We start from the raw sequence: 72,089 nt of genomic DNA on the forward strand, positions 1-72,089 counted from the left end.
TCTATTTCCTGTAAGTTCATCTTTGACCATTAGTGTTACTGTAATTAATATTTTAAAAGATTCTGGTTTATTTGCACTTACTACTGCCATAAGGCACCATTTAAAAGCAAGCTTTCTATTATTTTTTCCAACACAGTTGTGATGCATTGCTGCCTTGCTGTGATAGCTACGAAAATTACTATTCAGCATGTTGTCAGTGCTCTACTTCACAACACTCCAATGTCTATCTATCCTCGTTTTGCTGGCCTTCAACTCTTTCCCCGGTAACATACCTCCTAATTCTTTCAGCAGAAGTTTCTGACCCACCAGCTACTTTAACTTTATTTTTCTTATAAAGACTGAACCTGAACTCTTTTGGGATGGTCTCTAGTGCCATATGTCGTTCAAGACTTTGTCTCTGACAGTACTTGAAATGGAAGTACGAATGCAAAGTATGGAGACTCTTCCCAAAGTACTTGCCGAGATAATAGTTCCCTTAGAGAACATTGTGTTTAATAACTGCATTTTGAAATGATTTGGTATACTTTTTCAGGAAATGCAGAAGGCCTAGTGCAGCTTTATTGCATAGGAGCTCAGTCTGTTGACCATAATAGGAGTTCCAATTTATGGGCAAAAATGCTCTTAATGACACATACGATTTCAACATACACATTTGCTTTTGATTAAACTCTGTAACACATTGGTACACCCATGTAGAACTGACATTTGTCTTTATGAATCTCATGTAAAATGACACTTTGAGTCATGCATAAGGAATTTACAAGAAGAACATGACAAAACAATGTCCTTTTTGTGAATAGAGCCCATATTGTAAGCTTTTATTGCTTTACCAGTAATACATAATTAAATATGTCTACAAAGTCTGGCTTTGATCCTGGGGCTTTCTTCCCTGGGTTTAAGCTAGATACAGTTCCTGTATCCATGATACGACTACATAGTAGGTAAGGTTTATGTCCAGCCTGTACTTCTAAAATCAAGTCTCTCGTGAATTCATTGTTCTCTAAACATAATCTCAAAGAACATTTTAAAGCTACAATGACATTAAGATTTAAAGTCAAAAGGTCTAAGAAGAGATTAAGAGTGGAACATGATCGCAGACGGACAGCAGCAGATGGGACACATCTTAAAGAGCAGTTCACAGTTGCTAAAAGGCAGTGTGTACCACGGAGCATGTTCCTGCGCAGCCAGGCTGAGCTACCTATTCAGAACCACCAAACCAGCTTTGCTCCAGGGGCTCCTCCACTGACACAAGACATGAAGCTCATCCCCAGTGAGGTTATGGAAAAGGTGAACAGGAGAAAGATAATTTGGAATTCCATAGAAGTAGAATGGAGGATTCATCAAAAAAATAATTTGTTCATGAATCTTCATCCCTTCCATGTCATTGCTTTGCCAAATTCTTCTTAGACTGAAAAATTACCAACAGCTGACACTTATTTTCGTTTTAGCTTGTCCTGAGCAATCTCTTGACTGAGAAATTCTATGGGGCAAATTAGAACAATTTTGATTGAAGGCAACTAACTCCATCTTTCCACAGAGAGAAGTGGTTTGATTTTCAGAGGTATTCGGCATCTGGAGTTCCTTCATAAAACTTCTGAAGGTAATAAATATCCATTTATTTTCTTCACAAAATTTAGTCTCCAGTGCCTCTATTATATTTTGCTTCATAATATTTACTTTCCAAGGCTGATTGATTATAACTATTTGATTCAGACTTCTCGAGCAATTAATGTCACTTAGAAAATTTTCAGGTGTCTGCGTATGAAACCTGATCCTCACACATACACTGGCTGCAGGTATTTTGCAATATTTACTCCAAATCCCCTGTTTTGCGAACATCCCTAGTAGGACAGTCAAGAGAGCAAACAGAAGAAAGGATGTGAATGCTGCCAAGGAGAAATTGCCCAAGTACTGGAACATCTGCAAAATCCTCTTCCTGCCCCATATTTTCAAGGCTGCAGTGCCTTACTTCTGACCTTAGAGGCAGCCGGACTCTGTATGGCAAGGTGGGGAATAGGAAGGGTGATGGCAGCGAAACTGAGAGACACATTTCTGTCACATGTATAGAAGCAGAGACATTTCTGTATCATTGTAGAGCTTGTTTTTCTGGGTTGGTCAGGTGGGTGGGAAGAACCAGAGGCTGGGGAATTCAGAAATACCATCACAGGCAAAATGCTGAGTGTTCATAGTCTGCTTGTTCTTCTGGGAAGAGTGTGAGTGCTCTTAAGGAGGATCTCGGGCTCCTCAGAGCAGCAGCCTTCTTGCAGAGAATGTTTACCAGCATAGCCTCTTTGTACTGTGGGAAATTCAAGTGTTTGATGAAGTGAGTAAAACTTTCATTTGTTTTTATGTTCAGGGTTCAATGTTCAGTTTATATTCCATGTTCAGGGCTCATTTCTAATTTCCTCTAGAGAGACAACCCACAGCACCAGCTCTATTGGTTTACAGCAAAAGCTGGAGTCTAAAATGGTGCTGAAGGCTAAGCTTGCCGAGAACCTGATGGCAGAAGAGGAAACACAAATGAACAACTGAAAATTAATTCATGACTCCAGGAAAACACCTGAATTTGCACAGTTACAGCCACCAAACTGTCTGCATATGAGTTTTAATCTTAATTCTAAGTACTGCAAATAGTACTCTGTACAGCTAAGGTTTCCAACACCTCCTGGAAGACCTCATTGTCCATTGTCCCTGATATTCAGACTTACACTGTTCACACCAAATTCTTGTGTATCTGCCTTTGACCAATGTTTGAAAATTTTAGCACCAGAAGTTAAGCTAGTACACTAATGAAAAATATGTTGTTTTCCCCAAAGTAAAAAATAAACCCCCAATCTTAAAGCTTCTTGTTGGACGATCAACTTAAGACTAGCAGAGGAGTTGTACTTAAGTTGGGGATGTGCTTTTTTCCAATTTGTCCAATAAATAAGCCTCTTATTTCACACATCCTGAGTGGCCATGTGTAAGGGCTTAGTAAATAAATTCTCTGAAGATCTGTCTGCAGTGAACATGCTCCACCTCCCCGTGGCAGAAGTGCTCGCTACACTGCATCTGTACATTTTTAGAGGGGGTTTGAATATACTTTCCCTTTTCTTTGCAATTGTCTGTAGCTGTAATTGTGAATCATGTGGATCTAGGCCATGGGACTGAGACCTGGCACAACGTCTCTCTTGAATTCACAAGTTCCCAGTCTCTGTGCAGACAGTATGGTACAGAAAGGATGAGGACATGGGAATGCCTATGGAGGACTTTGTGTGTGGGAGGGAAAGTTTGAAGTAGGTCTGTTTGTGATGCCAAGAAGATTAAGTTAAAAAAAAAAATCTGAAATCTTCATGTTTTCTCTCGAATGGTTGTCCTGATAACCTGTTCAAATTATAATGCTCAATTTTTGACTTCTACTGGATTTCCTTTCCATCTACATCAGAATTTCTAGGTATAGCCAGGACAACCTACTATTGCACATAGTGCTCCCTCCTGACTGCACTTCTATGCTTATTCTGTGTTCACATTCTTCTTATTTGTGCTTTATTTTATTGGATTTGCAGTGCTTTTAACTTTGTTAAATCCTCAAAATAGGGATCTCCTATTTATCACCCTCTTACTTAATGAACAAAATCCCTTATATTGCTGATATAATGGGAAAACATCAACAACTTACAATCTTTTGACATTATAAGAGAAGCAGAACAAGCCATGTGACCATTCTATTTTTAATAAATCCCCATTACATAGTTTCTTAATTCTATAGGAAGCCGCTCTCGGGGTTATTCCCTCTAATCCCCTGAGCAACCAGACTATTCGTATGTTGCAATACAACCCTTTTTTCAGTGTGTAGCTTCCTTTTCCAATGTTTTGTTTCAGTTGTACTTAGCCTGGATGCAAAATGTTCTGATCTCTGCTTCTCTCTTTTAATCCTTCCAGTCCCTAATATATTGATAAACTTGTCAACTCACATGAAAACTGGCAATCTTCAGATCTGGCATTTCTTTTGCTAGGTGAATATTTTCCAGAGTTCCAGAGTTTCCAGGGGTGAGCTACACCCCTCCTTCACTTCATCTGGAAAACTGTCTGCCTCTGTGGTCACATTTCTCCCTTGGAGTTTAGGCACCATTGACATAAGTACTTTTTCTTTACCTTCTTGTGCACCAAAGCTATTACAGGACTTTTCTCATTTCATAGACTTTGGAGTTTCTCATAACTCTTGGTTCTCAGGTTTTGTGGGAAGGAGGCTGGATGCTGGAAGTTATCAGTGAATTTAGGGCTGACTTCTAATGTGTTTATATGTAGATCATTTATTCCCATTACTTTTAATTAAAGCTATGTTTCCTCTTCTTAATATCTTACCATATTATGTACATACAGTGGCCATGAAAAATAAAATGTGATAGGCTAAAGTTTGCCTGGGAACAGGAAAAGCAATAGACATTCAACTGAGAGATGTATTATGTAGTGAAAAGTACAAGATTTAGTACTAGCAGTATAAAAGAAGCTGCACATAAAGTTGTCTCCTTCCTTATAGAAATATGAGTCTACAAGCAGCCTGTGTGACATCTTAACATTAGCAATTGAAGTACATATACAAAGCATGAAGGCTAAATACTTACACTTCCAGAAAGACCATGGTTTTATCAGAGGACAGAGGACATTTTTTATTGCACTAATAGCTGGTACTTAAAATTAAGGAGAGTTTAAGAAATATGGAGCAAAAACTGAATTAGGTATTTCTGTAGGAATATTTATTTTGTAAAGATTGCAAACATACCTGTGATTTATCCTAGATAACTCACATTGGAACTAATAGTTAAGCCTTGATCTGGTATTTTTTGATAGAAAAAAAGAACTCTTCAGCTTAATTTGAGTTTGGGTATTTCAAAGCTGGTATTTGCAAACTCAGAAAAAAAGACCTTTTCATTAATCCATCATTTTGGAAACAGTCACACTAACCCACAACCACATACAAATACAAAAATCCTAATGGGACTATTTTCTTACTAAGCCTGTAATAGTTTACATTCACCTAATGGCCTGGGGTTATAAGCAAACTACTCAATTAGAGAATTTAGGCTGGTTGCCCACATATTTTAGAGCAAATTATCCCTTCACAAATGCAGAACCCCCTATATAAAATGCCTAAACAGTATTTCCTGTTAAAAAAAGCAAAAATACTATTCCCTAAATTCCCACCTTAAGCCTACTAAGTATTTCTCTTTATGCTAGTGTAGCCATTTTATGGAGAAATATTTGTTTTTGCCTCACATACCTCAATTTAGACTCTTTTGCTGGAATGTTTTTAACCTTCCAAGCAGCTAAAAAATGCTAATGCAACTTTTAAAAAAAATTTCCTCAGAGTAAGACTTTAAAAAGTAGTTTCCCACTCTCCTTATTGGTGATACCGGAACACAGAGGTCTGCTGAAGACCTGGCATTTTGAAGCTTCAAGGATAACAGGTCTTCCTCTTCTAAGGGCACTCTGAATTCTGAGTTATCTTTTAGCACTTATTATTTCTTCTACTGCTTCTTTCATTTAAAAGAGAGGTTGATGCTTTCAACCTATAAACACCCATTAAAAGTTCCTCACCCTATTATGCTGAGCTGCTGCTCTTAATTGTATGCAGCTGGGCGGATCACTGAATTCTCATTTCAAAGACAAAGATTTTAAAAATACAACGAACCAGATACCAACTACTCATAACACACCTGCTTCTGAAATGGAGATGTGTGGTTTTGACTGTGTACTGGAGATGAATGTCTCCCTTGTGTTTGACCACAGCAGGGCAAGTCCAGCTCAGGCCCAAAATGGGTGATCAGTGTCATGGGTCTGATGGCACTGGTGTGGTTTTGGGGCTGTGGATGGAGGGGTTCCCACCTCTGTTCCTCCCATTCTGCTGTCTGCTTTCATGGTCATGTGAAATGACTTTCTGGGAGATGCAATATGAGCTGAAGGAACTGTTGGTTGGTGGATCTGTAAGTAGATGAGACACAGACCCTTTTGGAAATGAAAATATTTTGTATCTGTGCCATGGGTGCTGTCGCAATTATGAGCACCAGTGAAGTGCTTTTTCTCGTTTGAGATCTGGGGTAAAGACTGAGGGTGCTAGCTCTTACCCTAGGGTGTTTTTGGAAACTTATGAAGGCTTTTTCCATGATTTTGGTCAAGACAAAAGCCTTGTCCTTTAGCAGAGAGCTTGTAGATGTCCTCGCACAAAATTCTGGTGAAGTCAAAGAGCTAGTTGTGTTCATCTGAAGACAGAATTTAGCCCAAAATGTGAAAATGTATGTAATGTGATTTAAGTTAATAACTGAAAAGCCTTTCAATAAAGCAATGAGATAGTGAGGAAACATTTGAACGCCCAAGGAAGACTTCAGAGCAGACGAGTCTACTATTTTTGACATGCTTAACATTTTCATTTCTAACTGCCTCCCCTCAGTGCTTTATGTAGTTTACTCATCCTTAAAAGTCAGAATCTATGGGATTTCTCCACTATGGCGCCCAACACAAGCTGTCACTTTGGAAAGCATGGGTGTTATAAAAGTAGATAAACAGAAAAACCTCCTGGACCAATGCACAGCTCAGATAACACAGCAGTAATGATAAATAAAAAAACGTACGCGGCCTTGTAACTCTGCTAGTCTGCAAAAATTGTGAAGGGCAAGAGTAGAAAGAATAGATTAAAATTGTCAAGTAATTAAGGAGATTGGTGTCATAGAATTATCAGAGGGAATCAGGTCTCAGTCCTGCATTATGTGTGGACCCCTACAACTGTGCAGAACCCTAATAAAGTTTTGGGGAAGCATGCAGCCAAAATATCCCACTTAGACTCTGATGAAGGATTAGGGTCTAATTTCATGCAATGCTCAAGGAATAGAGAAGGCGTAAATTCTAAATTAAGGAAAGCACGTGTTAAAGAATAAAAGAAGATGCCAGTGTAAGAAAAACAGTTAAGCACAGTGTGAAGAAGCAAAGAATTATTTTAGATATATACAAATTAATTTAACAAATAGATGCCAATGCACGTACTTTTGAAAGCGATGCTAAAGAAGTGTCTTCAGGAGAGCTTTAAAATCAGCAGACTGCAGGTGGCTATTCCACGAGCAGGCTGTTCCTGCTCTTATGGAAATCAACAGCAGTTCTGCCAACAGGGAATCATATACTCAAAAAATTCTTAAAACATCACCAGAAAAACAAAAGGCAAATATTCTTCATTTTTTCAAATGTGCACATGAAGCAGGATTTCTTCTATTAAGATGGAATTTCCTTATTAAAAAGTATGGTAAATTACTTGCAAAGCAAATAATATCAAAGGAATATGCAAGTATTTCAGGACTCAGGATCAGACCAGAAATTCTGGAGCAAACTGGGTAAAAACAAAATGCCCAATCTCTCTGTGTGATAGAATTTGATTAAGGTTTATTGGCTTTTTACTACAATTTCCAATTTGACAGGCCCTACTAAAGCTAAAATTGAATTTCATATACAAAGCTTATGTGGTTATGTTTGTTATTAGCATTGTCTTCCCCAGAGATATTTGGATTTTGTTTAACTGAAAAATAAACAAGTTAAATGCCGAATTGCCTGGCTAAGACAGTTATATGATGTGGTCTTTTCCTTTCATTACAAAGATTGTGAGTTTTGGGATACATGTTTAGGAGTTTGTGGTTACTTTACTTTAAATCTAATACTGTGGACTTATAATGTTTTTGTTGAATGTTCTGCTCTTTTCATATAAAGTTCTGTGTCCTGGCCAATTTATGGCCAGACTTATCCAATAAACAAGTTTGTAGGAATGCATTTATAGATTGTTAGAAATATGTGTGGTGCCTGCACTTTTCTCAGCAATAATGTAATGATTTACTTTTACTGTTAATTTTTAGTTATATTACAACAAAAAGGGAAAATAATTTGCATACATCAGAAGTTATTTTCCTAAAAAATAGAAAAAATAGGAAGATCCATAGGTCAAGATTTAAAAAACCCTAACAGGTATGGATGGATTCCTCTGCTCTTGACCTTTTAAAAAGACTTGAGCCAAGCTCAAGACATTTTAAGAAGACTTCATTTTCAAAGGTTAGACAATTAGTACTTTCTGAAAATCAGATCCCTTGCAGCATCTCACCTGAACGCACAAAATGTTGTTTTCTTGGTAAACCAAAGACTAAGCAAACAGGCCAAAGAGGAAAGCTTATGATTTGTCAATAAATATATCAGATAGGTATAATTTAGTACATTACAGAATAGGAGATGGATAGTTGCACTGTGGAAGCTTCCAGGAATCCCAGGACACAATTTGCTAGCCATGGGTCATTCAAGCATGAAACAGAGACAGCACCAACTGTTTACATCTTAAATATAGGGAAAGAAACAAAAGGCAGATGGGCCATCAATAAGACAATACTGTTCTGTTAGTAATGTGCCAGATATTGTTATTTTTCACCGGACTTCTCAGTGCACTATGGTGTTAAAACTTCTGTGAAAATGAAGAGAGGTTATGATGTTTTAAAGAACAAATTGCTAAGACAGGCAGCTAACAAAATGAGAATAAGTTTTCATTGTACATTAGGTTAAGATGTTTGGGATTATGTCCTGGTTATCTGTCTTAAAGTGCATATAATTAAGTGAATGTGTAAAACTACTATCCTTCATAAAGAACTTAAGTCACTGACAAGCATAAAATGTATTATAGTAGTTTTTTCTGCTTTTCTGGCATGAAAGAACTGATCTAGTATTGATAAATGTATATTACTTAATAAAATAACCCAGACCTAACAAAAAAATATATTTTGCCCTAAAGCAAAACTCCTAGACTTCACTACATGCTATTTCTATTTCCTGGTAACCTCCTTTAGTCTCAACAGGACTCAATTTGATGTGCTGCTTGTGCTGGAAAATGAGCCTTTTCTAACGTATTTTATTTAGGTTTATTCTGCCTAAAGAACTAAAGTTTTACTTCAGATTTTTCTCTTCCCCCACATCTCATCTGCACTTTACCTTTGACTCATCACATCTTTATCATTGGCCTTAATTTTCACTGGTTGATTATGGGTCCATTGGTTGATTGTGGGTCAGTTTATGACTGCAACGTGGAGAGTGCCCCAAAAATGTGCAATAAAACCCCAACTCATTGGTCTGAAATACCAGTTCCCAAATGTGTTTTTAAAATTCAAGACACATTAATTTTATCTAAGCACCTCTATGTTGCTGAAGCACGTTCGGAATGACTTTGAATCCTATCATTTGAAGTCATTGGAGTGATTACAGTAGAAGTTCTGCTTTTTGTCCATCTTCTACATGTATTTAATGAAACAGCTTTACTTTAAGAAAGGGAATTTTTTTGACATCCTTCTAATATAATTCATTCAAGCTCTGTTTCAGACATTTATTAGTATGACATACTACAAGAAAATCATGTTGCCTGGGAGTTTTGCATGTGAAGGGACTATAAATTCAGATCTTAAATTATCTGAACTTGAAGCAGTAATAGTTGTAGTAAAGGATACTCAGTAGCTGAAATACATTCTGAAATTCTGAATGCTTTCAAATTTCATGTTCTTTGAAAAGTTATTTGAAAATCACATGTGCGAAAAGACTAACAGAGGTTATACCATTAAACACGAACACAAAGCAACCGTTCATTGGCCTTCAGCTTTCAAGATATATATTTGCTTTCAAGGGGAGCTCTAATATTTGTCATTTTTAACTGAATGAAATCACAGATACTTTTACATGTGGATTTTATTATATGAATTGGTTTATAAGCCTGCTATTTAACATGATTATATGAATTACGAACTGTGATTTTGTTTCTTTTATAATCTCTGTAGAGCTTGCCATTATTTTTACATGTCTATGTCTGGCATTATGCACCTTTGAAATTGTGCCAGAAATATTTATTGTCCTATTTCTGGCATTCTGGGACTCCGTGGTTCCGTTTGGTTTCCAACCAGAACAAAGCTTATTAGCAGATCCAGTTCTCGGTACTTTGCTGAAAACAATTTTATATGTAAAGTTAATACTTCATTAAAGCAAGCTCTTGTAACAATCAGGAGTATGTATGAAATGCATTTAATGTAGGTAATGTTCTATCTACCATTTTAAGCAGTTATCAAAAGCAAAATATATGTACTAATTAGAACTTTCCTTCTCATTGCCTGTCTCCTCCGGCTTGACTAATAAGAAAGCACTAAAACGCAGTCAGGTTGAACAGAAATGGGATACCGTTCCCGCACTTGTCTGCGCTCTGCACACACGCGCAGTGCCCTGGAAGGGAGGCTCGCTGCAATAAGAACAGCACATTCTCATTCACTCCTTGAATCACATTTACTTGGTTCCAAATTCCATTATTCTTAATCAAGTAAAAATCCGCTTAAGGTCAACAGGAGTTTCATTCAAATTACTTCATAATTTGGCCCTCATTTTGCTGGGTTAGTTCCCACTTTGCCCAGTAGGCACAACCATATTAAAAAAGCTATTGGAAAGTATTCTTTATTTTATTTAGCTTCAAGGAAATAGATGTTAATAAAATTTAAGGATGTACTTATGTGTTTATTAAAGAGGAGGAATCCTGTTGAATCAGAACCCTAATTTGTTTAAAGAGCAAACTGCTCCAGGAAGCAAAAATAATATAGCTGACTTAGGTATTAGTACAGCTCAAATACTTTCAGTGAGAATAATCATGCCTTCATTTGGAGACTAGGGAAAATTGATTTAGTATGTTTTTTTACAGAACATTGAGTTATTGTTTATACAGTCATTTTTCTAATTATAAACATATATTACTTATTATAACCATTAAAGACTCAGAAGCTTGAAGTCATGCCCATCAGGGAAGGGAATGTACTTTTATGTGTTTAATAACTGCTTCTAAAACTTCATACATGATTTGAAGCATAACTTATCTCAAATAGAGGCAAAACCATCTTTCTGCTTCTCATGTGACAATTCCACACTAGGCTTCTTCTGATTGTTCATGAGATCTTAATGATAGAATAAACACATGTATTTCAGTGTTTTATAGGAAATCACTTTCCTGATGCACTGTGCCACAAAAATAATCCAAAGTTGAACCATGTTCCTAAACAAACTGTCAGAGATGTATAGTACTCAAATGAAGATGAGACTGCCATTCCTGCTTTAAATTTTATGGTCTTTCAAGTATGGAAAAGTTCACACTCTAGGGTATCAACCAAGAGGTTTAAGACACTAAGTTTTTTTTTTTATTATTTAAAGCTTTTAAATGTTTACATTTTTGCCACAGATCAATAGTCAGCAAAATAATAATAGTAATAATAATAGTAACGATTGTAATATTAAGCAACAGCAATAGTAATATAGCAATAGTAACAGTAACAGCAACAGTGATAGCAATGGCAATAGCAATAGTAAGTAATAGTAATAATAATATTAGTAATAATAATAATTATTATTAATCAAAAGCAAAGGTCTTAATCACAAAAAGAATACTTTATGGAATTGAAAAGTTGATCTTGGCTTTTTCTGATGATTGTATGCAACTGTTAAGATTTTTATATGAGCAATTCACTTGAAATTATATCTTTTGACCTGATGGACTATATATTTCTTCAGGAAGAGTCAGATGCAAAGGACTTCATGAAAGTGCTGGAGCATTCAAATGCTCTACATGATAAAATACCGAAAAGCTCAGGGAATTAGAGGCAACTGTAAGAATACAGACATCTGACACTCCAAATATTACAGTTGGATCAGAGCATCAAAAGAAGCATATACTATTACATATAAAAAATGAAATCAAAGCTATGGTATCTTCCTCAGTGCTGTTGTTGCAGAGCGCATTTCTAAAGCACATCTTGCCAAAATATGTTACTGAAGTCACCCCACCTTGGGAGCGTCACCTTTTTTGTATGCTCTGCAATGATTCAAATGTCACAAAATAAACACAATTTATTTGGGTAATCCATTTTTAAGCCTTTCTTGCAGCTTCCAATTTATATCTGCCTCATGGCTTCAGGCCTTAACTCTTTCTAGCTCACTAGTTCCCTCTACGAGGGCTCTACCAGTCCCTTGTAAGGTGAAGAATGTTCTCTAGCTCTTTTCCCAGTCCCAGTCCTAACTGAAATTTACAACAAAACAAGACAAGAAAATAGTCTGGAGTCATCGTAACCAGTCATGTCAGTTAAGAGTAAAGTGGAGGTTTGATGCAACTTTTCTACAGATATGCCCACACAAGGAAGTTATTAATAACATATGTATTTTCTTGCATTAGTAAAAAATAAGTTTTTCCTATATTACTTTATCAAATGTATTGTCAGCTTTTTTTTTTTTTCACCAAAAAGGAATTATGCAGAGCATTCACAAATGTGTGTTAATTACTATGTATTTCTCATTTATGAAATGCCAGCATGCACTCATTCTGTTCAAGATGCAAAAGAAACAGTGTCCAGGCCTCGAGACACATGATCCATTGCTGGCTCAGTTCACTTTTGGTTTATGCTAACACTACTGGCTGCGGTACGTTCAGTGGAGGATGGGATGTAAGGATGCTGCAGCAACCCAAACGCTGACAGCAACTCCATTCCACCAGCGGTGGTAGAGTAGCTTTGCAGGTGGAGAGCAGAGCCGTAACGAGCAGTGCCTGGACTGTGTCCCTAACAGCTCAGGCTTGCTTTAATCACTGGCGTGCCCCCGAGGAAGTGGCCTGAAGCAAAGCCGTGCTCTTGAGGAATCCCCTGTGGTGTACAGCAACGAGCACGGAATGGCTAACCAAACCAGAGTAACTGGGGCACAGTACCCCAGTTTTGGTCTGAGCAATGCAGCATACAGCAGCACCTAATTCCAAAACTGCATTGACTAACAGTGTGGTGAAAAAACTGGTGAGATGGCTGCACACGCAGGACATAGTCAATAGTGGTATGGGTAGTGGAGTTTGTGATCTTAAAGCTTCATTTCCTGCAATCACATCTCCATTTGCAATGCAAACAATGGCTCTTTTTCAGCATCTAAAATTTCCCAGCATCTAAATGAGTTAAACAACATGGCCTCACTAGCCAGAGAAGTCCAAAAGGGTCTACTTTAAGAGAATGCTGAACATACTTTGGAAGCCTAAATAAAAAACCTCAGGTAAACACAAATTAGCAACACTAAGCTTCTCTTAACCAGATAGCATTTTCCTAAGGATGTATAGACCCATATATTTATTTAGAAAAATAATTTGGACTAGTAGGCTACATATATTGCTAACATATATGAGTGCTACGAATGTTACCATGGGAAAACTCTTCTTGAAGGCAAAACAGTCTTAGGGTGTGAGACCAAAACATTTTAGAAGAAGTTTATTACTGATTGTTCGGTATTCTGCATATAGAGGGACTGAAAGTGCTAAATGTTATCTATGATGCTGGGGAAAATTCTGAAGATGTTCTCTGCTGTTAGAGTGGTTATGCAGTATCAGGTTAAACACCAATCCCACTGATAATGAACAATTTTGAAAAGAATCTATTTAGAGTTTTAAATACTCTGTAGGGGGCAGTTTTGAACCAGATTAATGAAAATTTTAACATGACTGCTTAGAAGTTATGGTTTTATACTCAGTTTTATTATCCTCACCAGCTACATGGGCATCATTTCTTCTTTTAGGCAGACCTTGGCTCTGAAGCAAACAGGTAGCTTCATGCTATCGTATAACATCACACAGCTGAGAGACTTATCTGCATGTAAAGTTCAATAATGGTAGCTAAAAATACTTTTTTAAAACTACCAGTTAGATAGATTCATAATTGTATAGCAGTGACTAGAACTTCATGGAGGAGGCCTGAATAAAAACGGGCTCTGCAGCAGGGCCCAAGGACAGAAGTAGAGTCTAGGATCTTCCTCACAATTCTGGTTCAGCCCTGAATAAAGGCTGGATTTTGTGGTGACTTGAAAATGCTTACGATTCTGGGAAAAAAAGAGGAGAAGCTTCTTGGAGACGCCAGTATTGGCTGTAACATTTAAAAAAGACTTTAAATATGGTTTTGTCATTATTTGGGTTTATTTTAAGTGGATACTATGCTAGACCATGGAAAAATATGCTAGTACACTTAAATGAGTTAGCTTAAAGATGAAGATTTAAATCAGCTTCTTTCCAGCAACATACCACTTTGAAGTATCAAAACCAGGAGTGGACTATACCTGTATTTCATCTGAAAGCAAAAAGGAAGACATCCTCTCAGTGGAGCAATAGTCATTGCTACAAGGATTTAAGTAGATGTGGCTCTAGAGTGCAAGCTGAAGAGGAGAGGCTCAGTCACTGAGTCTTTTTCCACTTGAAAAGGAAGGAACAGTCTAGGTCTCAATGGCAAAAATAAAGCTGTAGACGACCTCTGTAATTGAGAGCAGAGCATTCCTAGTATAGTCAGTAGCTCTGCATTGACTGCCATTATTTGCGTTTGAATGAACCTACTTGAAGCCCATTCTAGACCATGATTCACAGCTAAAGTTGTTACTTAGCTGATATTGTAACTAGCTAATAATGCAGAGCAGCAAGATTCACTCTGAACCCTGGCAGAAGCTAAAAGGATTAATTTCCCAGTGTCAAAACTATGAATGAATACCTGGCAGATGATCAGACTCAGCAGCTCTACTACTTAAAGCTTGAAGCTGATTGCACTGCCTGGAAAAGTGGTGGGATATCTTGTTTGTCCTCCCCTGGCCCAAAAACCTTGCCTATTCTGTTTGGATTTGAATTCTTTTTAAAATTGGTGTACTGGGTCTGGCTGGGATGGAGTTGATTTTCTTCACAGCAGCCCATATGCTGCTGTGGTTTGGATTCTGTGACTAAAGCAGCACTGATAACACAGCAATGTTTTGGCTACTGCTGAACAGTACTTGCACGGTGTCAAGGCTTTCTCTTTTTCATGCTCTGCTCCCTTAGTGAGTAGGCTGGGGGTGGGCAAGAAGTTGGGAAGGGAAACAGCCAGGACAGCAGACCCAAATGGGCCAAAGGGATATTCCATACCATATAACATCATGGGCAGCAATAGAAGTGGGGTAGCAGAATAAGAAGGTGGGGGGTTTTGTCTTCCAGGGTAGATAATTGCTCAAAGACTGGCTGGGCATCGGTCTGCTTGTGGGAGGTGGTGAGTTATTTCCCTTGCATCACTCTTTTTCTTTCCTTCACTTACTAAACTCTCTTTTAACCCAACCCACAAGCTTTCTTACTTTTACTCTTCCTAGTCTCTCCCCAATCCCACTACAGGGGAGTGAGCAGGAGGCTGCCTGGGTGTTTACCTGCTGGTGGTCAACCTACCATGACTGGAAACCCCACAACATATATATACATATATATATATATATGCTATGTTATGATATGTTGTTACATAAAATTAGTTCAACAGTGCAGGGTCAGCTGAAGGTATACAGCTTCTGCACAGGAATTTCTACTTCAGGGCACTCTGAAGGACTTTCTTCCACATCTGTGCATATGCTCCCACTCGTGTAGCCATACTGGCAAAAATTCTGAGCAGGGCACTGAAGACCTTGTGAGAAAGGCAGTGCAAACAGAGCAAGTATTCTCTGTTCCGCAGTCCTCTTGGCACGGGGCAAGTGATGACGGGTGTCAGCCAGGAAAGGACGCCACGTAAGAAAACTGATAAAGTAGAGCACCAAAAGAGAGAGTGTTGTTATTACAGCAATGTAAATTAAAGAACTATAGAGTGCTGCTTCTCTCCAAGTAAGTTCAACGGTTGCCTACTGGGATGAAGGGGACCGTGAGAGAGAGCGGTGGCGTTCCGTGTCCCTGAGGCGACTCCAGGGCCTGCTGCAGAGAAAACACGTCCGCCACAGCGTCCCTTTGTCAGCACCTGCTTCACTGGCAGGGGCTGAACACGAGAGTGTCAGGAGGCTGCTGCAAGCCTTCACGTGACAGTTCGACCCTCGCGTGCCTAGGCTTTAGCGTTAAAGCACTCTTTTTCCTGTAAGTAAGTATCAGAGAGAGCCGCAGGAGGACGGGCTCGGCCTCCCCAGCCCCGCCGGCGGTGGCTGCGGGACGGCGGTAACCGCCTCCGACCCCCCCCGGGGTACCGTGCCACCGCCCGGACGCGCCGGGCTCCGAGGGGCGGCGGGGAACCCCACACGAGCCCGAGCCCGGGCCCAGCCCCTCCCGCCGCCCGCCCCTCCTCCTCGCCTCGCCTCGCCTCGGCCGCCGCCCGCCGCCTCACACAGCGGCCCCGCCCCTCCCCGTTCCAGCGCACCCCGCGGCAGCCAGGCGCTGATTGGCTGCCGGGGCCGCGCGGGGCCTGATGGGAGCGCCGCCCCGGCAGCCGCGCCCCTCCTTCGGCGGGCGGCGGCGGCGGGATGCGCGGCCCGGCCCGCGGCAGGTACGTGCTGGCAGGGGCGGAGTGGCCCGGCCCGGCCCGGCCGGGTCTCGAGCGACTCCGCGGTAGGGAATGGCTCCGCCGTGGGCGGGGTGGCGGGAGAGGGGCGCCCGGCGCTGCGCGTGACCCGGCTCGGGCCCCACGTCCCCGGGGGCCGAAGCGGAGCAGGACGGGCGGCCGGTGCCCCCGACCTCTCCCGCCTCGCCGCTGGCAGCCGGGCGGCTTGCTGGGGAGTTGGGCGGCGGCGGGCCGGGGCGCAGCCTCGGAAGAGGAAGCCACCGGGTGCGGGGAGGGGGCGGCGGGCGCCTTCCCCTCCCGCTCTCCCGGCCGGGAGCAGGGGGGCGGCGGCGGAGCCGTGGGGTTTTCCCGGGTGGCCGGGCGGAAGGCAGGCGGCGGGAGCCGGAGCCGGCCTCTGCCGCCGTCCTCCCGGCCCGCGGGCGGCCGCGCTCGCAGGCTTCAAAACAAGGCTGGGCTTCAGAAAAAGCGCCTGACCCACCCACTCCTTGCTCCATCGCTTTGGGGTCCCGGTGTGGGAACTAGTTTGCCTTTTTAATTAAGGCTTTCCAAAGCATGGGACCTCCATGGGACGCTTCCAGAGAGAAACAGCTGAAAATGAAGTTTACATTGAAGAAAAGTCAGCAACTTGTCTTAACTGAGAGGTGCTAGGACAGGCTAGCAGTAGGTGGTGGGTGATGTTCCTGGTTTTGTTTTGCTTGTTTCCTTGTCCACAGCGCTTGTAGCTGGAGAAACTTTTTATGGTCACTGTGAAAGTTCCTGAGGTCAGTAAATTGTGGGAGAACATGAATTTTGGGTGGAAACTCTGTGAGCAGAACTGGAGATTAAATTTGAAAGGTAGAGCTTGTATTCTTTGTAATGGTAAATATCTGAAAATATTTACATAAAATGAAGTCGCTAAGTTTACAAAACCCCTCATTTAAAGAGCATTACCCTTTCCTTCAGGGGAAATGTCTGTATGTCGGTATGGAAAGCCTCGATTTCAAGTTTCTAACTTCCTTTTTTCTAATATGACTTGTCTTGATGTTATTCCGTCTTGAATTTCAGCATGTCAGTTATTAAAATTTTTTTTGGAGACTTTGATTTTTTTTGGAGAGCTTTTCATCTTAACAACAAGCTTGAAGAAATTTGAGACTGACTTGATAAAAGTGTAATGAGATCATCACACTATTTTTTCCATCTGGATGAATAGGTTGGTGGATGACTTCTGTAACTGTGCGTGATTCATCCCTCTGTCAAAAGAGAAACTTTTTCTGCTCTGGTACTCTTACTGTGGCACTGTTGCTTTGCTTTTTACTAATTAAATTGCATATTTTTGGGGTAGAGGAGGTGCTGTCAGGAAATTTTTTGAGAATCGGGTAATAACTTGGTAATAGTGTTTTCTTAAGCTTCTACATTAAGTGTTTTTTAACACTTCTGTTGTCTATTTTAAGTCTAGGACTGGGAAATGTTGCAGCTCTCTTATTTGTGTATTAAATGCGTGATAATATTTGTGGAAATAAGTCCAATTGCAGCAGGCTCAGTGACTGGAAAGGACAGCTCTGTGCTAAAGAAATGCAGTCTTCAGAAGGAAAAAGTGCTGTGCAATAATTTGATGGTTAGAGCATGGGAAGGAAGGAGGACTTTTACCATGAACAGTAGGATATTAGTCTTAGGTATGCGGAGTGGCAGGTGAGGAGGAACAAGGAGAATTTGAAGCAGTTGAAGGCAGTTTGTGTTGTCATGTCAAAAAGAAAAGAAGGGAGGGACGGAAGGAAAACATCTGAGGCCCTCCACAGAAACCATAGAAAATTCTCCATCTCCTAACTAAGGATTTGGTGACTAAACTGTAAACGTGAATCTAGTGGCCCTAATCCCTTAAATATCTCTTTGGGGAAGGGTTTTGGTAGTATTACTGACTTTCAGAGCAGCATACGTAAAGTCTCTCAGCATCATAGTTCATATAAAATTATGTGCATGGTGACGCTTGTCAAACCTGTTTCTCTTCCAGATATTTGCCAGATATTTTAAAAAACAGGTAGAGATAGCATTGTGAATGTGTTATTGGCAAAGATTGCTGTCACCAATGGCTCACAATAACCTATGCCAAAAAGATCCTCTAACACTTCTACTACAGAGGTTCTCAAACTATGGCCTGAAGGAAAATGGCACACAGAAAGACCATGTGAGCATCTTCATGTCTCAGTATGTCCACAACCGAGAGCTACCGTTGCTCCTAACAGCAATGGTAGTGCTAGGGAAGTGAACTAGATTTGGGAAGCTTGTGCTAAGTTTAAAAACTTCTTGATTGGCTATTTGACGTAGCTTTCATAATGTTTTGCAATAACTACTATCTGTCTCTGTAGAAATATTTGCGAAGAAAGTGTCTGCTCAGATCTACTGCAATACCTGTCAAACAAAAACTCACCTGTAACTGCAAAGTGACAATTGTATAAAATTCTCAATGTTAGATTGCATATTTGAGAAATAAAAATATTGCTGCTGTTTTACTGGGGTGAGTTGCTGTAATAGTGATTATTTTGAGAATTTACTGAAGAGTCCAAGGGGTAATTGTGCTTTTTCTGCAGCTCGCCCCTTTGTGCTAGTAATTTGGCAGTGGCGGAGCTAATTTGTCCATCTGTTCTAGCTTCATTTTGGCGGCATTTCAAATACGGATTTCCTTATCTTTAAGGATTGTTTTTTGAAGTCATAGGGCCTACAGTTCTGGATTCTGAAGTCCTTGGCTTTCTTAAAAGGTGAAGAGGTTACCATACTACAGTAGCATTCGTGCTAGTGAGCAATGTGTATCCTATATTATATTTGTTCTGACAGCTTCAGATAATTTGGAAACAAATTTGGATTGGGATTAGGTTTCTTTATCTTTCATTTTTGGGCAAAGGTAACTTAATAAACAAGATAATAAGCACTTATATTTCTGCCTAACTGGGTCAGTGCTTTGTTTTAAGTCTTAGTGTTTCATGTCAGAGTTAAAAAGGTTTGAACCCTAGTTGGGACTGAGCGTGAGTTTACTGTTGGGGTTGCTATGAACTGATCACTTTTTCATTCACTGGGTAAAAACTTGTAAATTAAGTGACTGGAGGGAAATTCTGCCATGGGAAGGTTCCAAGTCAATTGATTGCATCTACCTGCTGAATGAAAGTTGCTACACTTTTGTTTTGGGAACTTAGACCCAGATCATCAAATTAGTGCTGTTCTTGGGTTCCAGGTTTGTGTAGGGTGAGGTGAGCTACTTTTGCACCTTTGGAATTGCTTTAGGACCATTTGATGAGCCGGTGACTGTACTGTGTGTTGTGTGCAGGGCAGACCTGCCAATGTAGTGCTTTCCTAGAGCAAGTGAGATCTCTTTGAAACTGATTATTTGAACTTAAAAATTCATACAAAGGAAGAACGATAGTGCTATCTAATATGTTCTTGTTGATGAGAGCATGAAAAGGAAGCAGATTTATTGGAGATTAACTTTTTCACAAATAGTAGGATATTAATGCTGGATGCCTGGAGTGACAGCTGGAAAGGAACATTAAGAGTTATGCATATGAGCAGCAGAGGTAATAATTGGAAATCAGTTTCTTAAATAATCCTGCCTAATAATAAGTGTTTAAAATTATTTTTCTGCTGGAGGATTTTGGTGGCTTTTTTAGCACTTATTTTGTGCCTCTGTTTTTGAGGACTTCCTTCTGGTTAAATATTTCCAGAATAAAAATAAGTTTGGCCACATCAAGGCTGATCAACTGACTTACAAGATGGTCTATGAAACAGAAGACTGGATTTTAAAATAACATATAGGTAGATAACTAGGCAATGGCTTTATGTGATATTTTGATTCCTTTAGATAGTGGAATAAATTTATGAATCTTGGACTATGCTGTTAGATTGCTCCTAAGTGCTTAATGCTTCACTTCTAGCTGTGAATTCTTGTAGAAGATTGATAGCTCTGCCAACATTTGTTCACAATAGAAGATGGGTGGATTAATTTCAAGATGGAGGGTAAGTAACATTGTGTAACAATATAATAATCTTTAGTCTAGAAGATGGGAGTATGCAGGACGTGTTTCTTAATGCCTATTGGTTGACTGTTAATTCTGGTTGTTAGTGCTAAACTTTTCCCATTAGTATGTCCCTTAAAAGTCCAGTAGTGAGACATAAGGACCAAAAATATTCTCTGCCAAATCCCTAAACTGTTAAACTGTGAGCCTGTCCTTTATTTCCTTTGCAATACCAGGCCTGGCCCTGGTTTGGTTAACTTACACAAATACAGTTTTAACTCTTTCTGAAAATCTAAATAGTTTTGTGGTGCTTTATTGGGATATACAGCAGCATCTGTGACTTGAAAAGTTGGTGGCTATTTTAGGTCAAAATGGGTACATTCAGAATATGATTCTGTGTCTGTTTTAACAAGTGTTTTGATAGCTACTTATACCTATACAAGTCTTTCTTCCTAACTTTTTATTGGCTTGTATATTATTGAATGGTGTACTGAGTTTATGAGGAAAAGACATGAAGTTTTTGACTGCTCTCCTGGCAGGTGTGAGTTGTTCAAGTCTAGGTTTGCTTTTGCTTATTATCAGTTGATTTCGGAGGCTCCCATACAAAACTCCTTTAAGGGCAAAAGTTTAGGTGAAATGTCAGTTTTGTGTAATAGAAACTCATTTTCATGGTGATGCAGTGTGGCCTATGGTTTATGAATTTGTGGCCTGAGGGGTAGGGCAAGATAGCGGCTTTATACGTCTCAGAAATTAGGAAAGATTCCTAGAAGGTGGATTCCAGGTTGCTCCTAAGGGGAATTTTACTGGAGATGATAACACTTATTTGCAGTTGCTTATAATTTATTTAGAGCATGTGTCTTTGTGTGGAATGAATAGTAATAAAAAGCTTAAGTTCTCAGGTTGGGGCTTCCTGTATATATTCTCTTTGTTTTGCCTATTCCCTCCACTCATCAATTCTCTTCTTGTTTTACTTCCCACCCACACATCCATTATTGCTGTACATGCATTACAGGTTTTCATCTTTTGTGGTGTAGGAAAGGAGCCTTCAGTTAATAGTAATACCAACTGTAAAATAGTGGTTCATTACAGTCCCTTCTATTTGTCACTATTATTTATGTAAAACAGATAATATATTAATCTATTATGAATATGTATTTTTGTTAGGAAACTGTTAATGTACGGTAATCCTCAAAATACTGACTTTTTTTAGTGAGATTAACATCTTTGTTCTTTCCCTTGTAAGCAGGCAAAGCCTTCCACTGTAGAAGTATTAGAAAAAATTGATAAGGTATGTATTTGCTTTTTGGTGTTTTGTTTGATTTTTTTGTTTGTTTGTTTTTTTTTTTTTTGTTTAGGACTATGCATCCTTTTTGCTGGTCATGTATTTGTTTCACATTACGTAAAATACCGTCATGGAATTTTAAATTATTATGATAATTATTCCAGTTGGATGTACTAGAGATTCTGAGTTTCAGATGGACTGTTACCTTTTTTCCCCTTACTATTAATCATTTAAAAAACACCATACTGTATAATAGATAGTGAGAAACTACAGTTTAAATATCTTAGAGAGCCTGAAATGGGAATGAACGTGAAGTTGGCTTGTTTATGCAATTTAATTATAACTAATGGTTAAAATCCTGTGTAATGGAAAATGTCACTAATTCAAAGTTCTATTCATCAGGCTCATTAGAAAAGCTTCAATGTATGGTTTTAAATGTAAGAGTTGTAACTGTAGTGGTAGTAAGTAAGGTCAGGGGCAGAATAACTGACTAGATGGTTCAGTAATCAATTGTGATTTGTAGCCAGCATTTGTGACAGATGTCTGTATTCTATGGGGAAATTAACTGTTTTGAAATATGCTGTTGATATTTTTTGTTTTCCTTTTAATGAAAGTGTGAGTACTCCTGTTGTCACTTAAAATGCAGTCAAAATGGTAACATAGCAGAGCATTGCTTGATCACTTATTAATATGCCAAAAGCATCATCCAGATGTTCAGGATTTCACTCTTAATGTGAGGAAAATACTGAAATGAAAACATGTGAAATGACAGAGAGGTTTCAGCAATTTCCCATGTTAGTAGAAAAGTATTAGAAGTGTCTGAAATTCCACAGGTGCCTGATGAAAGTTTTAGGATGCAAAGTATGGTTGGTAGTGATTTATGTGATCATAGAGACTGCCATTCATAAGATATTAGCATTTTCCACTTGTCCCACATATACTAATGCATTACAAATAGGAAAAAGTGCTGATCTGTAATACTTCTTCCTAATAGCAATGTGTTACTGCTAATACAGTGTAAGTGGCCCATATCATAACCTTAATAGTGTGATGTATTTATGCTATAAAAGTTATCTTTGGCAAATATTGTCATTTATCAAAAAGCTGCTTGACTTTTCTAATCAAGTATTAAATTGATATGGCTAATTTTAGCAAACACTTAAAGACAGCTTAGTAAAACCACCTACTAATTTCACTAATAAGGTTGAACCCTATTTATTTACAGGAAATACAGACATTAGAAGAATTTAGAGAAAAAAATCAGAGGCTACAGAAACTATGGGTTGGAAGGCTGCTTCTCTACTCTTCACTTCTTTACCTTATCACGTGCATAATTGTATATTTGTGGTGTCTTCCTGATGAATGGACAGCAAGGTTGATGATGACACTTCCATTTTTTGCATTTCCATTGATGTAAGTAAATACACCTTTTTTTTTTCCCCTCCTTACTGCTGTCTCTTTGATAAAAGGAGATGGAAAATACATCTCAGCAGGGGTTTGGGTTTGCTTTTGACGATCCTTGAGTTGTCATAACTTGCTGAATTTTTTCTCTTAAAATAAATCCAAGTAGTTAGGCAGATGCTTTCTTTGAGGGAAATGTCTCTCATGAGTCTGGGTTTAGTGTAGAACTAAGTCTTACCATCAAAAGATGTTAGTATCTAAAGTTACTTGTCTTATCAAAAATTATACTAGGGCTAGAGAGAGGTATGTTGTCTATATGTAAAATGCAGCATATAAAATTGGGAAAAAAAATACAAGAATGAATGGAGAAACTTTTACATATTAGGTGACTTGTGGTTTAACCCCAGCCAGCAACTAAGCACCACGCAGCCGCTCACTCACTCCCCCCCCCCCCCACCCAGTGGGATGGGGGAGAAAATCGGGAAAAAGAAGCAAAACCCACGGGTTGAGATAAGAACAGTTTAATAGAACAGAAAAGAAGAAACTAATAATGATAATGATAACACTAATAAAATGACAACAGCAATAATGAAAGGATTGGAATGTACAAATGATGCGCAGTGCAATTGCTCACCACCTGCTGACCGGCACCCTGCTAGTCCCCCAGTGGCAATTCCCCGCCCCCCACTCCCCAGTTCCTATACTGGATGGGACGTCCCATGGTATGGAATACACCGTTGGCGAGTTTGGGTCAGCTGCCCTGGCTGTGTCCTGCGCCAACTTCTTGTGCCCCTCCAGCTTTCTCGCTGGCTGGGCATGAGAAGCTGAAAAATCCTTGACATTAGTGTAAACACTACTAGCAACAGCTGAAAACATCAGTGTTATCAACATTCTTCACATACTGAACTCAAAACATAGCACTGTACCAGCTACTAGGAAGACAATTAACTCTATCCCAGCTGAAACTAGGACATGACTGTTAACACAGATGTGACTTGAAATGTCATCAGCCTAAATATGTTGAGGACTGGTTTTATGTAATTAGCTGTTATTCTGGAAAATCATTGACCATTTTCTTCAACCAGAAAATATCCTAACATCATTGGATGTGAATAAGAGAAAATATTGACTACTATTTTGTTCCACTGAGCTGATTGGCCGCTCATCCTCATGAGCGGCTTTTGTTTTCTAAGAAAACTGCTTTTCTAAAAATAAAAAAAATGGGCTCCCACCTCACTAAACAGCTGCTTCCCTGCCTCCCCTTCCCCCAGAGTATCAAGGAGGAGAAGCAGCCTATTGAGCATCTTTTCTACTGATGGGGAGCACAGTGCATTTACTAATTTGCTGAAATGAACATTGTACATACTGTCCATGTTTGTACAGCATCTTTGTATGAAAACATGACTTGTCAGTGCCTTAGCTTTAGACGTGAAAGGCAAAGTCAAATGTAAATATTTAAGGCTTTGCAAGTTTGATGAGTGTGGGTCAGCATAACATAATATGCAAAAAAAATACTTGAAGATGCTTTTTTACGTCATACTGTTATGCATAATGTACTAATATGCTGCTGTTAAGGAATCCTGTGGAGAAGATACATGGGCAGCAATATCTTGACTGGAAAGGATTAATATAGAAATTAAAGCTCAAATTAATCTTTGGCAGCAATATGAATTGACTTGGTTCTTAAGGGCAAGGACTTGAAAAGTCTTTGTTGTTAGCATGTGAGGCTTGTTCATGCTAACAGGGAAGGCTTGTAGAAGAGGAAGTATTACCAGCCTCCCTTTGTTTAGGTTTGTTAGGATTAGTGTAGAAATGAAAACTTTTATTACTGAAGGTGATGGCTTCTAGTGCTGTGGTGTGAATTTTCGCATTGGATTTTTATTCTCTAGTTTGTCCTCCAATTGTTGTTTCCTTTTTTTTTTTTTTGAAAAGTGGTTTTCTATAAAATTCTGAATTGGATATCAGCTTACTAACATTTAGAATTAGACTGTTGTTCTCTTATGACTTGCAACTGTTTATCTGATTTTTCTCTTAAGCTATTCCCCTTCAGCTTTTTTTGGCAGATATGAATGGCAAGCAACTGCCAGCTTGTCTTTGTTCTCGGTCAAGAGGTGACTCCATGCTGAATGCCTGGTGCCACCCAGTAATAGCTCTAGAGATTTTTCAGCCCTAATCAGACTGGAATATGTCTGCCTTTTCCAGCTTGCAGTCAGTCACCAACTTATTTCTGCCTTAGGTCATTCCCTCAGGGTCTCAGCAAGTTACTGATGCTGGTAGAGTGACTTAAGTTCTAGAATATATAACATCATTAATTTTAAATGTATATTGAAATACCTGAAAAGTTGAAGAAATATATTGACATGTTAGAAGGATGCTGCTCTTGGAATGATTTTCGTTTGATTAGATTCTGTTTTATCTTGCATGTTCTGATTTTCAGAGAAATATGTTTTTAATTTGTAAATGTGGTCTGAAATGGTCTGCTATTAAACTTTCACCTCAAAGTTCTTAAAGAGGAAATGTTTTTTATTTTATGAAGTCCTACCATATATGTATTAGCTTAGAATACAGCTTTAGGTAGAAGACTCTTTATTAAAGATATGGCAAAAAAAGAAATAATGCTTTTGCCTGTGTAACATAGTCTTTAAGGCAATTCAAACCCTGTAAAAAATTATCTTTTTTGATACTTATGAAGAGACACATCTTGCATTGTGTAAGCAGGTGAAGCCATCTGTATTCTTACAGTAGTTATTACAGCACACCTTTGAATGTGGAATAGGGTTAAATTTCTTTGTTTCTCTGACCTTGGATAGCTTACTCTCAAATTTCAGTTGTCTTGTCTAACTTGCCTAACTCAGGTTTTATTGTTAATACTTGAAAGCATTTTGAACTGAGCAACCATTATATAAATGCAAAAGGTGTTCTTAGGAATTAAGTAAAAACTATTTGAAATCTCATAGCCTTTTGCCTGCTTTCTTACACTAGCTGTTATTCAGAGAACCTTTCTAGCCTTGAAGAATTTTTTTTTTTTCCCTTAAGCAAAACATTGCTACTTCAGGCTTTATTATATAGTGCTTGGCACTAGGAGGGTTTTGGATAAGATGCTTGGAAGGGCTTGAAGTATGAGATTTGCCCTTGGCTTAGGCTGAATAATTTGCCAGGAAAAGTGTCAACTTAATAATTATAAGCAATTCTAAGCTTTAAAACAAATGAAGTCCTGATGATTGCAGAGAGACCTTTCAAATGTAAAATGGTCATAGATAGTTTAACTTTATCTTGAGCACAGATAAACTGCTCCATTGTTTGAGCTAAGTCAGCAGAAACCCTATGGAAACTGTGGATTCAGAGCGCTCTAAAATCGCCAGGAGTCAGGTCAGTTAACTCTGCTTAGGAGAGCATTTGTACAATAGCTGTATCTCATGGTTTTCATTGGTATTGAATTCTTCCCACAAATCTCCTGGGTCTTAATTTTGGGCTTTAGCTGGTAAGCTTGGTTTTCTGGATAACATGCGTCATAAATCTATCAAATAAGAAGTGATGACTAAGTAATTTTCAGCTAGCTGCACATACCGTGATTTTGAAAAGTTCCCACTGAACATTTTAGTAAGCGATGATGTTACTTGCTGCTGGTTCCTTAGTATTTCTACCTATAGTAATACTTGGTTCAATTTTAATAGACAGGAGGATTTTATTTAGATCAATGTTGATGTCTTGTTGACAAGATACTAATTTAATTTTTGTGTTTCTGTATAAATATTGTTTGAAGATTTCTGTTCTTTGTATTTGCAAAGCTAAATCTCATCTGGTAAGCCTTCTGTTTGCTAAATGACTTCAGAAATGGTTACTGTAATATATTTTAATTAATACAATTCTTCTTTCTGTTTTAAAGAATCTGGTTTATAAGAACACTGCTCATTTTTTTCTTTTCCAAAAGGACAGAAAGGAATAGTAAGTATTTTTTCTGTCTTTTTTTAGCATATGGAACTAGTTGGGAGTGATACTTGCTATGAAAATATATATATTTTGGATAATTTGGCTTCCAGGAAGAGAAGAGTAGCCTTTTGATTGATGCTGAAATGGGTAGCATTAGCTAAACTGTTGTTTCTACCACACAATTCTTGAAAGAACAGGAAGGAAACTGCTTAATCTTTCACTTCACTTGCAGAATTGTGGTAACTTTCTCCTGTCTTTGCATGTTTCAAAGTGTAATGGAATAAAATGTAGTGTAGAAGTAGGAATGAGGGAAAGGAAATATAAACAATAGTGGTAGTTTCCTTAATACCCGCACCTTGCAAGTATTCCAGCAGTCTTAATCTGTTATCTTTATGTACAAGAGAAGAGATTTCTAGCAGATGTGTTTAATTTATTTGTCAAGATAGCTTTTCTCTCCCAAGTTCTCCAAAGCATACTTATATTTTCCTGAGTGGAAAAGGGATAAGCAGGTGTTTTTTGTGCTGTTTTGAGAGCTAAGGAAAATTTGGAGTCATGTAACAAAACCAAAGGTAATGCAGGTGTTCAAATATATGTAAAAAGTTGTTAAAGAACATGCAGATTCATTCTAATGCAGAACTTAAAAACTGCATCTGTGGCACTTGTCTGCAGTAGTTAGAATTCATTTGAGACTCCTTTCAAAGTAGTCCAGCCTGTAACAATATCTCATGGTGATGTGAGCAATAATACAGGAAAACCTCAATGTTGCACTGTGTTTTATGACTTGCAGAACAACATGATGTATTTAATTTGTGACAGCTTACGAGTTAAACATCACTTTTGGAATTTTTCTTAAACTTAATGTTTGCATTTGATATGCAAGCATAGGACATACATTTTTATGTAGAAATAAAGTTGTCCATATATTCTGTGGTGCTGTGTGATTCATTTCTAAGGTGAATATATATTTGCATTTCATGGCTGGATAAGAAAAAAAAAAGTATGTATGTTTTTCCAGTTTGCTTAAGTGTCTTTATTGCTGTTTTTAGCATACAAGCAAGTTTAGTGCTTTTGTTGAACCTGTGTGTAAAGGCTTTTAGTAGATGTTAGAACATGCCAAAAGGAATTATTTCTTCATTGTTCCAGAGATCAGGTAAAAATGAAGTGTTTTACCTGAAAGATGTAAGTCCTGTATTCGGAAAAGAGAAATCAAATGCGCAGTGCAAGAGTTACAGCAGTAAAGCAGGAGAAAACATAGCTGAGAGAGCAAACTGGCAACTGAGTGGCTCAAAGCTAGCCTTTGATTCTGGGATAAGTTAATATAACACTTTGAGTCACTGGAGATGATTATTTAGTACTATAAAGCTCTATGCTGGATTACCAGCATACACCAGTTTTGGGAACCATGCTCTGCATTCATGAATGCAGAAAACTCCTGCTGAGACACTAGGGAAGGTGACGTAGAGAGATTACAGAATTTCAGTTTTTAAGACTGGTCAGGCAAAGAACTGTTGAGGAAGATTTAGGCGGATCTGTCCCGAAGTGTGGGGAAAATAAATGAGGTATCTTGCAGGTATTGACTTCTCTAGTATGAATTCTTCTTTTCTGTAGGTTTAATTAAGATGAGATATATTGGTTTCTTGAGAGTACTTCGCAGTAATTGCCATTTGGTCACGTTTGAAGGGGCAGGTGTTTCATGAGGTTCTTGTTGAACACAGGAGTTAAAGTGATCAGAAACAAATGCCCACATTTTAAACTGATTGCATTGCTTTGTGGGAGGCTATGTTTGAAGATGTTTTACGCATTTCTGTACCAAAAGCAGCTTCTGTTTCTTAAGTAACTGTTCACAGCTGACCGTATTGTGCTATTTGTTTGGCTGCATGATACCATGCTGCATTGCAGTGCATTTCAAGGTGCTAATCTCTGAGGGCTACATGAAAGGCAGTGTTCTAATACAAATGTAAAATTTGGTGGAGGAAGGTACCTTATTAATTTGAAGGTGCACAATTCCTGGAATTGTCTATCTTCTCTGGTTCAGGCCAGTGTAAAATATGATCTTGTTCCATGTCCTATTTGTCTTAATAAGGGGTTGTTGTAGTTACCCTTTCATTGCATAAACTTTCAAATATGTACATGCACAGTTTTGGTATTTTGTACATTTAATAAAGTGGTTTATCAAAATGGGTTTCTACATTCTGGAAAAGTTCAAGTAATTATGTGTTCCCTTATTTTCAAGTAATGGTAGTGTTCCTGAAGTAACTTTAAAAAGTGTGTATAGCATACTTACATACTTTTTTGTATCTTTATTTATATATATTTACTTCGGTGGGTTTTGGTTTTGTTTCTTGCAGTTCTATAAAGCTTTTTCTTTTTTTGAAAACTGAAAAAATGGATAAAAATAGCTATATCTTACAGGAAGTGAACTGCTGGTGTCCAGTAGAGCTGAGAAGGGGAATAAGTTGTAAAGTTTTTTGTAAACCTCTTCTTGCTGTGAAGGAGGTAGTAGAAAATGGATTTATCAAGAGAATATCTTCTATATTAGGTGATCGTTTATTACAGTGAGTTTTCCATGAGTGCCAAGCTGCAAGCATTGACTTAAAGGAAAATCCCACGTGCATTTGACCTTTCTTCTTTCCTTTCCTTTTAGAGAGGTTAGGTGCTGTGCCTACGAGTTGTAACAGTCTTTTAACATTTACTAGTAAAATGACCTGGTAGCTTTTCGTACAAAACTGGGGTTTTTGGTGTAGACTGAAAGTGTTGAAAGGGTAAAACAGATTGAGATTTGAAGCTCAGAATTGACCTGGCATTTGAAACTAGCATGTGTTAAGAGGCTTATGTGAAATACTGAAGCCAGTAAATCTGGTACTTGGATATATTAATACTTAGACCTCAAGCTTTTTTTCTGTAGTTTGACTCATGAGATTAAGTGTATTTGGTCCATTGTTGTACCAGTTTTAATGTAGGTCAAAGCAGGGCACTGGCTAGAATTGGTTTGCTTAATGAGGAAATGGTACATAAAACTTTTTAATAGTTATAACTGTAAAGTGATAAAAGTGGGCTATAATTTATAAGCAATTTCAGCATTTAAAATGATTTATTTTCACATAAAGACTTTGGTTATTTTACACAAAGTTTACTAATGTTGTAGGGTTGGTAGTGGTCAGTGCATAATTTTTCCTGATCTCACAGGGCGTAGTCAATGTTTAGAGTGTGCTGAAATTATCTCTTATTTATATTTGAAAACTAATATATGATGTCCTTCTTTTAGATGATGCGCTGGAAGATTTAAAATCTCAAAAGAAAAAAATAGTAAGTAAAACTTCAAGAAAAGTTAGTTGTTATGGTCCACTAAAGTGGTTTTGCATCTCTACAAGTTGAGTTTGATTGTAATATATAGGTGAAGAGTAGAGGGAGGGAGGTGAAATTATTACTGTTCCTCTGTTTTGATACATTTTGTAGTACCACACAATGTTTTCCTTACCCCAAAATTACAAAGGACTGCTTGCATATGAGAATAAATTGTCTCCTTGTAGTTTAACTTAAACCTGCTATTTTAGTGTTGCTAGATCTATGTAAAGTGATCCTGTTTTGTCAGAAAACTAAAATGTATGCTTTAACCTACTCATTGCTGAATACTTTTAGGCTTATAAAAAAACATAAGATGTTGCACTGATTTAAGAACATAGAGTGCAACTATGATAGTTACTCTATCACTTAATATCTTGTTCATAAATGGCAGAAAGGACTACTGTCTTGTCTGGATTCACTTCTTAAACAATATTCTGTTATTTGATGATATCTTAACTGCATGACCACTTATTTCCCATCCTCCTCCATCTTAATTTTTGTACTATATATTTCTTTCATTACCTTCTTTCGGCTAAAAAATTCATCTTGTTATGTATCAATCCTATTGGTTGTCTTGAGGTCATCTATTTTCTGAGCTGTGTGGATGAGTTACCTGGCATGCACCAGTTTCATACTGTTACTTGCTTCAACTGGATCAACACTTAATCTCAGTAAGGCAAATTTAGGATGGAAAAGATTCTAAGTCTTGGATAACTTGCACTCTTTGCAAAGTTTGTAACACTGAAAGCTGTTTCCTTTCTACTCAATCATTCCATAAGGAAGTTCTCTGTTTACTTATGTTGTTGGCTTCATCTCCTGCCTTGCAAGGCGAAACTTAAAACCACCACCACCAAAACATAAACACCCCCCCCCCCCCCCCCCCCCGCCAACAAAAGAGCCCCTCCTCCCCCAGAAAACTCCAAAAGTTGTATTATGAGGTTTTATTGTTAATGAGTTTCCCAAAGTGTTCACCTCATGCCTTCTGCATTTTGCCATTGTAGCTAAATTAATAGAAAAACCACAACAAAGCTCCCAAAAAGGAGTCAGGTAAGAGTCTGGTATTATATGGCCTTTACAGGGGAAACAGATTTCACTGATCTTACACTCTGTATTTTATCGCTTTTAAAATGTAGCTGTAAAAATGATAACCTGTAACCTAATTATGTCATTGTCCTTTGCTGAAGAGGATTTGCTAACATTTTTATCTGCTAATCTTTATATTAAAGAATCTATTAAATGGGAGTGTCCTTTGGTTGGAGAGGTGATAAAAAGCAGTTGGAGAGGCTTATATTTTCTGAGAATGAAATAAATGAGTATGACAACTATGTTTTTAATTTTATTTTATGAAAAATGCTTAACAAATTAGTTAATCTCTCCAATTTACATAGTCATTGGGTAGCTATGGAGGGAAGGGTCTTGGAACAGAAGCAGCACAATGGAGAACAAAGCAGCTTTTGGAGTCTTAAATGTAAAGCCTTTGTTTCAGTTTAAGTTTATTTTTCTGTAATCATGAAAATCTTCGTATTTATTCTAGAAGAACTAGTAATGCTGAGTTTTTGTGTGTGAGAAGCACTTCAGAGAAAAGGCATTGAATAAAACATTAGGAAAAAGCTGGTTGATAAAGGGAAGAGTTTTTGCTTTGGGAATTGATGCCGTTGAAACAAGACGTAAATGTGTATTTTGCATATGCAAAAAATCAAGACAACATTGTAGAAGAGCAGGCGGTAGTTAAACTGCATGAATACTTTGTGAACAATACAGAAATTATAGTGTAACTATGGAGAGTTTAAACTTGGAAATATAAATTGCCATTAGTATATATGCATGTCAAGCTTTAATCATTAAAGACAAACTTCTAAATAGGATTAGTAAAACAGCATTCTAGGAAGTCCAATAACCTATAACTGAGCTATTTTTCAATCTGAGGGGAATAAAAGGTGCATGATTACCTCCTGATCTTGTGGGTGCCTGGTTCCTAGCAAGGAACCAGAAACAGAAGACTTATTGCAACCTCTTGAATCAGCGTGGTGGTGGTATTTTTTACTCAGGAGATTGACTCGGGAGTTTCATCATAATTTAAAGGTGTTCAATTAAGCATTAAAATTAGATCATCATACATGAAACCTAGCATGTTGAAATGAGCTGAAAGTGGATGCAGGTAATGAGACAGAATATAATTTGTATTTTAGATAAAAACACTCTTAAAAGTTGCATTCTGTAATAATTTGGTTTTGATAATACTCGGATTTGGTTTTGTTTTGGATTAACTTCCTTAGGACTATCTGTGGCTATAAATAACTGTAGCAACACCTTTTTAGTGAAACAAAATAAAAACCTTTACCAAGTAAAATAATGGGAAGGGGGGAGGGAGAGGAATTTTTCCCTGTTGGATTCTGATTTGCTACTGAGTTTGCAAATAGGATTAGTTACTAAGATATTTACATTGTGATCCTCAAAGTACCTGGGATAAGTAAATTATGTATTTCCTGTTTATTTGTAATGCAAATTGTTGTCTAGGCACTATCAGCCTGGCATAACAGCTATGGTTTTTCACTTCATTGCAGCTCAGCTACCTGATTGCTGGAGAAATCTTATATTGAAGACAATTGCCCTTTTGAAAAATGTTACAGTACTTATGTTTTACAGGCATGTGGTCCACCTTTTCCCTAATGACACTACTTACATGCTGAAGGGTACCTATAACAGAGTAAGCTACTCATCTACTAGATGTAATGCCCTGGTGGCTGTGCAGTGAGCTGCTCAATAGAACTTCAGTTCTTTTCAAAAGGCTTCAGTCTTTGGTGGCATAATCACATGGATGTTCATGTGGGTAAAATACCTGACAAATACAGATCCTTCATCTGGAAATGCCCATTAATACTGTCTGTCCTGCACTTCGACTCAAAGTTTGTGTAATACTTTTTTTTTTCCCCCACAGAACTGACTCTCTACACTACTTTTTTCCTAGTGAGAGCTTTAAAACACATTGAGTGTTTCTTTATGGATTGGGGGTAGGGATTAAGTTCATTAGCTATAATTAAGGCACCACTTCAAGATACAATTTTTTTTCCCTCCTTGATGGTAAGGGATACTCTGGTTGTGTTCGTGACTGTGTAGCCGTAATTTTGGCCTTAGAGTTCTCAGTTAATGAGGATGTCAGCCCTTAAGCCTGAATGTGTATAGATGAGCAAGTTCAAAGGGTTAAGCATATTAAAGCAAGGGCACAGGACATGTATTAAGCTGCTACAAGTGGGAATTAGTGGAGACTTCATGTGGAGCAGCAGTCTTAAAGATGGGATAATTCTTAGCCTGAGGACAGAGTTGTAAAGATAGTATAGTAATTACTTTGCTGATGTTAGAATTAAACTTTGCTGAAGTTTACTCAGTTACTCTGTTACAGTAGGCTCAGTGTAATATTAGGCTTGGACAGGCTTCCTAGCCATTTCAGGTAAGAATTTAGAAAGTTGCATCTGTTAATTTTCCACAAAAAAAGTCTGATTTCAAGGCTGCCTTGGAGTTATGCTAATAATGGAGGAAAAAATGCAGGATACAAATTTTGTTATTTAAAATAACTACTGTTTAATGAACTTTATACCTTCAGATATTTTGATAACCTTCAGTACGTGACAAAAACTCCACTAGGAGCTGGTTGTTGTATAAGCCCAGTCTTGTTTACCCAATATATGCTAGTACTGCAAATGTGGAATTGAAAGGTCAGAATACTGTTAAAAATATTACTGATGAATGATCAAATGAGGTATTTCTTTCATGCAGTGTTCACACAAAACAGTTACTTTGGTTGTTTTACTGTTTGCATGGATCTATCCAGAGTACACTTGATTATTGTGGCTTAAATGGTTTATTTCCTGTTTTAAGGAAACTTTTGCTATGTGTACTGGCATATCTTACATGGTAGACTGAAATTAATCTTGTGGCTTTTTGTGAACATAAAGAAATACCTCTCCATAGTTGGGTTTGATATAATAAGTAATTCAATTTAAGAACTCATGTAGTAGTATGGCAAATAAGTAGTTTGCACTGTGCCAATACTTCAGACTTCCAGTTGCTAAATCATATTTACAAGAAGCTTGAAATACATTACTTGTATTACTTTTCAATATAGGCAACTGATGTCGTTGCCACAGGAATTCTGTTTCATTGCCAGTTGGAAATGACGCCATCCATGCAATTATTCGTAGGAGAGAATGTGGTACATGACCATGCTTCTTTACTAAGGTGTGGTTAATTCCATGAAATAAGTTTGAAAAATCCATGATTAGGCTGGTATTAACTTTCATAGAGACTTCACTTGTGATCTGGTTACTCAGCATTTAAGCTTGATAATAATAGACTATGAATTAGCCCTTGGCAGAAAGTAGAAAATGTTTTTGTGGGAAAAGTTTTGGATCTCAGAGCATAGTATATTATGGAAAAAAGAGCAGGAGGTGTTGAGCAATTTGCTGTGCTGGTGAGCCAGTGCTCAGCACTAGGTTAACCTTTCCAAGGTTATGCTTCAGGATGGTGAATAATCCAGAAGGCAGTATGTTGATTTGCATTTATAAATGAGCTTGCTGTGGCAGTGCACAAGCCAGTTTCTTCTGTTATGCAAACATATTTAAATTTGACATAGGTCCTTATTTGCTTCTAGTAATTACACTAATTTGCTGAAGGAGTAAGTAATCTTTGACCTATTTGATTCCTTATTTGGTATTGTCAGCCAAATTTTAATTGATTTTAGAAAAATATATCCTATCTTGACAGTTTCTAAACATTTTCAAGAAATTTGTAGAGTCAGTTGTGAAACTGAATTCTTGTTCAGATTCGGCTTTAATAGAATTATAAAGCTATATATGAATTTCAAATATGAAGAGTAATTTGTTGAATTATCCGATAACTTCTATAATGTGAAGAATAACTTTGACATCTGAATCTTGTGACGAGAGCTAAATTTTTCCATTTCAAAATAACATTACTGTTTCTGTAAAACCTATACATCCACAAATAACTACCATCCTATTTAATACTGCTGTAGCAAGAAGTGTGTTAGATAAGGAAAGTGTCAAGTGATGGTGGAGCATTGTTTTTTCTCTTTCTAAAGGTCACTTTGTCCTGCAGAAGGTTATTTCTCATTTTCCTGTGTGGCTATAAAGACAATTGCCTGCATTATACATTCATTGATGTAAAGGGACTCAGGGTTTTTTATTTTGATTTGGGAGCTAGATATTGACACTGACTGTTAACACTTCCCCACTTTGCAGCTTCACCACACTAACCTTACCCCTTCATATAAAGGTCTGCTTTATGGTTTTCACTTTTATAAGCAATAAATACTTTATTTTTCCTATTAGACCCTTAATTCTGATCTTACTGCACTATGTGGCATTTGTTTTACGAAGTTAGTGGGTTAACTCCAAAGTCCTGCTGAAATACAAGTTTAGGAAATGGATTTTTACTTCCCTCTTCACTCCCTTTTGTTTCAACAGTCCTTAATTAACAGCCTGGATAGTATTCCTTGCCTTAAACTTCTGGTAGTGTGTGTAGGAGTGAGTGTTAAATGGATACTCTGTATCCATTAAATTGAGTGAATTTTATTTAGCTTCTGAGGTCTATTTGTAACTCGGAAGTCTGTCTAAAGGTGAAACCCCTGCAAGGTCTATATACGCAGAATGGCTGAAACTTCAGTTTCTTACTAGCTAAATAATGGCATAAAAGTCATGTTAACCTGCACCATTTATTCTTTTAGCAATGATAAATGAGTTTGAGAGAACTTAATTTTTTGACCACTGACCTTTTCAGTTTTGCAGTTTATGCCAACAGCAAACTTAAGAACAAACAAACCCCCCACTTTTAGCTGAACATGGCCATTAGTCAGCATATCTAGAAGAAAAGGTCTGCTTAAGATACTGTAGAATACACTATGATTTCTGTACATATTAGCTATTTGTCATAACTTCAACTATCTGTTTTAAAGTTAAGCTGCTTCTGATATTGGCTGTTAACCACTAAAATGATACTTTACTAGTGATTACTTTTTTAATTAAGCCCATGTATTAGCTATAAAGCCACTTGAGTGCATTGTAAATAAAATGCTGTAATAATGAAGTGCTTTAATTACACTCTCTAAAGTATGCATAGTTCTCAGTAAATTTTTTTATTTAAATTCTTAACATGTTCCCTTTTTTCTGAAAAGCGGTTTGAATCGCTGTAAAGATGGAGATCCAGCCTTTAAAGTCATTTGAGCAAATTCCATGGCTGTTCTCTAGTTAGTGAGTTTTCACAGCATTTGCAGCAAGCTAATTGCTTCTGCTAATAAATAATCTAAAATCGATGCTGACAGCGGTTAATTGGCACAGGGACTTTATTCTGTAAAGCACTTGGCTAATGACCTTCCTTAAATTAATAGCATTAAGTGCTATGAGGAAATAAATCTAAGGAATTACCTGTCATTTGCTTGTCATGTCTAATAACTTCCAATAATGATGGCTGATAGATTTTTGCACATTCCATTATTGAAGTTGGTGCATGTAATTATTCTCCTCATTATATGTAAACAATTAGCAATATTTGGTGTTTCCTTGCAATAAAGCTGTTAAATACAAGTAGCCCATTAGAGTTTAGAAACTATTTTTGAAAGCAAAATTTCATTTCCATTGAACACAGCAAATCTGCAGGTATCTGAACATGCTACTGGTTTATTGGACTGAGCATCACCTTTTGCTAAAATTATTAAGTTGCTTGTAAATGGGAGGATATGGGGGGAAAATACTTTGAAGAATTCTGTATTGATGTGTGGAACCTTTTGTTTCCAGCTTGAGGAAGTAATGGAGAAGGAAACGTACAAGACTGCTAAATTAATCCTTGAAAGATTTGATCCAGAATCAAGTGCAAAGGTAAGAATCTTGATATTGATACTGATTTAATATGAAAGGTACTATGGAGCCAAACATTCAGATAATGTTATTTATAATTAATTGGCAGGAGGCTGAACTACCATCTGCTGGAACATCTGCAACCCCAAGACCTGGACAAGGTAATAGCCCCATAAAATGGCTGCTCTTTAGCATAGATACTCATCTTTGATAGCAATTTCCACTCTAGAAGTCTCTCTATGATAAAATTTGTAGATCAATTGACCTTTATTTAGGGTTAATAGACTGTTTATTAGACTATGCCCATTACTGTTCTGAATTTTTCATACAAGGGATCTGTTACTAAAAGCTGATGCTCTTCTAGATATCAGGATGTTTAATGCTGCTTGAGGCTAAAGCAGAGCGAAAATTAACTACTTGTGGCATACTTGCAATTTTTCTAGAATACTAAGGTGTTTTTGAATCTTATGTAATGTTCATTAACTTAGCTTTTCAATTCTCTTGCTATTTCTGGCTAGTTAGACTTTTCCTAATGGAGTGCTTAAACTACTTTTATATGGTGGATGGAGAGATTCCACAAAGCTAGTGCAGAAATTGGATGTTTTCTAGATGCAAAGAACAAGACAGTTCTTTACTAGTTTATGATATTCCATTTAAAGGTGCTATTGAATAAAATAATAAAAGAAATAGAAAAAACTTGCATGCATTTCAAGGAAGCCTTATTTCTGGATTGCACACGCAGGTTTCAAGACTGAAAAGATCTCTCCCCCACGCTCTTCCAATAGAATGTTTGCATTAAAAATGTGAACTATAAATAAAAAAAAAAATTATGCAAACTAACTACTGTTAAGTTTTTCTTAAAGTTGAGTATAATATGCTGTGGTATTAACACAGTATAAAGGCCACCTTGTACTATAATACTGGAGATACCTACAAAGATCCATCTCAAAGTGTGAGTGCTAATTTGGTGTTATAACCAATTTAGACCTGTAGGGGCTGGTGCTCAAAATGAACTGCAGAATCTGATGTGCATAATTTTCCATAAAATAAACAGATTGCTTTAGAGCATGTATTAGAATTGTCAGCTTTGTGTCTAATTCTTGTGAGTAACCAAGCTTTTATTTGCCTCATTTTTGCTCTTGAAGTACTGGTTTTGATGGGTGCAGAGTGCCTGGATTTACTAACAAAGGTGTTTATAAGCTGCATGGTCAAATCCACTGTTTTGTTCTTCTTGCTTAGCTTCAAATTGTCACGAAAATATTTTTAGCCCATCCTTACTTGTTGACACTGACAGTGAGTAGTTGCAGTGCAGTATGTTAGCAGTAAAGCTTTTATCTTTTCTGGTGTCCTAGGCACAACAGCTTTTTCTCAAGTTTGCTCCTTACCTGTCTCTCCCATTTCTGTGACATTCACGATTTTTTTAAGGCTGAAGGGCCGTTCTGACACCCTCTTCTGTTGTCTGTCTTAATACAATTCATGGGTGGTTGCCAAGAATTTTCTGTCATACCTGTAATGTTTAGGTAGTCTTTTTTTTTTTTAACTCTTTATATTCATCCTTTCTCCTTAGAAATCCCTCCAGAAGTAGGGTAACATCTGTTTGTAGAATGCAAGTAATGCTGACCAGGGGATGAAACTGCTTGGAAATGTGTGTTTCTATCTAGAGATAAATAGCTATAAATTAAATAGACAATGAGGTCTTTAGTTACCCTGGCTTTATTAAGAGATATCACCAGCATTTTTGAAACTCATAAGGAGTTTTGATTGTTCTGTTCTGCTCTGCCCAGGCTGTGTAAGTAGTGATGGTGACAAGTGAGTTGCTCAGTCTCTATTAGTTAACTAGTCCTGTGTATGTTTGGGTTTACAAAGCACAGTGCGTGTACTTTTGATCCAGGGTTCTGAGTTAGTCAAAAGCAGGTTAGTTGGATCCATCATGTTATGTGTTTTGTTGATTTTTGACTTAACTGTTAATAGAAGGGCTGAGGGAGAGGTTCTGAGAGAGTGAGAAGTATTTCTGAGAGCCAGTCACTATGGGCTGTGGTCTACATTAGTAAGTGTAGTATAAGAGTAGATTAGTGGAGTGAAACAGTTGTTGCTAAGGAGTTTGACCACACTATATATGTTTAGGGGTTTTTATTTAAGGCTAGCTGTAAACTGGTCTCATGGACCTGGTGGAGGGCATCTTTCAGTTTAGTTTCATTTGGGAAGAGTATAAGTGCTGCTCTCTGAGACTGTGTTGTGGTGTGAACCAGAGAACTCTAAGTGGGCACACAATTGAGAAAATGTAAAGTACACTTCTGATTCAAACATTATTCAACTTCTCTGGGTGCATCCACATTAAATTAAGCAATTTACTTTATCCTGAATAAAAGTGCAGTTTAGCCTTGGAAATGATTTTGGAAAATAAATTTTGTAAGTTATCATGGCTTACAGTAGGATTCGATGATCATAAGGGTCTTTTCCAACCTAAATGATTCTATGATTCTATATAATTTTGTTCACATACAGCACAATTTCCTTTTTTTCTGTTTTTTCCAATCTGTTCTCTAACACACTGAATTTAGAATTGGTGCTGCTTTTTGTCCATGTAAAAGTGGATATTCAGTCTATCGTATTTTGTAGACGCATTATAGTTCAGGAGGGACATGCTATGTTTGTCTTTAGCTTGTGAAATTATGGAGACTTACTTTCTAAACTTTTTCTTGGTATGTGCGGTAATTATTTCAATTTTTAGCTATCAAAAACCTACTAGCTTATTGCTGTTCACACTAAATATCTGCCCCAAACAAATATTAGATTCTGTTCTGTGCAGTATATAACTTACTGTAACTAGGTGACACCTTAGTGTGGTTGTGGTGTAATTTGGTGTATGCAATATGTGGTAGAATTATAGCGATTGGGAATAATAAAATATCTGTTAACAAGCTAACATTAAAGCTTCCTTGGTCTTCTCTTTGCTCACTTTAGACACAAGCTAGCCAGGCAGCAGAACTCATTATCTTGAGGTCTGTAACTGAGTCTTTTTGAAAAGAGGGTAAATAATGACCAACGTGTAATCAGGTTGGACAGTGATGTATATGAGGCAGCTGACAGAAGGTTGGTTAGTTGGTATGTTTTTGACTTACCAGTTGAAATGGAAGCTTATGCATCATGCTAATTAGTACAAAAAATTTAATCAGCATTACGTAGTAGCTGGTTCTCAGAAAAACAACTGGTAGTGCCCCAATTTTCATATATATTTAGCTCTTTTTGCAATTTTTGTGATTTTGACACGCACTTCTTAAATAATTGTAGTTTTACCAGATGATTCGGATGAATCTTGAGTTTGGCCTAAGAAAGCACCTGGAAATCTAGAAGGAAAGGAATTTGAAAACTTAAGTGCAATTTTTTCTGTTCAGAAATGTTTTGAAGGGTAGAGTTAATGTGAGCATATAGTTATTCAGTACTGAGGTTGTATGATAAAAATAGGGTGAGTGTATATTGGCAGTGGAATAAATATTTATCAACAATATCCTGTTGTTGATACCTACTCCCTTCATTGTGCTAATACAACTGTTAGCAGGGCTGTATTGTAAATGAGATCACTCCATGATCTGAATTAAAAATAATGCAATAACAGATGGTTGTAAGCTGTGGGATGCATACAGGCATGAGGAGGAACAAAGAAAATTCTTGGTTGGTCTTTGCCACTAAAGCCAGCAAGTTATGTGAACTGTATGTTGACCTGCATTGTGCTCTAGCTCTTTAAAAATGATGTATTCTTCCTACAGAAATCAAGGAGTTTTGAAGTCAGGGAGAAATAAAATTGTTATGCTTGTAAACATGAAAGATACAGCTGTCTCACCACTGGCAATATTCTTTAAGGGATCATACTGAATCATCAGTTGTGAGTAGTAGCCCTGTTAAGTAATGTGCCTGCTTATGTATTTGTATTGTTCAGTGCTAGTAACTGCAGAATTTGGACTCTAGTCTGCTTGAAGAATAAAAGTTCTATTTTTAAGTTATTTATCTGTCTTCATACAGTTGGTTTGCAGATGCACTAAAATCATTCAGGGAAGAAAAAACCTTGGAAAATTGCAGAACTTCATTAAACCTACATCAGCAGTAGCTGTCCATCATGTCTCAACGCTAACACAATATACATGTTAGCAAACTTGTGGAACCTGAGTTATGGAAATCTGGAACTTTGCAAGAGGCTCATTATTAACACGTTGCATCTCAACACAAGGCAATTTGAGAACTATATAGATCATATCCACTTACTGCAGAAGAATATTAGGGCTGTTATTGTGGAAGCGGACAGCAGGTTTAAAAGGAATTAGAGGAGTTCATGGGCAACAGGGTCCATATGCAGTACTAAAATGATTAGACAGGGATGTACTTTCTAATGTCCCTGACAATGCATTTATGGATCCTGGCGGTGGTATCAGATGTAGGCAACAGAAAGCATTCACGTTTGTGTTGTCATTAAGTAACATCTACAACCACTCTGAGAGATGACGTAAGAGATAATCTACTGGGATGGATGGACTGTTGGTCTTGCCAAGTAGAGCATTTCTCATTTTCTCATAATGTTAGTTCTGGTAACTTCTCTTAGTTGGGGAGCAGCAGAGTGTTGACAAGTTCTCTTAAGTATGAAATAAGAATAGAGTGAAAGCCAAATCAACTTCTAAGTCAGGGGCGGGGAGTGTGTGTGGAGGGGGGAAGCCTTGTGAATAACCTGATATAATTTTGTGGAAACTAGCAACGAGTCTTGCATTCTTACCTCTGTAATGAGACTAAAAGTACTGAAGCACATCTCTCTAATACTGACTGTAAAGTACTTGGGCTCAACATCTCTGTAGGAGCAAAAATATGGGGAAAGAGTCATTGAAGTAGCAGTAACTTTTTAAAAATTGAAAGTCTTTTTAAAGGAGGTTTGCCAAAAATTAGTCTTCAGAAAGAATAGGCAAAAGGGGCAAAGCTCTTGCAGGTGGCATGGAAATTGCTTAGAAATAGTGTATTATGGGCTCAGAATAAATGTGGATACATCTGTGACCTATCAAAACAGACTCAGAGGTGTTAGGCAACCAAAACTGATGTGCTTAAACCACATGATATAGGAAGACAGCCTTCAAAATGTAGAAGTAACATCCATATGTAGAAATTATAGTTATGATCTTTGACATTTTTATATGTAAAACCATACTAAGGCAGGCTTTATAATGAAAAAGAATGAAGAAAATCTTAGCAGTGGATTAAAATGTCTTTTTGTAGATACTTAAAATGATCTTGGAACAAGTGGAGTTGGGCTTCATATTTATCATTCATTTTTTTTTAAAGATCTGTGGAGCTGAGAAGAGTTGAGAAATTGCATACTTTTAGCTTGATTTTTGAAACTAGTACACGAGCAGAAACTATAACACAAACTTGAACATATGGATAAATAAATCACGGGACAGAATGAATATATTGTTTGTAGATGAGTTTTGCCTGTTGGTCAGATGGCAGGGAGAGGATGATGCAATTCTAGTGTAGTTAGACCTGAAAGGTTACTACTGAGGTCTCTCACAAAAAGCTCTCAGAGAAATGTCAATGGTGAGGTTCATCATAAGTGAATTCTTGATGAAAACTGCTCCTGTGTTGAAAGTTTTATTTTAAAAATAGAAACAGGTCACCAAGGAAACCTTAAAGGAATTTCTGCAACTACCTCACCAATTTATCCTGGTTTCCAGATTCTGAACAGTTTAAATAGTGAGGAGACAAACTTTACTTCCTAAAACCAAGTTAAAATACAGAATCTTCATACTCATTGGGTGATCTAACTTGGACGATAAAGTTGTGTGAAGTAATGCGGTCATGCACATGAAGGTGTGGCATGGGAAAACTAGTAATTTGTTCTGCTCTGTAGGAAACTGAACTAGCTGGATTTTTAGTAAGACTTTGTGCAGTTGTAGTCTTCTAACTGATGGTACAAAAGAGTCTCTTATTCTTTCTTCTGGTGTCTTATTAATCCTATTTATATGTACAGATAAGTAGGCAAGAACATAGCCTATGTATGTTGCAATTTTGTGGCACTAGATGTTGGCAATTTTCCAACAGAGCTTTTGTGTTTGACCTGGTACTCCAGCAACAGCAACTCTTTCTTAGCTAGCGTAAGCCGATGTTGCACGCTCCCCAACTCCTCCAGCCCGTACAGAAGCTTAGTGTGGTAGTGTTGTACTTTCAGGGACAGGGATCATTCCTTCAGACTTGAGCACACCCATCTCCCTGTGGCTGGTCACCAGTGGACCTGCAAACTGCCTGCTAAGGATTTAAACTTCCATTCTGACACAAAGTCAGCAGGTAAAATCTCTCTAATCTTGAAACTCGGGGAGCTGAATTTAAAGTCCAATTTTAATGTTAAATTCCATTTGTTGTGAAGGAAGACAAGCAAGCTTGTTCAAACTAATGTGGGTGCTAGATACTAACTCTGTAGGGTACTATAGCCTTAGGTGTAGGCATTCTTGGGGTGTACCTTTTAGAGACTGAGCTGTCACTTGTTAACCATGTTAATGTCCACAGCCCTAAAGTGAGGGTTACATTTCAGTTTGTTTTGTTGCAATAGTGTATTTCAAAGGCTCCCTAGAGGTGATTAGGTATAGATGGGATGAGAAATAGATGATAGTGGCTGCTGTTCATGAGCACTGTTCCTGTCTTGTTTTGGGGAACAAATTTGCAGATAAATATAATGGAACTTCAGGTTTGCATGAATATTATAATATCCAAACCTTAATGTATTATTGGGATGATATTCCCATTGGTGTTAACGAGAACTCTGACTTCAGGTAAGAAGAACTGAGGAAACCTCTTAAGTTTTTCATAATAGCGATTTAATAGTAACTGTGATAGTGGAGTGAGAAGAGGTAGAGGTAAGGACATGTTCCAGCAAAGCCCATTCTTGCTTTGTGAAAATCCAAGCATGTGGCTTGTTGGTAGGGTTGCTGAAAAAAGTGAATGAAACTATATGATCTGAATGAAGCATTACGTTTTCTTCTGGCTTTAGAATTGTTTCATTTATCCAATCTGAAAAATTTTTAATAACTCTGGGCACTTAGCCTGGATATTTTAGACATTGACTGAGTAGTTTTTGGTCCCATGGAAAGCCAAATACTTGGAAGCATGTTTATACCATAGAGTAAAAACAGTGGTCAGTTCTGTCTGTATGTTGTGGTTTGAATCTAGCTGTTCGTATCTCCAACATTCTGCCTTACAGAACAGAATCGTAAGGTAGGTATCTGCTGATTTTCTTCTAGAAGAATTTTGCACTAAGTATTTAACAGTTATACTAGATTACTGCTATTAAAATATAGTATTCTGTGTGGGGGTTTATTTCTATGGCATGCTCAGCCAGGCAGCTGGTGATCTTTAGTCATAGACCTTTCTGGTTTTGTTTGACTCTAATTTGCTGATTGGAACAATGATATTAATGTACTTTTACTAATCTTTTGCTTATAATGCTAGATGTTAAATTCAGTATGCACATTTATTGTCAGAAATCCGTCAGAGGACCACGGCTCAAAGAAATGCTTCTACGCCCCCACCTGTGACTCCTAAACAAGGCTCTCCAAAATCACTGATTCCAGCATCTCCTAATCTGCAGAGAGACACATCAGCTCTGAGTGGACCCCCAGAAAGAACTGTTGTGCCATCCTTGCAATCAAATGTTTTACCAAGACATCCTGGATCCCCTGCTACTTCAGTGCCTGGAATGGGTAAACAGAGCACTTAATGTTATTTACAGTTTATATTGTTTTCTCTGGTTACCAATAAAATAGGCCATTTTCAGACAGTATGGAAATGGCATTTCATTTGGAAATAGCAGAGCTGTTATCTGATTAAGCAGGAGTTCCATATTCAATTAGCCATAACTCTTTACAGCTGGCACCTTTTGATGCTGAAACCTATTGCCTGAGCTCATTTAACTGTTATGGCTTCTTTGTTTAAATGGCAATAAAACTTTGCAGTATTCTGTAGTCAACAATATAGCATACCTTTTTATGTTCTTAGTTTAGAAGAGCTCTACACTTAAATAAATCAGGTACAGAGGAGAACACTTTCAGAATACATTCATGTTTCTCACTAAACCCTGCACATATTTTTTAACATGCATCTTGACATTTATTTAAATTTTTACTCTAGGAGGTATAGTCATGCAATCTATACTCATAGATTAAAGTGTAAAATACCAAATACACCAGAAAAGTTGTCTATGTTGTAGCTGAATTCTTCTCAAATCGCATTGTTGTTTTGTTACAAGAGTTGAAAGTTTAGCAACAGGTTGAAATGTGGTAGAAATGACTGCTCCTTAAAATTTGGTTTCATATCCTGAAAATGCTTTTTTCCTTGATTTCTGGCTTGGTGTTCAGATGGGACGGACTTTATTAAATAGAACATGAACTAAATTCTGTAGGAGGGATAGCAAAATTTGAGAGTTTTGGGTGGGAGGCGTTGTTCTCGTTCTCCTCGTGCATGGTAAAGCTGTGTATGGGTTAGTGCCAGGCCTTTCATTTGTTGCAGGATGTCTGGCAAGTTGGGTCACAAGGCAAGAAAGGAGATGAAATGCTGTCTTGAAAATAGAAGGGATGCAACTTGCCAAGAATCTTCTGAGCACCACTGTAATGTGGAGTAGTTCTTTGCTCTTTATACAGGGATCAAGAATATTTTTCTCTGCCCTGTGTTCCTGATGTTTAACTTTAAGTTACTTAAGTCTTACAAACTGTATGTCCTTGCTTACTAACTTCCATGATACGATCTAAAAGTAGGACTATACATAATATATTGACACCTGATCTCACAATGGAACATTCAGCTGCCCGAGATCTTAAAATGCCTGTTCGTATTGTTTAGTGTAGTGGAATAAACTTGTCATGAGAAGCTGTGATTTCTCACTTCTCTGCAGAGTCCATTAAGCCTTATTTTTTGTTAGTAATTGTTTACCTGTATTACAAAACTGCTAAATTTGTTTTTATCCCTGAAGTGAATTGTAAAGGCAAGCTATTAGTAAGTCTTGATTATCTTGAAGTACCAGAAATCAGCTCCTTGCACCAGGAAATTTGTCATTTGGTTACAAACTATGTTTACTGAAACCTGCTTACTGAAAATTCCTTAATGAGTTTAAAAACACAGGCTCCTTGTGTAAGAAGCTGGCTATATAATAAAATAATATCAGCTATATAATAGTTTTATTCTTAGGGGAAGATTCAGGCACATTGAATAAGCTGGATGCAATTTAGCCTTTACTGCAGAAATGGTTTAGAGGAAGAAGAAAAAAAGTATTAATGGACTTGTTTAAAAGGACAGTTGCCAAGCCTGTTAATTAAAATATTTCATGTAGTTTTTGTGATAATGCTTTATAAGCACGTTTTTTGTTTTTTCTCATTAATAACTGGTGTTTTGACCAAATGTGTTATTTTGTCATAGATAGCAATGGAAGCCACTGCAGTTGTCAGTTAATGTGGAAGCCCTGTTTTGTCTTGAATTTTCCCCAAACCTTCCAGGCATATAAAAACTCAGTCATGTAGCTGTAGTGAAAAGTATGTAAATTCAGTATCTATAAAGGTAGTATCATTGCATCAAAGTTTATGCATGGCTTGCAACAAATAGGAATAGCCTTAATTATCTCTACTTTAGAGAAGATTAATAATTCATTTTCATTATACTATATTTTGTAGAGGAGAATCAATTTAACGTGTATTACCACAGAGTGCCCATATGTTTGAAAATTAATAACCAGCAGGTAGCTGAGAGTTTGCCAAGCTTTGCAGAAATGACCAGTCTTTCTACGATGATTGCTTTTGATGTTTATATTAATTACTGGTGTCCATAACAGCATGAGAACTAAGATGGTTGGTTTGAGTTATTAGTAGGCAGGTAATTGAAGTTGTTCTTGGAGTGTGTTGTGATGTTTCATTCTGTGTAACTTTATTTAATTTTTACCTTGTTTATTAACCTCTAGAAACTTTTCGTATATTGGTGATATACAGGTCATGCAAAAATTTGGTTTTTTGAATATAGGGCTAAATATAGGTTTGAGTGTTAGCCAGGTATTCACAAAATTATTCTAGAGTTTTAATTTTATTGCAGATTATATCAATGTTCCAGACCTTTACTTCACACCTATGTCAGACACTCTCTATTCACTTTTTTTTTTTTTTTTTAATGGAAGTATTGGGTCTTTCAGGTTTTTGTGAAGCTTTAGGAAATATATTTTGCCTTAACTTTTCTCTGGACAGAATCTATAAAGTGAAGCATTAGGTCCAGTTTATGTTGCACTGAATTTGTTCTGCCTTGCTGCTGTGAGGTTTTTTTTAGTCTGGGCTCCTGCTTGTTGACAGAATACAGGAATAACTTGGGAATGCATTCACTGATTCATATCTCCTGAATTCAGTTCTCTTGCTTGTGAAAATGAGGGTTATTTTAAAAACATTTGTGTTGAGCATGAAACTTTTTTGTGCTTATTGAAAGGTTGTAAATTGCAGTATTTTCTGATTACATTTTATTGTGCTTGTAAAGATTAGGACAGTCAATTTAGGTCAATTATCCAGTATTGATGAGAGGTGTTCTGAAAGGCTGTGCTGTTAGGAATATTGCAATCTTAATGGCCACATTAGTGTCATTCTATGTGTAGCACTTAGAGAGGGCACTGCTGAATGTTTGATTCCTACAATGCTTCTGAGGTTTGCCATAGAGGATGGAGGTTAGCTGTATGTGGCATTCTGCTTGAGGTTTACCACAATGTAGCACATTCTGCCATAAGTTACTCTTTCCTTTGTTGCTCTGATATGTGAAGATTAAAAGGTAGAAGGCTTGAGATGGTAATTGCTGGCAGATATGTTTAATGCTGTATTTAAACTTAAAGCCCATCTTGGATCAGCTTACCAAATAGTAAGACTTGGTGTGTTGTCTTTGCCTGTGTGTACTGTACTTAAGGGCTACATGTTACTTCTGTGCGTATGTTATGAAAGAGTATCAGTTGTGTTGGAAGCTATGACTGTGCATGTCCTGGTGCTGTCCCCAGCTAAGGTGCTACAAGAAAGCTAAATCTGTCTCTGAGAAGCTTGAAGTTCACTGTTTTTTTCCACGGTATCTTTCAATTAAATGTCCTTCTGAATTGTTTAACTTGCTAACAAACTCTACTCTCTTAGTAGTCCTTTATTTGGATTTTTTAAAAAAATCCTTTTTGCATCTTCAGACATTGGGTTTAGTTTGTTTTGCCCTTTAGCTTCCTCTTTGTTTATTGGGCATTATGAGGGATTCTGTGAAACATATCTTCTCAAGAAAAATACTGGAAGCATACAGCAAATTGAAAAGAGAAATGAAGGCTGAATCTGTGGTCACTAAAAGCCTTTCTTTTAAGCCATGCCTTTTGTGTATCTGTTTTTACTGGATATAGCAAGAATGGCTGCAAGCCAGAACTCTTCCCTGAGAAAACACTGGTCACTTTTTGCGCCCTGGGAATTTTACTTCTACGAATTAAATATACTTAGTTCTTGCATGGCTTCAGATTACCATATGCTCATCTCAGTACGAAACCTGCTAATATTAGTTGAATTTTTTTCTGTCTAACCTTCTTAACTATCTTGAGCTTGAATAGGACTTTCACATTGTTACAAGTGATTTGGTAATTGGGTGAAACTGAGTCTTATCTGTCAGTTTTCATACTTTTGCCTTCAGGTGGCTTGAAGCTGACCATTTTGTCCTAGTTTGAGTTCTGAAAGGACTGGTTCGTTGTCCTACTCAAACATTGTTTTTTGTGGCTTTTGAATGTAATTCATAAAGGTCTTATGGAAATAAACACTTTAAGTGTGGTTGTTTCCCCCCTGCCCCTAAGTGCTCACTTAATTATCTTGCATTCAAGACTATCTGTCTGGTATCTGTTTGTTGAAAGTACTGTAATTTAATACTGCCTGTGCTTGTGTAAAATGTCTCTTGGCCAGGAGCGTGGTCTTGGGAAGAAGTTTCAGATACTTTATTTGAATGGTCACATCTGAATGATTCAGACTTAGTTTCTTACCAAATTGTGTTTTGCGCATTATGCCTAGCATCTTCTGGTTTAGGGCTGGAAAGGAAGGTAGACATAAGAATTCAAAGCTACATAATGGAAACTGGCAGCTTGCAGTGGTCTTAAAACATATGGTCTATTGTACAAAACTTTGTGGAAAGACAAGTTTGTGCCGTTGGTCTACTTTAACTGCCATATGTAAACAGAGGTGAAAAAGGTAGTACCAACTATTGCTGTTACCTGTTCTTAATGGAGTTTTATTTTGATAGTAGTTTGTTAAACATGTGGGATATGAAAAGTGGTATATTAATAGTAGCCTTCTGGCTTCTTTGACTAAGCATAAATCTGAAGGTATCCAACCTTCCATTAAACATGGGATTACCAAAATGCCAAATGGCTAGACAGGTTTAATATGTAGACTGAATGCACACTGAGAGCATGCTCATGCGGTATAATATTTACACAGAAACCAGTGGATGCTTCTTTGTTAACATCTTTAGTTCTTCTACTGTTGTAATTGATTTTACCTGATTTATTGGTGTAAATTTGAAGTGTTGAATATGCAGAGTTGAGAGTATATGAAGAAAACTCAAATAAGGAGTTGTTTTTTTGCTTAAAAAGCCTCTATTTGTGAGTAATTGTTAAATACTATTGATGCCTTAAGTTCTTTAGAAATTACAAATTTAATTACCTATCCAAGGTGTAAAAGTAGAGTGATTTAATAAGTTTATAAGCTAAAGGAGCAGAGGAGGAACTTTCAACTAGTGTGGCTTTAAAAATCTTAGCAGTTTTTCTAGTGGACTAAGAAATATGGCCATGTATATTAAGTAGGTGCAATTATTTTATTACAGTAGCACGCACAATGAAATATCATATCATATATAATAATAGAGTTGAAAATAATTTTGACATAGTTCATGTCTTCCTAGGTCTTCATCCTCCAGGCCCTCCTTTAGCAAGACCTATTCTTCCTCGAGAAAGAGGAGTTGTGGATAGAGTTATTGAGTATTTGGTTGGTGATGGTCCTCAGAACAGGTAAAGTGTTGCTAAAGGAAATACCTAAACGCTTCAGAGATAGGAAGCTTCTTAACTGCTTTTTTTAAGCCAGACCTGTCAAGGTTAAAAGAATTGCAAATTAATTTGTCCAAAACTTTCATAATGAAATGGCTCTTTCTCAGTGTTTCACCTGAAATCATTGTAGGAAAAACGCTAACATTTTAAAAAAACCAAACCTCTAGTTTGGGTAGTATTAGCCATGTGATACAAAGAGAAAAATCTATGCTGGAGTGAGTGAATGAATTATACTTTGACCTAAAAAAAAAAAAAAAAATTATTATCTTAGCACTTTAGCTTTATTACCATTATAAATGCTTTCAGATGCCTTCAGAACTGTCCAAACATATCAGAACTTTCGTGTTAACCATGGTCACTTTTCATATTGACTGCATTCTAATGAAATATAAACTTAATTTGGATGTTATTTTCTGACAATGATGATATTAAAAGTATGTTGAACCATGAGGTTTAAATTGTAGCTAAGAATCTTTCACTGTTTTTAAACCAACTTTAAAAACTATTATTTAGTATACAGATTTAGTTTGCTTTAAAGGATAATAATTTCACTGTGGAAATTACTTTAAAGAGTAAATATCTAAGCTATTAGTCAATATCTAAGGTAAAATGCATCTCACTTCAGTGTGTTATTGCTTAAAGGTATGTTATGTATGTATGTAATGTATGTAATATTATTCATGTTTTCTAGGTACGCCCTTATATGTCAGCAATGTTTTTCTCACAATGGTATGGCTTTGAAGGAGGAGTTTGAATACATAGGTAAGAGCTAAACTGTGGTAGGCTCTCTATTAGTTGGCTTACGTTTCATAACTAATATGCATCATACTTCATTCTGGTTGCAGTTAAGTACTTAACTGACACTGTGAAATGCCACTTCATACGGGAACAGTTTTATGGTAACTTATTACTCTGTGTCTTAAGATTCACTTCAAGTCTTAGAGAAGTACTTTATTGCAACCTTCAGGCCAAGGATTTTATGTGTAGAAAACTATTCAGTAGAAATAAGCCTCCTCCAATACATCCCTGAGAATTGCTACTGGCTATGAATGGTTCTCAGAAGGGTTTTATATTGAGAAACTATCTGACATGAAAGTGTGCCTCTTTTACCAGAACTTAAACAAAATTTTGCTTTGGCAAGAAGATCTTGGGGAGGTATCGGAAAAGGAGTGGGAACAAGCCCTAGGGGGCTATATGTGAATTTATGGCTGACAATAACTTAAGACAGACACAGCTCTTTATTGAACACAGATGTTTTATTTTGCCTCCTTTCTACCACAAGTGTAAGCCCGATGCTTAAGAAATGAGGGAATCTTAGATAAATTTTCTGTTTTGTTTTGCTTAATTTTATGAGTAAATATCCATCATTGTAAGAATAAGCTGAATGTTTCCTGTGGAACCAGAGATATTGTAGTCTGTTGGTCATCTTAGCTCAAGTAAGTTCATAATTCAACTGTGCAAGAAATTGCCACTTCTCCCTTTGTCTTGGGTGGGGGAAATATGCATTTAACTATTAAGTGGTATCCAGTATTTCTCCAGAACAAAACTACCTTTTCTTAATTAAGCACCATTGGAGCAGAATGCTCCTCAAAAAGCAGAGAGAGACATACTTTGCAGAATCCATAGCATCTCCTTACTCAAAGGATGAGGAAAGTGGCATCTTAAGAGAAAAAAAACCCAAACTCGTCTGCCAACTTAATTCTTTTGTAGGAAAGAATAGAAGAACACCATGTGGCAACATCTGGTGGTACTGAATTGCATTATTTTGTTCATTGTGGTCAAACCTTTCACAGTGGTGGGCAGTACTCATAAGTGCAGCAGAGCTGAAAGCAAACAGGTTTTTAAGAAGCAAATTTATGCTGAAGTTAAAAATGGAGCTATATGGAGCAGCTTGTGTAAATTTAATGGAGGTACTCCCGGGTATTGATAGTCACTTATTTAAGTCTCTGTTTTTAGTATTTAGGACAGTCAGAATATAGTGTAGGAATAAAGGTGGAATGTGAAATTAAGTAGTGAGGCTACTTATAGGGTGTACTTTTGTGTAGCATTTAGGTGTGCCTACTGCTTTTTCCTGAATCCTGCAAGAAAAACTAGACCGCAGGCTCCACGACTTCCAGACTTCAGTTTTGAAAAAAAGCAATCTGCAGAATTGCCATCTGAAACTGAGCCTCTAGAACCTAGAGAGAGAAAGCCCCAGGAGACTCAACAGACAGAAGGTATGTGTTAATCTCATGAAGTCTGATCTCTTTTTAATATCTAATGAAATCCCCCCTGTCATTTAGTGCTCTGTTTAGATGAGTTTTTTATAAGAATAAGAACAACTGAAGAACTCAAACACTGGAACAGGCTTCCTAGCAAGGTGGTTGATGCCCCATGCCTGTCAGTGTTTGAGGCGTTTGAATGATGCCCTTAATAACATGCTTTAACTTTTGAACAGCCCTGAATTGGTCAGGCAGTTGGACTAGATGATCATTGTTGGTGCCTTCCAACTGAAATAGTCTATTCTATTCTAATTTTGTAGTGGGTGCAGTTTATATTTTTTCAATTCTTCTTGTCCCTGCTTCTAGCTTAGCTTATTGATACTGTTGTCTTCTGTCCTGTACCCTAAAACTTCTTCATAGTAGGCAATACGTCTCATGCAAATGATGGCATAACAAGATTTTTCACTTTTATGTTACTGATGAACAGACAGAAAATAGCACTGTAAATTACAGAAATAGTTAAGAAGGGAATATGTCCCGAAGTGGTTAACTTTCACTGTGTTCAGCAGGTCATTTGATTGAGGTGTGTTGGAATTTCTGCCTTTGTTCCTTTTGCTGTTTTCCTCAGGGCAGGAAAATCTAGTAAAACTGCCTTGTTTAATTTCAGGGAGTTCAAAGACAAATTGTCAATTTTAATTTAACATAGTTCCTTTTGAGACATTTTATAGTCTGCAGATACTGTAGGCATCTGGTGTACAGCCAACAGGAAGATGTAGTGTTTTAAAAGACTCCAGAAATTATAATTTCAAACCAGAGAATCTCCAGTTAGATGTGCTATTGAGTACTTGATGGGATTTTACATTAGTTTAAATAGGGATCATGGGGGGAAGCTATCGAATAGTGTACAGCCCTGAGATTCAGGCTAGAAACACACCAACTGTGGGAAACTGTCAGAAATAATGTTTCTGCTTGATTATCTTTAACGGGGAGTACAAAAAGGCGTTGGCCTTTACTTTCTGGCATGAGAAGCCTGCATGAGACTGGTAGCGAAGGCATATCTAACTGTAGCCATCTCTAGATGTCGTCTGGTGCCAGGTGCTTTATAGGGAAGACTTGGTTGGTTTCTTTTCTTGTGCCATAATGCACTCTTACTTCATTAAAAGTACTATTACTAGTGTGAAAGCAAGACTGAAATCAAATGGATGAAGCTAAGACGATGCGAATGTCGTCTTTGCCCTCAAATGATCTAATAATCTTTTCAGTGAATGGACGGTAGGCTAGTAGCTTCTTGGCTACTTTTAAAGTTAAAAGATTCTTATAGAAAAGACATAATTTGTTGCTGGAGTCTTCAGAACTTTCCTTATTTTCCTCTGTGTTTTCCTCTGTGTGAATCAAATGGGGAAGCCCTTAAAGATGGATATTCAGCTCTTGGAGGTGTGTGTCTCGAGGGCTTCTGAGTATTATCCATAACTGCAGGTTCTTAGAGGTTTTGGGAGAGGGAGGTGCTAATTAAGCTGGTATTATCATTGAAGGAAATGTTTATCAAACTATGCCTTTAATGGGTCTGAGCTGCTGGGTCAGTTTTTCTAGATGATGTAAAAAATGTAAAACCTTAAGAATTAGTGTGAGACTTTCATTAGGCACTGGAGATGTAGGAGTGAAAATTCTGCAAAATAACTTGCTTTTTTGAAAGCAGAATTTTATCAAGTATTTTGGGATAAAATATAGGATAGTTTTATTGCAGTAAATGCGATTTTACCAATTTACCTTTAACACTGAAAATTACTTGATTTTTGTTGGTGTGGTCTTGTATTGCTGCTTTATTTAAAAACAATAACAAAGGAAACCACTGTGGGGTTTGTTCTCCAGTTCCCTTTTCCTGCTAGGAAGTGTGTGGTGAAATTTTTCAGAAGAGGCATAAGAAATAAATAACTGGTATACTGACTTTTTGGTTTTATCTAGCTTAAATATCTGATCTTTTCTGAATATTGCATCTCCAAGATATAAGCCATTCTGTTTTGATAATTAGTAAGCAGCCAGAAATAAGCGTGTGTTAATATTTTACATAACTGAAAACTGAGAAATGTCTTGTTGATGTAGAAGAGGCCAGTGCTACCCTATCAGTTTGTCACTGTGCATTAACTGCCTGCGACTTGCTACAAAGTAATATCTTACGAATGAGAAAATAACATTTTCAGTAAATCACTTTTTTCCATCAGAACCCTGATTTGAAACGTAACTGCTTACAGGCAGTCGGAATTTGTTAATAAATGAACATATTCCTTGATTGTAAGTTCAAGGTTTGAAGTTATCACTGAGGTATAGGTCTGGGGAAGGGTTTTGTTCACTACAGTAGTATAGTGGCTGTCATAGCAAGAATAGAGAATATCTTCACTTACAGATGTAAACAAACATTAACATCAGGAAACCCAACTTTACCACAGTGTTGACAGCACAGGGAGATCCAACTATTATCTGTAACTCATTTAGACCATAGCTGTGTAGCTCGAAGAAACTGCAAGCTAATGTGATACAGAAGTGCTATAAATATTTTTTTTACCAGTCAGCTACTTTTACTAATGAGTAGAGTATGAAACTGAATCTCTTTTCAGTTGTGTGCTCATGCAGTGACAAGCATGTTACATGCAACTCCTGTGGATAAGAAATCTGAAGAATGGTTATGGGGAGTGCTGTTGGCACTGAACCTTGGATTTTTTTTAATCCTCTGGAAACATGGGGTTGTCAGCTGTCAGTCTGATGCAGATTACTGGCACAAACATCATGCCTCCCTGTTCAGCAGAATAACTTGGGAAATTTTAGTACCAGAATGAAGCAATATACTTCAGTTCTTTTCTTACCTTTTTCCTAAATGGCTTGATCTTGAATTCTTTTAATCAAAGGCTAGTCTGTTCTCTTATGTACTTCTCTTGGAAGTATTAATGTTTGGATCATATTGAAAAAGCCAACAGGAACCACCTTTATCCTCTTGATTAATTTTGCCTTTCCTGTATTTGGTACTGTTACACTGCATTCTTGATTCAGGTTTAGCATTTAGCAATGGTCGAAGGTCAAAACAAAATTTGACTACTTCAGTATTTTGTGGTGAGTACCTGGTGATGATATTAGATGCCTTTGAACTTCAGATTTCACCACTGTGGTCAGCACTTTATGGAGACAGCTTCCTGTGTTGTCTCTAGATTTTTATGGAATTCCATGACCATCTTGATGAAATATTTTATGATGATTTAATGCTGTGTCACTTTTAAGGATTCTTGGAATACAGCAACTGCTAGTATGTTTGAAAGAACTTCCATTTAAAAGGCAGATGCAGAAACTTGGTTTGTTCAACAGAAAGGTTCACAGTAATGCTGTCCTCCAGAAATAATGGCACTTTAATTGCATGCTTATTTGAGCTCTACTAGAAGTAGAGCTTGGCTTTGGGCAAGTGTTATAGATGGAGCAGAAACTTTATCTAGGAATAAAACTGGTTAAGGATAAAGGACTAAGAAATAACTTTGAGTGTTTGTTCTGGTCAGAATGGTCTGAGTTAGTGTGGGGTTTTTTTTTGTTTGTTTTTTAAAAAAACTGGACTGGAGGCATTTTCTGTTTCACAGATTTGGCTTGCCTTTTTACCAAATATGCTCTGCTTTCATAGGACAGCATGAGCCTGCTATATTTTTTGTAAGCCGTTGTTTCTTTTCAGAGATGTGAGTTTCTGCCTGCTGTGCCCTTTCCTTAGTTCAGCTAATATGGCTAGAATTCAATGACTTCTTGAGCAGATGTGGGTCAGCTCAACTTGAGTTTAATGACTTGTAAACAAGTTCTTCTGGTTTAAAAATGTATTATGTTTCCAGTCTACCACAGTTCAATTTTGCTGAACAACATAGCTTTCCTTTTTGGTAGGACGTAAAGGGTGTGGGGAATCAAATGCTATGCTGTTATCAGGCTTCTTTTTCAAAGGCTTCAAAATAGCTTTCTGTAGTATCAAAGCCATGAACACAGACTACTGTAAAGCGTGTGTTCCTTAAAGATATTTCAGACACATGGCACCATGTGAAAGTCTGCCCTAATGGGGAGCTGTAGTAGTGAAGAAAACTTGTCCCAAAGGTCTTGAAAATGGTGTGGAAGTCTAATGTCCTTCAGACTTTAGTGGTGCTAAGGTGGTGGTTTTTTCCTACACTAAGTACAAGTAAAGCAGCTATGTTTTAGTGTAATTATTTTATACCTTTTTTGTGAATTCCTGCATAACAGACATACATATTCTAGTTAATTTAATAGTGATGCAGTATTGTGATTTCACTGGTTATGCAGTGAAATATTCTTTGCAACAAGAAGAGGTGTAGCTGACTAACAATATGAAGTACATATGCTTTCTAAGTACAAAGCATTAAGTAGGAGTGTTGGGGGCAAAAAAGGAACTGCTGTAGCCAGGAGCAGGTTTTTAAAGCTATGTTGATACAGCTCTTAAATTTGCCTCAGGCCAGCATAGGGCTGTTTGCTGTTGAGATCATGTATGTGTAGCTATATTCTTCAGTTAAATCATGGATTAAGTATTAATCATCAAGAACACTAATTTTCTTTTGTCCTCTCTGAGTTTACTGTTAGAGCTTTCTCTTCTTAGCTACTGCTCTTACAATAACTTAAATCATGCAATACTGAGATCAAGCTGGCTTTAGGCAAGCTTTCCATTAATTGGTGCATTTAAAATGGAATCACTGTATTTGTTTAATGAAGATTGGTCATGTTTATAGTTGGAGTTAGTAGCACCACTTAACTATGATTGCTCTGATTTCTCATTTAAAGGACCTACTCTTTAGTTCTTTATAACTTTGTCAGATTTAATTATCAGACCAAAACTTTCCATGTAAGTTGGTTTGTTTTAACTGTATATTCTGGAGAGTTTCAGGAGTTTCACTAAGTTTAATCAAGAACAAGGTGAAGGGAAAAATCATAATACCTGATTTTTTTTCTCAGAGAAGCAGTGTCTCCATACTTTTTAGTAGAATATAAAAATGAAAGCAGCATCTTTCTCCTGTTCCTTTGAATACAGAGTTAGAACATGCACTCAGTTAGTTTTTTTCCTTTTAATTAGAAGCTTCTGCTTGCTTCTACTAGTGGCTGGTTGTCCCTGGTGCTGTCCTCAAACATGTTGTAGATGCTCGACGTCCTCCTGATCAGGCTGAATGAATAGTCTCTTTACCTTGCTCAGACTAAGAACAAGTCACTTCTGCAGAGTGCTAAGCCTCATTCAGTTGAGGACTGCAGGACTGAAACTCTGCAAACAAGTAATGGTTGGGCTATGCTACAAATGAGTTGAGAGGGCATGGAGTTGTCTCTTCCTCACATCCTGTACTTTGAATCGAGCCTGAGCAGCAGCAATAAAGAAAGAAGTAATGTAACCCAAGTGTGGAAGGATTGCAGCAGGAAAAGGCAGAAACTTATTCATAGAATTTGAGGCTGAAGAAAAAATGCAGAGATGAAAGAGAGGAAACTGACAGTTGGGTGATAAAGATTGAGCACAGGCTGGGGTGGGATCAAGAAGGAAATTGAAGAGCAGGAGGGGAGAGTGGGATGGTCTGGAAAGAAACTAGGGACATTAATTTGCTTGGGCAGAAATAGGAGGATTGACTGTCTGATGGATGGCTCCAGAGAAATTTTGGAACAAGAAGCCAGGGCAGGTGTTGAGCAGCCTGTGATTGAGAAAGCAGGGAAGGAAGCTGAATCAGGAGGTAAGCTGGCTGCAAACTTGTTAAGATTGGAAGATCAAGTCAGAGGAAGAAATGGAGAAGCTGGGCTGCACTGAGCAGTCTGAAGTGGAGCCTGGAAGGTAGTTCCAGGTAGATGAGAACTAGGTAGATGAGAAAGGTATTGAACATGGAGCTGTGTGTGGGAAGAGGGGTCTCATTCTTGGTGACACATGGCAGTTGTACCAGGTCTGCTGGACCAGGGTGTGCAGCAGCTGCTCTTGTTGGTCATGACCTGAGAAGCCAGAGTAATGGTTCTAAAACTTTCAGCCCTGCTTGAATTCTGTGAACATCAGCCTGAAGCAGTCCAGTTTACTTTCAGACACCCAAAATGTCTTGATAAATACAAAATTACAAACATTTGATAAGGCTAATGTTTTTGAGCTGTAACTTTGCATCAGTTTTGCAAACTGCTTGCCTTCACAGTATGCGTTAATGCTGTATAGTATTGACTAATACTAGTCAATTAATAAACCGCCATCAGTAGTATCATTCTACAGTACCTTTGTGTTTAGTGCAACACTTGGTGTTCAGTTTTTCAGTGCTTATGCTTACTTCAAAATGTGATTGTCTTTTCTCATATGCTACTGAAATCCTGTTGGGAAGCTAGAATTTACTTGTTTAGAGGTAGTACTTATGATAAATATTTCTGACTAATCTTCAAAATATGCCTATTATCAAAGAAACTCCCATCCCACATTGAGAGTAAAGATACTTCAGTGTGTCCTTCCTACACTTCCTGTGGGAAGATTGAGAATATGCAGTAATTTTCATTGGCTGTCTTGAGATGTTGAGAACTAGATTAGAATGATCTTTTTTTTTTTCTGGTTATCTGTCTCCTTATGTTTAAAGTAGTTTCCACCAAGTAGAAAGTTTAGGTTCTGTGTACAGATTGAACTCTTATAGAAAAAGCTGTTGGCAAAACTTCCATTACCAAAAACAAAGAAGCTGAATTACCATCATGTCTTATTTCTGACACTGTCTCACACTAATGAACAAGCTTAGAAAATTCTGTTGAGGGTGAATACACAAAAATAATACGTAATAGTTTCATAGTGGGATCTGAACTCTTTTCTATAGTATTTTCTTTTTTATTAAATTTTACAGGTTTTGCCTGTGACCCTCTTGATAGAAAAATAAAATAGTTTTTGGCAGTAGAGAATTTCATGCAGTGACTAGTCAAAACCTGTGTATGATTGCAAAATGTTCTTTCACTTGTTTTTTCAGAATATTAGCTACCTTTTCACTTCTGGAAATGGTTATTTCATAATTTTTTTTCCACAGACTCTGAAGAAGACACGGCCCAGATTGTTGAAACAAATGAGACAGATAACAAAGCACTAAGTCCTGAGCAGCTAAATGATAAGCTAGCTGAAGAAGTTGAAAAAGAAGCAGCAGAAAACATTTCAACAATGGAAGACACTATTTCAGAGTCTATTTCAGCTGAACAAAGTGAAGGATCTTTAGTGAAAGCAGAATAAAGTACTTCAAGTGCCTTCTGTAGCTAGTTTTGAGCTTTGTTCATGCCTGTTGTTACTATTCAGGTGAGCTTTTTTTAATGGTACAACTTAAAAATCTCGCTTGAGCTTAAACTGCCTCAACTGCCACAGTATGTCAAAGCTATGTGTAAAGTGGGTATTGTAAATTAAGCATGTGTCTTTAAATGTTAACACACAGAATGTATAGTTGATTGAAGTTTAACAGTTGTAGCCATCATTCAGTTTGCATATTTAAAAACTTAAAAGTATAAGCTTTGCTAAGGGTGACCTACAATTTGACATCTCTTTAGCTCTCACATAAAGAGCAATTATTGAGAGCAACTGACCTAGTAAGTTTGGTCTAGTGAACTTAAGATATGTTTTAATGCTTCCCTGTTAAAATGAATAGAGTACATTTTAAATACACAGATGTTTACAAGCTCAAGTGTCATCTGACATTTGACTTAAGCATATGGAAAGTGTCATTACAGTGGTGTTAATATTATTCATTGTCTAACTTTTTGACAGAGTTCAGTTAAATAGCACTCAGATAAATGGCATCTCCTTTGGTATTTGCGTTGCAGATGAACCAGAGGCACATACATACAACACTGTTTTGTGTTTACAGAAAAATAGAAAGTTTCTGCACTTGATTGTACTTGAATACAAAGCACTATTTATACCTGTACAATAATGACAAGACATAAGTGAATTTTGTGCCTTTGTGTATTTTGTTAAAGGAAAATAAAGACGTCTAGCAGCAATGCTTGCTTTGTGATTCCTAAAACAGAAGAGAATTTTTGTTCTGCTGTGTGCAGCTATTCTACAGTTACTTTGTGGAAGTTCAGAAGGCATATGACACCTTAAAAGGAGCGTGTCTATATGTAGCTAAGGTGGCTTTGATAGACTAGAAATAGATCCCTGATCAATAGGGGAAGCACACGTGCATTCGTCAAAAGACTTTCCTAACTGTGCCTAAAGTCTGTTGATTTTATTATTAAAATTACAATGAATATTTGCTGCTGGATTACTGAAACTGTACTTTTTTTTATTGTATAGCTTTTCAAGCTAAGGACACTTGTTATACATTTCCTGTTAAATATAGCAGTTGGGAACCTGGAGTAGAATTTTTCTGGTGCCTGGAAGTGAGGTACCTAAATCAATCAGATTTTTTCTAGAAATAAATGCTGACCATGTGTAACTTGGTTGATTTAGTAGTAGTTCTGATAAAAGTTTCATCATGTGTGTGTTTTCTGCGTACCTCACTATATGGAGGGAAGGAGAAACTTGAAAACACATTTTTTTTTTATCCATCGTCTTGGTCCCCAAGTGAACTGGTTTTACAGTGTAAAGGCAAAAGCTAAGTCTTAGTAGCTCAAAAGCCCTTTACAAGAAAAAATATGTTTCTAAATGTGACCTTAGTATCCATGTCTTTGAGAGACATAATTATTACGTGAACAGCAATGATTAATTTTCTTTTCCAAATAAATGCTTTTTCTGATTCTTTGGGGTTAGTTTAGAAGCTCAACCCTTACATCAGTCAGAATCAAGTTTGGTCTGTATTTAGATAAATGAGGAAATTTTTTTCTGGTTCACTAACTAAATTGCAATTCATATTTTAATTAGTAGTCTTAATAGACAGAATGTAGGCATGCGATTAAAGGAGTACTTTTAGGTGTTTGGCTATATTTATATAAACAATTAGTAAAAACATCTTGTGTGTGACTATCTTAGTGGGGAATTCAAAGAAAACAGTCCCTTTTCCAAATATGTCTTACTGTATGAGAAAAGTACAGGGTACAAAGTGATAGGGGAATGCATTATTTAATATTTTAAGAGAATGTATTTTATATTCCAGAACTTCCTTAAAATAGAAATAATTTTGCCTGAAAGGTGACAAAGCTTGCTCATTATTTTGTAAGACTTTCAGATGTTAATCTCTACATTGCATTTTGTACCTCACTAATTTACCTGTTTAAAGGCTGATTTCTTTGGAGGAAAAAAAAATAAATCACAGAATACTTCAGTAATTCAGCGCAGTAAGTTGTTGGGTGTCCTTACTTTATAAGCACTAAAAACAAGTAAAATTTGATGTTGTGATCCCTCATATGGGATATGAATGCATGAATTACTGTCACTTCAGAAGTTAAAATTATTCTAGGCCTGTGTATTATTTCCTTTTAAAAACTTGTATCTTAAGTGTCAGGCTTTTTGTAGAGTAATTTTAGGTCCTTCCCTTGACAAGCAACCACTGAGCTGTAATGCATATAATATCTATTGAATTGACTGAAAATAATCTGTTGATATCGGAGCTATATATTAAAATTTTTTATTAGCCTGGAAGGTGTCTATTTTCAGATGTCCTGCTTTTGTCAAGGAAACTGATGCGTCTTAGGTTGTTGGGAATCTGAATTTTTTTGAAAAGGGAGACTCAGTATCTGGTATGGGGTGTGGTGTTATTTCTCCCAATGTTCTTAAATGTAACATTAGCAACTTGCCACAGGGATGATTGATACTTTCTGTTTAATATGTCACTGAAGGATCAAGTAGAGACAGTCACCCTGATGTGAAAACAAATACTTGTTAAAATGTGAAAACCTAGCTTTGAGACCTAAGGCTACCTAGAATTTTTGAGGAGGGGGAAGAATAAGCAACTTAAGCACATGATAAAGTTTTCCTGAAAGACTTTCATACTAAAAAAAGTATCCAAGCAGTCGTTCCCATTAATTGCTTCAGAAGGCTTGAAAAAGATGTTAAGGTATTTTGTCCTGGTATTTTGGTAGAGACAGATCTATTTTTTTAACTTTCTAACTTTTCAGGGGTTTAAAGCAGCTATAGTAAATGAGGGTAGAGGGTTAATTAATCTGTAAGTGAATTCAGGCTCAGGGAGATACATTTGACAGTAATAGACTGTGGGCTTTCCTCAATTTACAGTAAGCATTCACATGTTACTCTTGCCAACTGTGTGTGCCCCAGTCCTGATATGAATGTGAGAAGAGGATTCTGTTTCTGCAGCAGTTGCTTCTTGGCTTCTGTTTACTGCAAGTGTGGCAATAGTAGAAGATGCCTGTCCAACAGGAATTTGGTCAAAATCCAAATATACCTGCCACACTTAGTCATGTCTTTGTAACATCAAAAAACTTGGAAATAGGTGTATGTAGAGCAAAAAGGTACGGCAGTTGTCAGTGATATGTAATCCAATTGCAGACTGACTCTCAAAAGATGAGATGGAAGAAAGGAGGGGGGGGAAATATAACAAATGCTATGGTTCCATGTTTTGTTGTCTTCTGACTTCCTAGTATGTACTTGAATCTTAATTTTTTTTTTAAAGTACTTAAAAACCTGTCCTGTGAAAATCTCACTTCTGAGAGATGTTATACAAGTCCCCTTTCTTCCTGTGGCCTGGATGAAAAGCAAAATTGAGTGGTGTGGTAAAGTGATACTTGGCAAGCTTGTTGGTGCCATGTTTTTAGTGCTTCTGAAATATTGTGGGTAATTGCAGAGATCTCCTTTTATTCAAACATAGTTTATATATTAGGGAGGAATTATCTGGGCTATGTAAAATCTGCTGTGAAAAACTAATGAGTGTTCTAGTTCAAAATAAATTGAAATGAGTCAGTTGGTCAACTTTAACTTGAACTAAGAAGCCTGCAGACCAGGGAAATGAGGGAATGTTACTTCAAATTCTAATACCTGTTCTAAAGGGGAACACAATTGATTACCCTTGGACATTTTGACAGAAATAGATCATTAGTGGAACCTTGGTATGAAGATGGTTTGTCACAAAGCTGTTCAGCCCACATGCAGGAAAAGCAGAAGCTCACAAGGAAAGGCAAACAAAGGTGATGTGGAAGCTGACAATTTATGGACTGGTCTAGAGGTTATCAAAAGCACGCTACTAGGGGTGCATATGGTTGCCCTGAAGTCAAGAACAAGAAGGTTGAACCTCATGTGGTACATGAGTAGAAGCCAGTGGAAGGATTTAAAGAAAAGAATGACAGAGTGAAACAGATTGGGGGGTGGGGGGAAAAGGAGAGTGGTTTTGTCTGTCAGAACAAGGTCTGAATCAAGAGCTAGAAAAGATCAGAGCTTGAAAAGATTTTTTCAGAATATGTAGCAAGGTTTGGCTATTACTACATGACAGTACATACCCCAGGTTAATATGTTCTTATATCAGAAATAATAAAGATGCAATTAACAATTAATCATATTGGAGAAACTTATTTGCTTTTTAGAATTAATTCCAGAATAAGCGGGTGACAATAACTTGGTAGAATTAGACTGTCTAGCTATTACTAGAGATGATGGTAGCAAAGTTGCTCTTATCCTTTTTATTTAAACATAAAAACTTAGAAATTCTTTTCTACTTCTAGGAGTAGTGAAACTGTAGCAGTAACTAATTTTTATAACCTTATTAACCTTCAAAGGCTGGGAGAAACACTTCTCTGGTGCATAAGGTTCTGAACTTAGCAATATTTGTGTACTTGTGGATCTGTGGTGATGGACGAGTGAGTGGGCTAGAGGAAACTGTTCATTATTCAATAGTTAAGTCTGCTATTAAAAACTTCAAAAGTCTTAATCTTCATAAAGTCTGAACATATTCAGTACAAGAGTACTGGATGTAAAGAAAGTTCTAAATAAGCTGCTTCTGGAGTGAGATTTTGTTAGGTTCCACAATGTGGAAGACTGTCCATGGGGTAAGGAATGGCCTGTCTGTGAATGTTTCACTAGAACAACAACCTTGAAGATTCATTTTGTGTCTTTGTTGGCAAATAATCATTTGATCAGTTCACTAAGTGTTCTCAAGCAAAATCTTTAGGACCTCATTTCCTTCCATGTCTTGCAGATTGGTTTTTTTTTCCTAATATCTCTAAAATGTTCTTGCCTGTCCAGTCACATGGTTAGAAGTTAGTGCCTCAGACCTTAGCATCTCATGTTTCAATTACTTTCTTGAATTGATAAATGCAAACCTGTCCAGATTTCTGGTGTAGTGAGCCTCTGAATTTTCACCTGTATGTTTGTAGTGTATTGGAGACTGTACAGAAGACACATCCCTAATACAACCTAATTTAAAAAAGGCTACAAATACATCAAGTGCATAAACACTAGGAGGAAGGTAAGTTTTCCACGAATAAACTCAGGCTGGAAGTTTGAAAGTTCCTAATACTTTGGACAAATAGTCTTGCAGGAGACATCAGGTTTAAAATGGAGTTTGAGAACCAGAGGGCAATAGGAGATTACTCTGTGACCAATGGATTCTTTCCAATGGTGCGTGCCTTTCCTGTTCTTGCTTAAGAATGTCTTAAACAACAGGATCTGTGTGATAGTTCATGCAAGAGAATTTTGGCTGTTGTCAGAAAGTTTTGATTCACTGAAAGGAAAGTGTTTGTGGAACTATTAATTACTGATCTGTGACAGTGCTGCTTTCTTCCAGTGTGTGGTCTTTAGGTTGAGTTCGCAGGTCTCAAGTTTGTGGAGGATGATGAAGGTGAGGAATTAAAATTGACTCTTCTAATGCTAATGTTCCTAGGGGGGCTGATTGGCATAGGGCTTTTGGCTGCCAGGTCTTGGTGCGTAGTAACGCACCAAAGCTTCTGTCAGAGGACAAACTGTAAACATCCATCAGAAGTCTGCCATACTTGAGATTGTATCTCGTAGTCTGAAATTAAGTGTACTTCATGCTCTGGATTCTGGCTCTTTGGAGGAAAATGATGGCATCCTGAGTCAGTGGGAATTTCTTAGCACTTGGTCTTTACCAGGGGTTTGTTTACACAACAAATACACTAAGTTGTAATAGTGTTTAACAAAAGGAACTGCTATCCTCCAGCATTTAAAAAAACCCAAAAACCCCAAAAAAACCCCAAAACAAAACCAAAAAACCAACCCACAACAAATTGAGTTGTCCCTTAAGATAATGAGTCTCAAGGAGTTTGACTTCCCTTCACCACTGCTTTTGATTTGTGAACCTCTCCAAGGTGCTGTCAGGTCACATTCAATCTTTTCTCTGCAAGAATAAGACTTAGAGAGGTGTATGATGGGCAGGATAGAGAGAAGGGTTTTAAAATGGAATGTATTGATTATACAATAATTTGTTCCCAAACCGTGGGGTTTTGAGATTAAAGCAAACACTTCTAAGATTCTTGATAGATTATCTAACTTGGCAACAGTGCAAAATCTAAAGCACTGAATCATAATATAACCCTTTCAAGGTTGCATAAAATCCATTTGATCATAACTTAATTTTTGCATAGAAGGGAGGGTCCTGACTGATTCTTGTAATACTAGTTACTACTCACTGTAGGACTGCCTCTGTGTGTACCTAGTATTGTACTGCTAGGATTCTCAGTAAACAATTACTAATGTTTTTCAGGAGAGCTTCGTAAGCCTTTGTCACTGTGAAATCACGTATTCTCCTTTTATTGTGTGACAAAAATAATTTGCAAAAAGGAGATTGCAACTGCCAGAGAGAAATACATGCAGCAAAATCCTGAAATAATCAGATATAGGAGAAAACGAGGGGTGCAGGTACTGGAGATCTGGCAATTTTGGGTGTTCAGTTTGTAAATTCAAATTCATCTCTAAATTTGTAACTTATATTGAAATAATATTTCTTTCTCTCTTTGTCTCTCCATTTTGCTGCCTAAATGAAAATAGAGGTGCTGGATTTGTAGAAAACTCAAGCAACAAAGACCTTCCAGCTCTCCTGAAATGGTCTGCCCTCTAATTCCTTGCATTGCTTCAAGGAGTTCTGCTCAGTTGATGAAACTTAATTTTGACTTGTTCAGCACACAAAGAAAAACATTTTACAAAAACACCAATAAAATTCATTTTAAGAAAACTATTTTAAATGCTTTAGAAGAAATGGGGAAGTTGGTATTTCTTGAGGAATGTTTGAACTTGCACTTTTTTGTATATTGAGCTTTTATTTAAACAGGAGATCCCGTGTATTTATAGTTTAAGTCCTTATTGTTGTAATAGCCTTGTTGTTGCATTAGTAAAGGGTATATTGTTTATGTACTATAAATAGTATCTTTAATCAGAAACATAATTTTAATCCTAGCTGTGGCCTTGACCAGTAGTTACATCCCTTGCAGTTGAAACTCCATTAAAATCAATGGTGAAGACAGTGTGATTTCTTAGGGTCTAATAGACTTCATGACATGTCTGCCTTATCTTTTCTGCTTGTAATTAAGAAAGTGTTTAAACTTGTGCACCCCTTTTGAAATTTAGTATTTTATCAAATGAAGCAAATTTTAAAGAGTATGAAATTAAATTATATAGCTTGTTGTTTGAATATATGCTGCCTTTGCTGTGTATGTAACCTCTTGAGGAAAAACCTGATTCTGAAAAAGCTACTGAATATTCATGTGATCTGGATTATGATGATGGCTGGGGTAAGAGTCAGGTTGCTCTTTGCATAGTAGGGATTTATGATTTTAAGGTGATAGCTCTATTTACTAGTTCATTCTGTGCTGGCTGTACTCAATCAACTTGCATTTCATAGATTTTTTTTTTTTTTTTTTTTTTTAAGGATCTCATATGTTACCAAAACAAGGATGAGGGTGCCCCAGCTTTTTCAGTGCAGCCCCTGCCCCCCAGCTGGACTGGCATATGTAGGAGAAGAAAGTTGTTCAAGGTTGAGTGGGTTCTGATAAGACCCATTTATCTGTGCTACAACCAATTGTGAGAACTCCTAGCTCATGGCATGAACAGCCAGCTACCCACCCTCAAAGGTCAGGCTGGCATACGACTGCAAAATTTTGTGTGCGCAGTGAAGTAGAGGCATGGAAAACCTGCCTTGACTCAGTATAAAAAATTGTGTGGGAACTTCAGAGGGGACTGTGGAGTTGCAAAGACACTGATTTTGGCCTGCAATTCTGTAGACACATATGTTTCAGGGTGGGTATTACAGGTTTTATTGTATCTAAATGGTGATTTATGTCCTTATTCCTGCATTATTGTCCACAAGGTACTGCCCTGTGTCACAGGCCTGTATTACCTAATTTTTTCAGACTGTTTCATTTTCATTAGTACAGCTGCTTTAGCTTGTGATCAGTGTACTGCACCTCATTGATAATCTAAGAGAGTATTAGACGCACAGAAGTGACACCTAACCCTGTCAGTCTGGCTAGATTGACCCCTCAGCTTCCGAAACATGGGTTCATTTTTTTAAAACCCAAGTTAGCCCGACATCCATTTTCACACACATTCTGGGCAGTTTAAAGGTTGGTCGGAATTGAATATTGCTCTTTCAAATTTGATAATGTATGAGTACAGAACTGTGACCTTTGATACGTAGTAATACATCACCATGACATGAGCAGTAAGTGCAGCAATTACCTTTACTACACTTGAGATTGTGTTTTAGTTCTCATCTTGTAAGCAATTATTTCAGGAAAAAAAGGATGCCTCTAAGTTAAATATATTTTGCAAATAGTGTAAATGCACAAATTAATCTTTGGGGACTTTTTGATTTACAAGTGAATGTTTTCAAATGAGTCTTGGCTTTTAAATTAACATTGGTTCAGTGGTAGAAAGGAGTCTTGTGCCATTGGTTTCTTTTACAATACTTTTTTCTGGGAGAGTTTCTTTAACCCTTTTTGTTGTGTTCTAATGTAATCCAAGTTTCGTATTCTGATTTATGGCTAAAGCCAATTCCTGCAAGCAGTTGACAAGTCACTGTGTTCTTGTTGCTCCTGTGATAATACTTAATGAGAGTTGGTTACATACATGATGATAATGCAAGTTTAAATGCTTTTAAGTGCCTTTCAGAACATACGAGAGTATCTCAGACCTGCACCGCATACTGGTTTTAAATGCTGTTTTAGCTGCTCCAGCAATGTTTCATCTTTTTCCTGAGCAGATCAAGATACGTTTGGTTTAGTTTCCAAGCCTTCTTCCTCACCTGTTGTTATAAATTATTGGGTAAGGATAGTGCCCAACCACTACCTGGTAGGCGCTATAAAAACACAAATCAATACTCCTTGCCAAAGTGCATAAAGCCTCGAGAGGACTGGTAACAGTTGTGGCTTTTGTTCTGTGGACTAAAAATCAGAATAAAATTACTGTGTCATTCTGAGCAAGCAATTGAGTAACCATTGAATGGTGACTTTCTATCAATGCTGTCTGTCACAACCAAAACTCAATGGAATAACTTGAAGTAGAACTTTGTGTTCTTCTAAAATATCTGCTTCCTCAGCAGCTGGGCACTGAGCAGTGTCGGCGTGCTGGCGTTAGGCACTGAACTTTAATTCAGGAGCTGGGAAAATGCTTATTCTGTTTTATAGTGAGGTGAAATCAACACCTTTTGGAATAGTTTTCTTTATGCTGTCAAAAATCTGAACCCCTAGTCCCCAGTAATGTTTGGCTGAACTGGGACTGTGGTGCAGGAGGCAGGTGACCCAAGTTGCTGATGTGGGATGGGGACTGAATGGAGCCTGTCTCTCTGAAATCTGCCACGAGCAGGGGGGTGCGTGCTTTCTCTAGAGTAGCTTTCTCTTTTGAATTCCTGGCTGTGAAAATTACTCATTTGCTGTACATACACACTAGTTGTAGATTGGCAATAAACCTAAAAACTTTTGTAATGAAAGTTTCATCAAAATGGAAAGGTGTCTCTAACATTTTCTCACTACTTTTCTAGCAACAGGTAGAAAATTCTTGACTATTTGTGGTGTCATTTGTTCTCTGGGAGAAAAAGCAAAACAAATACATTAGATCATCACATAAATTACTCCTAATCAAGCTCTTGGCCGTACAAACTATTTTGAAAAGCCACAAGGAAGGCGCTGCCTGGGGAAATTGTGCAAACATGTTTCTGTGGTGTTCCTTGTTGTTTTCAACCTGTGCCATGTAAGGGCACTTGGGCCCTTAACTTCTTCAAAATAAAAAAAAAAACAACCTCAAGCTTTTTTGCATACTTTCATTAAATTTTAAATGTTAACAGTACTAACTTATTTTGGAAAAACCCAACCTACTTTTGTGCAATGTTTTCCATTAAAAAGTGTAAAGTGCATATATGGAAATCTTGAGTCTATGCTGCTGACTTAGCAGATGAAGGTGGTTACAACAGCTCAGTGTGGAAGTTTGTTTTTCAACTGGGGCTCTGTGTTCATAGGAAGTTCCTTAGGGCGAAAGGATGCCCTTGTGCAGGTAGGTGACTCCAGGGGTAGAGAAGCGCATTTGTTACTTGGCTACAAGTAACAACAGCAAAACAATGGCAACTGCTCTATCATTGCATGTCAGTATTTGTTGATTGTTTGCTCATGCTGAATTTATTACTTCTGGTAACAACTTAGGCAACTTTAGTTCTCTGTATTGTATGTTGTCAGTTCTGTAAAAAAATAGTTAATAACACTGGTATTCCCCAACGGTAGAATTCCTTTTATAATATTTGGAAAATATTTCCTTTCTCGCATATTTTAAAGAAGGGAGTGAAGGTAATATTTTTTCCACCATTCCTACTACAGCAACAGGACTAGAAGTATTTATTTTTCAAAACTGCTAGTATTTTTGTTTTTCAGCTATTTGGCTACATCTGTGTGTTGCTGGGGCTTTTTTAAAGAGATGGTGAATGAACGCCTAGTTACAGAGTGTATTTTCTTTTTAAGGCTTATCTTAAAACTTCCCAGTTTGCAATGGTGAAATCCTCCTGGAAGGAGTTTGTTGGATTATTGAATAGTGGGCAGCTGAAATTTAGGGACACTTACTGGAAAGTACTCAACTAAGACTGTGTGCAACTTATTGTCAATACTCCTGATGTATTATAATAAGGCATTACGTTCATCTAGTCATGAAGTCTGATCTATTTGATTTTAAAATCTCAGATCGTGTTATGAGTAAGTGTAATGATTCCGAGAGCTGGAATATTGTTAGCCATTGTGAACAGTACTGAAGGAGCCTCAGGATGTATAATGTGATAGATGCAATTTTGTTTGAATTTTTTTTTCCGAGGCCAATTTAATTTTGATTTATTTGCCTCATTAACCCAAGGATTCAGAAAATTGAATGCCACCTGAGTGAGGTATTATTAACACTAGTGAAATATCTTCAGAATCGCTCCGTGCTTATAAATTGGTCTTTTGAAAGCATTTTAAAGGCATAATGATACTGTAGTGAAAATGTACAGCATCATTTAAAAATTGCAGAACGCTTATTTGATTTCTGAAATAAGACTTGGTCACCTGACTTAAGTATATACTGATCTATTATTTATGCTTTGAAAATAGAGCTGATAAAAAACATAAGTGTTCTTGATACTATATTTTGTCATATCTAGCTAAAAAGATTGAAATCCAGAGAAACAATTTTCTGAAGAAATGGAATAGTATGCCCTCCTGAACCCCTGGGGAAAATAGCCTCTCTGTTTGCTCAGAATATGAAGCAGTAAAACAGTATAAGTAAAACAGACAGCCCATGTCACATTCCTATTTGTACAGTCTGGAACGATGTTTTAAAAACATTTTCTAGTTATTTTTGATAAATAAATGGTGCAAATAACATCTGCAAACCAACCCTGCTGATGCAAGATTTTTCAGATCAGATTTGTTTGTCAGTGAAAGTTCAGAAAATTGCTTTGCAAAACTAAAGTTGTATAACTCCCCAAAATATGCATAACAAATGTACAAGAATATATCTTTCTCTCCTTTTGCCTTCCCTCAAAGAAACTAATGCTGATTCTCCATCATCTTTGCTTCTGGACTCAGAAGGTAGCTTGATAAAATTATCAAATACCAAAAAGCTCAGTTGCTAAACACAGACGTGTTTATAAGGTGTTAAATAGCTAAACACTCACGTTGTTGGTGGGGCATCCAGTTACCCTTTTGGAACAGTGTATCCCGGTTAAAGCCTTGAGATTTCCCCCTGAGCCATTAGTGCCCCACTGAAAACTAAGCTTAGGGGTTATAAGAGCCTTCTGCAGGTGACGCACCTATGGTCAGGGGGTATAAAGGACATAAGTGTGTTGCCTGGCTGTTGCTTTCTGCAGGTTCTGCCAAAGGCTGGCACACCGAGGATGAAGAGAAGTTCCTCAAAGTCTTGTGGCTTCCAGAAGCGCACTCTTCAGTGTAAGGATGCTGACGCCACTCTTAATTTCCTTCACCGACGTAAGCCGAGACGGAAAAAAAATTCCCTGGGCAGCAGGGTTGAGAAATCTGATGTCACAGCTCTACAAATGCCTCATTGCCCAAGACCGGCCAAGGAGGCCTGTGACTGTACATCTCCCAAAACATTGCTTGTTGAGGGAGTGGGCTTTCAGCTGCATTTGAGGAACGTGTGTCTTCAAGGCTCTCTTGTTACGCTTCAGACTTCTGTTCTCCACAGAGTTGCTTAAAACCAACTTTAATGATATTTTTGTAAGGATTCTCAGTCAATGGATGCCATTTCAGGCTAAATTCTGCAATACATCCACGAAGTACAAGATACATGTAT

General features: G+C 37.3%; 1 protein-coding gene across 11 annotated transcripts; it reads left to right on the plus strand.

Moving 5' to 3' along the window:
* The first annotated feature begins 16,230 nt into the window (after positions 1 to 16,230).
* LNPK (lunapark, ER junction formation factor) lies at positions 16,231 to 60,427 on the plus strand. 11 transcript variants are annotated; one of them, XM_041124180.1, is made up of 14 exons: positions 16,783 to 17,104; positions 17,388 to 17,532; positions 20,243 to 20,324; positions 21,570 to 21,611; positions 22,831 to 23,018; positions 26,893 to 26,951; positions 30,202 to 30,242; positions 37,091 to 37,171; positions 37,260 to 37,311; positions 44,662 to 44,880; positions 50,099 to 50,204; positions 50,932 to 51,002; positions 52,286 to 52,456; positions 59,470 to 60,427. In XM_041124180.1, exons 3-14 carry the CDS (start codon positions 20,298 to 20,300, stop codon positions 59,664 to 59,666), a joined length of 1,254 nt encoding a protein of 417 aa, XP_040980114.1. In that variant the 5' UTR covers positions 16,783 to 17,104; positions 17,388 to 17,532; positions 20,243 to 20,297; the 3' UTR covers positions 59,667 to 60,427. The 11 variants fall into 11 exon arrangements, with proteins under 11 accessions (XP_029873562.1, XP_040980116.1, XP_029873568.1 ...); XM_041124177.1 differs by having other exon boundaries at positions 16,785 to 17,104; positions 21,567 to 21,611; XM_030017702.2 differs by lacking the exons at positions 16,783 to 17,104; positions 17,388 to 17,532 and adding an exon at positions 16,231 to 16,328 and having other exon boundaries at positions 21,567 to 21,611.
* The last annotated feature ends 11,662 nt before the right edge of the window (positions 60,428 to 72,089 follow it).

Source organism: Aquila chrysaetos, chromosome 6 (assembly GCF_900496995.4).
Source record: "Aquila chrysaetos chrysaetos chromosome 6, bAquChr1.4, whole genome shotgun sequence".
In the NCBI taxonomy this organism is placed as follows: Eukaryota; Metazoa; Chordata; class Aves; order Accipitriformes; family Accipitridae; genus Aquila; species Aquila chrysaetos.

Coding starts and splice junctions, on each gene's coding strand:
- LNPK (XM_030017702.2), top strand. CDS start 20,298: ATGGGTGGATTAATTTCAAGATGGAGG. Junction 30,243..37,090: donor AATCTCAAAAGAAAAAAATA/GTAAGTAAAACT, acceptor TTTTGTTTCCAG/CTTGAGGAAGTAATGGAGAA. Junction 37,312..44,661: donor AACCCCAAGACCTGGACAAG/GTAATAGCCCCA, acceptor ATTTATTGTCAG/AAATCCGTCAGAGGACCACG.